This window comes from Tasmannia lanceolata, unplaced genomic scaffold (assembly GCF_043159265.1).
Source record: "Tasmannia lanceolata isolate RefF3 unplaced genomic scaffold, GAP_Taslan_0.1 ptg000008l, whole genome shotgun sequence".
Lineage (NCBI taxonomy): Eukaryota > Viridiplantae > Streptophyta > Magnoliopsida > Canellales > Winteraceae > Tasmannia > Tasmannia lanceolata.
Window position 1 is genome coordinate 10,329,664 of NW_027518685.1, and position 72,089 is coordinate 10,401,752.

At 38.6% G+C, this 72,089-nt stretch overlaps 3 protein-coding genes across 4 annotated transcripts; 2 read left to right on the forward strand and 1 right to left on the reverse strand.

Moving 5' to 3' along the window:
- Positions 1–2,200: 2,200 nt before the first annotated feature.
- Positions 2,201–5,081, forward strand: LOC143882694 (NAC domain-containing protein 92-like). The gene is made up of 3 exons (XM_077386147.1): positions 2,201–2,555; positions 3,734–3,999; positions 4,304–5,081. The coding sequence occupies exons 1-3, from the start codon at positions 2,402–2,404 to the stop codon at positions 4,805–4,807; spliced, it is 924 nt and encodes a 307-aa protein (XP_077242262.1). The 5' UTR covers positions 2,201–2,401; the 3' UTR covers positions 4,808–5,081.
- A 4,782-nt stretch (positions 5,082–9,863) lies between these two features.
- Positions 9,864–34,159, reverse strand: LOC143884309 (KH domain-containing protein At4g18375-like). 2 transcript variants are annotated; one of them, XM_077387813.1, is made up of 8 exons: positions 34,001–34,159; positions 32,432–33,074; positions 30,767–31,222; positions 30,320–30,562; positions 29,967–30,179; positions 20,725–20,780; positions 20,531–20,630; positions 9,864–10,154 (listed from the first exon to the last, which is right to left on the reverse strand). In XM_077387813.1, exons 2-8 carry the CDS (start codon positions 33,047–33,049, stop codon positions 9,993–9,995), a joined length of 1,848 nt encoding a protein of 615 aa, XP_077243928.1. In that variant the 5' UTR covers positions 33,050–33,074; positions 34,001–34,159; the 3' UTR covers positions 9,864–9,992. The 2 variants fall into 2 exon arrangements, with proteins under 2 accessions (XP_077243928.1, XP_077243927.1); XM_077387812.1 differs by having other exon boundaries at positions 20,531–20,636.
- Positions 34,160–62,983: 28,824 nt separating this feature from the next.
- Positions 62,984–64,319, forward strand: LOC143882695 (LOB domain-containing protein 41-like). Its single transcript, XM_077386148.1, has 2 exons — positions 62,984–63,339; positions 63,459–64,319. Exons 1-2 carry the CDS (start codon positions 63,150–63,152, stop codon positions 64,157–64,159), a joined length of 891 nt encoding a protein of 296 aa, XP_077242263.1. The 5' UTR covers positions 62,984–63,149; the 3' UTR covers positions 64,160–64,319.
- Positions 64,320–72,089: the final 7,770 nt, after the last annotated feature.

Consider the following 72,089-nt stretch of genomic DNA (forward strand, 5'->3'; position numbering starts at 1 on the left):
AGGGTTAGAAATATCGATCATTCATCATCATTACCTTGGATTATTTGACGTGACTAGGAGCTAAGGATATGGTTCGTGGGGAACAAAACTTGGCTCCGGTCGGCCCTGCTATAATAGCAAAGAGTATGGGGGTGTGGAAATATCAATTCCATGCTTACCTTTTTCTTTTAAGAAGTAAGATGGAATTGATATTTCCTAACCCTTGCTAGTAGACTATTAGCAAGGGGTCTTAGGAAAGTTCCTCAGACCCCGACGTGAGCCAACTTTCGTTCGTTCTTGGGTACGTGTTTTTCTAGAAGTTTATGGTTTGAAAATTGAATCGATTCAATGTTCTTGTTAGGATTGACATTTCGTAAGCCTAGAAACTTAAGAGAAGCGATGAAATTAAAGAGATAAGAGTCACTTTACAGTGACGTTTATGATGTGGGCATGAAAACGTGTGGACGAAAAATCTGGTCTCATTGGTAATCGGTTGGTGGCCACTTTAACTACCCCGTAATTTCATTCCAGATTTCATTTCACCCCAATCATCTAATCATTTGTATGGAATAGTATCATGCAAATCAGATATTATATCTGTAACTAAAGGAAGAATGAGCTCATTTATTATGGTTCATCGTAAAAATCACTATCATTGATTGATCCAGACCGTCCATGTCGTTGCTCTTACGATGTTGAACACCCTAGTTTGGCCCCACAATGGAGGTTGATTAGGTCCCTCCACGGATTACATTTGGCAGAAGCGATGGACCCACTGCAATAAAAGAAGGCTACTGATATTCCCACTACCATGTTTTGATATTGAGACAAACTCACCTTGTCCTTTTTTATTTAATCACCGGTCAAAAGCGGTTACAATTTCCAAAAAGCTCTCAGCTGCCGATTAAAAAGGAAAAGACAAGGTGAGTTTGTCTCATTATCAAAACAAGAAAGTGCAAATATCAGCAACCTACAAGAATCCGTCCCATGTTTATCATACTAGGCCCTGTTTCAATTGTAGGAATTTATCTGGAAAAGTTTGGAAAGGAAAATTATTTGTAAAACTTCCTACTTTTTTAACGCACCAAAATCAATAAGTTGAACCGAGATTTTTTATGCTCTGTGCTCGTGAAGTCTAGCATCATTAAAAAAAGAATTGTAGGGCTCACTTCATTTGTTGGGCCACAATGTACATAGGCTTCACCCTCAAAATCATTTCCATAGGATGATTCTAACCCTCCGATCTGTAGAGGGAGTGTACATTATAGAAACTGTTATAGAACTGAAGGTTAAGATCATCCTATGGAGATGATATACGGGGTGCAACCTATTAAAATTGTAGACTAACAAATAAACAGTTTCGATCATCCTATGAAGAGGGCACTACTATACATTTTGCAAAATACTGGACTTGGTACGCACATAGCATATAAAATCTCGCTTGAACCAACCCTATTAAACTTTTGTGTGGCATCCCTCTAAATTAAGAATAACCATATCATTTCCCTAAAAACAACTCCATTAGAAATATTTTTATTTCTATTCATACAGGTTAAGAAGGTCGCATCACTCTAACCAACCAAATAAAATTAGAGTACACTTGGTACAAAACACCTGTTGCTAGAGCTCAGTGTGGGTGATTGCTTAGGAAACATCGTCTGTAAGTAGGACCCACTTCTAATCACTGGCCGAATTTGATCGCACCGTATCTCGTGACATTAGCGCCAATGACTACAACAGACACGTGTCAGAGAACTATTGGTTGTGTCATGGTTTCCCTAGAAAAAACGTGAGGGTGACGAGGTGTTGGTGGGTAGAATCGTTGGAGGTGGTTGGAAGGGGGTAAGCCTGAGAGCTATTGTGACCAAGACTCAAACATTGTAGATCCAAGAAAAAACCCTTCGTCTCACCCAAAACTACCAAAATGCCACCACCCCTAAACTTCTTGTTCTTATAAGCCCCTCTACCGAGAAAGTAACCAAACAGTCCATGTACTCTTATTCTCCTTTTCCAAACTCAGACAGAAGTTCCACACATAATTTGCCCACTCCAGTCCTGTATTTGTTTCTTTCTCTCCCTTTTACCTTATAATCATCTCAATGGCAGCTTCGTAATTATTTGAAACCCCAAGACTACTTTGGTAATTCAATCTTCTTATTTTGTCCAACACTACACATTTTGGTAATTTCCACGTTGTTAGAAACTCTACATATCCATGCAAGTCTCTTTCAAAGTATCATTAAGAGATCAAAATTTCTCATTAGTGATGTATACAAATGCCAAACCAGTATTAATATCTACTTCCCTTCTTCCTATAGGCCTCTGTTAACCATTATCTGTGCTTTAATTTGGGAAACCTCCATTGTTCGAGAAAATCAAAGGAGTGTTTCCTTCCAAAAACCCAGAGGTTAAAAGCCTTCAAATGGAGGAGAATCTTCCACCAGGCTTTAGATTCCATCCAACTGATGAAGAACTCATCACTTATTATCTAACACGCAGGGTTTCGGATTTTAATTTTGTTGCTAGAGCCATCACCGATGTTGATCTCAATAAGTGCGAGCCTTGGGATCTCCCAGGTAGTTTTTTTCATATATTTCTTAAACAAGAAATTGTTCTGTCATTATCATTTTCATGTTTTCTTTGTGGGTTTTTTCCCCTATGTTTACTCTTCCCCATTAAGAAGTGAAGGAGAGAAAGAAAAGTTGATGATAGAATATCTTTTGTAAGCATGAGATTGGGTTTTCTTTTTTTCTTTTTTGGTTATGGTCGAGGTTGATTTTTATTTTAACTTGCCTTTCCTTAATTGATTTGGCTATCATGTTGAGGTTTTTCCGCTTGAAGATATTTCAGATTATTGTTTGGTTTTCCCCTGTAGTTCTTCATTTGGTAAAGGTTTTATTTGTTTTTAATTCTCCTTTTTGGCTTAAAAAAGATGATGATATTTCCAGCCCACCTTTTCCAGTATTTCCGCCCCCCCCTTTTATTTGTCTTTTCCTTGAAAAATAGTCACTTTCAGGAAAAGACAAACAATTAGTGCAAATGCTGGGACGAGGGTGAAAATATCATTACTCTTCTTCATAGTTGTTGGATCAGTTTATATCACGTCACGTGTATACATTTCTTTTGCTAAAGACAATATAGTGAGAATTAATTTTCCAAAGAATAATTGAAGGATAAGACAATAAGATTTGTACAGAGTGGGGAGCTTCATGGTTTCATCATGATCATGACTTACGTATTAAAGTATTTTCTATATGTCATCAAAACCAATTAGGGGAAGCACAGTTAATTTCAATATAGAAAATTTTTGCCACCTTTGAGAAAGCTAGCTATTTCTTCTCTCATGGACTTTATCTTCTACAACTTCTTGTTCAATGAGCAATTGTTGATTGAAGAATGCTAGACTGAAGGGCGCCCTTGCAGAAATGACGTGAAAGGTTGCACATCACCTTAGTGAATTAATAATGGCTGAAAAGTCCAAGGTGATGGTGATGTGCAGCCAATGGGACCGCCCTTTCACGTCATTTTTTTTTTTTGGCAAAGGCACAACTAAGTTTAGCATTCCTATTGTTGATTTTCAAACCAAACATTTGAAAACAAGAGTTTTTATATGGCGTCCCAAATAAAGGCTACGTTTGTCACAAAAATTGTCATTAATGGTGAACAAATGAAATATAAGTGCAGAAGTAGCAGTACGTAAAATTGTTTTTGCTCTTTAATGTGTAGAGGATGGTTATGATACTGACTTTTGTAGGGAAAGCTAGCATGGGGGAGAAAGTGTGGTATTTCTTCAGCTTGAAAGACAGAAAATACCCAACTGGTCTCAGAACCAACCGAGCAACAGACGCAGGCTACTGGAAAACCACTGGCAAAGACAAGGAGATCTTTCATTCAGGAACAGTGGTTGGAATGAAGAAAACTCTTGTCTTTTACAAAGGTAGAGCTCCCAAGGGTGAGAAAAGCAACTGGGTAATGCATGAATATCGACATCAAAACAAGTTTGCTTACAGACCCACAAAGGTAAATAGAAAAAACCTTAAAACACTTAGGCCCTCTTTGCACCACAAGAAATACACCTTTTGCAAATAAGGTTATTCTAAATTGATATTATTTGCAAATAGGCCATTAGTACCTCTTTGGAATCCATTTAAATGTATAATTTGAAGATATTTACAAAACCAATATAACCAATTAACCATTATTTACATATAAGATTACATGCAAATGACATTAATTATAAATTAGAGGTATCCAAGAAACCCTTTATACTCTTCTCCCAAGTTCCAACTGACTGATAAATGATTCTTGAATGATTTTGCAACAGGAGGAATGGGTTGTCTGTAGGGTCTTCCAAAAGAGCTCCACTGCGAAAAAAGCGCCATCTAGCCCATTGCTTGAATCTTGTGATACTACCATGGTAAACGAGCTAGGAGAAATCGATGTACCCAACTTAAGTAGTCTTGTAAGCTCTTCAAGCGGTTTCAATGTTAATCCCACTCCCACCATCAACAACAATATGGAAATGAACATGAACATGAACATGAATTGGGCTTTCCCAAATGAAACAACAAATAGTCCCTCACTCACTTGGCCTTCAAGCTTATTAAACTCAACTTTTACGAAAAATTCATCGATTTTGAGGGCATTGCAGTTCAATGGATATCAACAACAAGAAGCAACGAGTGCCGGTTTGAACACTTTCGTAGCACAAGGAGAGTGTTATCTCGGAACCAATTTGAACTCGAATTTCCCAGCTTCTTCCTCCAAAAGGACAGATTCAATTCAACTACAGCCATTCAATCTCGAATCCGTTTGGAGAAACTGTTGAAAGTGGGAAGACTAGACTAACATCTCATTCCAAGTTGTAAATTTCTTTCTCCTTATAAATATGGCGGTAGTTGAGATGGAGCAAATGCTTCCACATTTACAGGTAATCTTTAGTCATGCTAGAATTGTTTTGGAATACTGATCAGAGGAGAAAATTTGTTGGGCATTTCTTTCCTGTGGCTCTTTTTACACGCTTTGATTATTTACGGAAGCACTGTTTGTGGTTGAACCCACCCCCCTACCAGGATTTGAATGTTTCAAGGCTTCTCTGTTTTCTTCTTTATTTTCTAATCAAGTGGTGGTGTTTGTAGTCGTTGGATGAGTGCTCATGGCTCGGTAAACCATCAACAACTGAAATTTTTTACTCCTTTGATGTGTTTTTTACGTCTTCAACTTGGATTATGTTAAGCTTATTTGCACCATCATTACCCTTGTTTTATCTTCTTTATGGAGAAAAGAAAGAGTTATTGAACTCATTATCCAAATGCGGGCCTTAAATTTGTGCAATAATAGATGGAAGATGGATGGATCCGTTAAAGTATAAAAGATTAAATAATGCCATCTCCATCAGCTGAAGTTTTGGGAGTATTTGGTTATTTCACATGGTATTAGAGCAAATTACTTGGGGTTCAGAACTCCTTGATATTAAAAATCAACTTGTAGTGGCCAAACCAAAAGAAGGGCCACACATGAGGGGAAGTGTTAAAGTATAAAAGATTAAATAACGCCATCTCCTTCAGCTTAAGCTTTTGGAGTAATTGGTAGTTTCACAGGATCATAGTCCCAAATAAATTATAATGTATTTGTTATATATCTTTATGAAAATAACAAAATAGGAGCATGACCCATTATAATGCAAGAAGAACAATCAGATAGCTGATTTATAGTACAGACAGAAATTTAGCCCGTCTTTGGATGCCAGCAAAATTGGTCTTTATTTGCAAATAAGAAGGTTATAATCATTATTTGCAAATAATAAATTTTACTGCTTTTTAGAGGTATCCAAAAAAGGCCCTAAATATCCTCATATTGAAAACAAACACATGCACACATGCACACACACATGCGCGCTCGCTCACACACACATACACACACTAAATGAAAATGAGGTGTTGGAGGATATATGAAATGAATAAATTAGTTTCAAGATAATAGTAACAGTTATAACATATGTCTAAATTACGATATTTGGTGTCTTAATAAATCATGAATGAGAATAGATTAACAGTAAGGATGAACATGCTATTGTTTAAACAAATTTCAGTAGCTACGATATTTGGTGTTTTAATCAAGGTTGCCAGAGCGGGAATCGAAGCGGGAATCGAAGGCTCCCAGGGAAGAATCCTGCTCAAGGTTGCCAGAGCGGGAATCGATAGCGTGAATCGAAACGGGAATCGAAGGCTCCCAGTGAAGAATCCTGCTTCCTTGGTTTTAACAAATTTTGAATATGAAGAATTAGAAAATAACGCAGAATAGACTAACAAATAACATAAATATAAGTTGACTCATCTTATTAAGCACCTGTGGGAAAAAGGAAAACAAAAGATATATGATAATTTATTGATCAACTAAGTGAAAGTGGTTAGAGCTTCCCCATTTCTTATGATTCGCTAGTATAATTTTTGATAGCGGATTTACCAAAAATGGTTGGAAAGTGACGTGGGCTGTAGAGGGGTTGTGTGAAGATCGCTGTGGATATGGATAATACTGTGTGTGGAGGGGCTTGAGAAGAAGATAAAGGAAAAACAATAGTGGTAGACCCATGCAGAGAGAGAGAGAGAGAGAGAGAGAGAGAGAGAGAGAGAGAGGAAATTTTATGAACAAATGTAATAAAACAAGGAAGGACGGAAGAGGCTTTTGCTATTGAAAGAAGAAAAAACGTTACCGTTTTATTCCATTCATCTCCACTTAAAAAACTACGCAAAACATCCTATATATAATTGTGGCTCATACCTCCAGTAAACTACTCCCACAATCACACGGATTCTATTTTTTCAATTTACCAAAACTCCTTCCAACACTTGTGTTTTGTGATAAGAATAAAGAAACCAAAATTATAAAACTACCCTACCGACCACACTAACCGACTCAAACTCTACGAGATAAAACTTGGGTAGTCTTGGGTGTACCCTACACGGTTATTCAATATTTGAATTAGTATTCCAACGAGAGAGAAAGAGAGAGATCTTTGTCTTCAACCCTCTTTTTCATGAAGTATAATGTCTAAGCCACTTCGTTCTAATATATAAACCTATGGTTTGAGAGGATTAGATATCATTTGTACATAATGCTTCAGGCATCCCTCATATAAGTCTAAATAATATTAAATAAATGTTTACGCGTCTAAACACTGGGTCCATATCAACTACTTTGATTTTGATTTTGATTTTGATTCTATGATTTAGCAGTAAGTGGTTTCACCGTCATCATCAAGCTGTCACCAAAAGATTTCATATATATGGATCTGAAAAGGATATATAGAGAGCTTAAGGTGTGAAAGAGCTCGCTAATCTGATATTAATCGGATCCAATTTTGACATGGATTGATAAGAGAAACAGAAGGGGCTCTTTGAATTTTTGCAGCGTTTCTTTAACTCTTTTTTATGGAATTTTTTTTCAAAAATAAAAAAAAATGTCCCTATTTTCAACAAAAATTGCAAAACCTGCTAGTCTTTGAAATTGAAATAGACATATAATTTTGAATTTGCCGTCAGGTTTTTACCATAGTCAAGATTCTTCTGCCTGTCACTGTAATCTCTTTACCTCTACTCATCTCCTCAGAGTAACTAATGTCATTTTCAAAAGTCTATCACTTGGGCTAATAATAATATTGAGGAGAATTTGTACATGTAGGTGGTTTTGTCACCACACGAACTTGTCTAATGAAACTTCTTGAGAAATTAAAGTAACAGTATGCAATGTTCATGGAGTCCTGTCAACTGCTGATGACAGGCACAGAGCGCCCCTAGATCCTAAACAGTGTTGGTTTGGCTTCAATTTTGGAATGAGCAGTGATGAATTCTTATTATAGGATTAGAAAAGTTGATTAGATCAGATTATTAATTTCAAAAATTAAAAAGGCTCACAGAAATAAAAGCACCAGCCAAAGAAAATTAGAGAAATTCAGTTCCACGCATTTACCAAGCTCCTGTAGTATACGTTGAGAATTTTAGATTACAAAAGAAAAACTATTTGTCAGACAGGAAGGTCTGCATTGGTTGGATTAAAGAAGTGGGGATTTAATGCATTTAACTTAAAAAGTGCATATAAATTTTGAGTCCACCAATAGGTTTTGTAGTCACAATCTAAAACGAACAAGGCCTAAGGGTCTAATTGTTTTAGATTATGGCAACCGATTGTGGAGACCTCAACCGATTATCGGACTCAAATTTAGTGCAATTTTCAGTCCAATGATCGGTTTTAGATTGTGGGCCCCAAATCTATTATTAGACTCCAAATTACGTCTAGGCCCTGTTCGTGTTAGATTTATGTCAACCCATTGTAGTCCAAACCCTATTATTGGACTAAAAAGATTAAACAATAATAGGCTTTGGACTCACAATCAGTTGACAAAATCTAAAACGGACATGGGCTTAATGTTGAGCCCAACAATCGGTTTCAAGCTCACAATCTGTTGTCAAATAAACAGGGGCCTCCCTTAGTGGCTTGACAGTGACAAAATCGAAAAAAATAGAATAAGCCTGCAAAAAGGCAACACGAACAAACCTATATTTTATGACACGGTCTTTTTATTTAGTAATAAAGATGATAATCATAACGAATAGAAAGGAATTAAGAAGGGGAAATAGTGAGAGAGTATTGGTCTGCAACACCACCATAGTAACTTAGCTCAATCGGAGGTATATAGAAATGTGTACAGGTAGTTGGGGATAAGATAAAACTCATTTATTGATTTTACTCTATGACCGTCCCACAGTTGACAAGTTGAAGACTTCAGCAGCAGAACCAGACTTTGACGGTAACAGTTTGGGTTTGCAATGCAATTGCATTTTGAGTGCGATATGTGAGGAACGGCAATCTAAGCTTTACATTAAAGTCACCTAAAATGCCATTGGGTTGAACACACTGAACATACACAAGAGTCCTCGACCTGCTACTGAATTCCCCCTCCTGAGTTCTCAGCGTGTCTTGAAAATCTATACTCGGATATCCAGTGAATATGTAAAGATCAAAAGCAACACCCACTCTGTTTGAAAGTCCCCAGCCTCGGATAGATGCTTAAACCAAAGCAGAGAAAGGAGCAAATTATGATTCCAAGGGAGAAAATGGGCCTTTATAAACAGTTGGCTTTGGTAATTCTGGGAAGAAATGATACTTATCACTTTAAAATGAGCATTAAGATTGATGCAGCCCATTAATGCTAGCAGTAATTAGATACTCAGCTGTTGGGAATGACATGAAACACCAAGTCATGGGACTTCTTTAAAGAGCCTAGGTGATTGGGGCTTTCAGCAAGCGGGTCGGTTCCAGCTATGTTAAATGCTTAGGGCCCACTAAAATGCACCAAATGCGGACCATCTTTATGAGGTCTCATGAAATGGGTCTGTCTAATCCCCTCACCAAATTTCACACAAATGGCGTTGATCGTCTGGGACCATCTTTATGAGGTCCCAGACGATCAAAAGATTGGACAGTGATGGGAAGTGGATTTTACTTGATCCCACCACCACCACCTAATAAGATAAAGCAAATGGGTCCCACTTTCGACAACTGTCCAATCACGATCGGATGGTGATAAGATTCACCCGCAGACAACCTTCACTGTAAGGGTCTGTTTGTTTTGCATTTTGAGAACGGATTGTGGGTCCAAAACTGAAAATTGGGCTCAAAATTACGTTTAATTTTGGGTCCAATAATCAGTTTTGGACTCGCAATCAGTCATCAAAATCCAAAACAAATAGGGCTCGAGTGTTTCATACCACATTGTAACAGCTCAAAACAATAATATGCACAGATATAGCGAAGGTATGGCTACGGAGTTGTTGATGGATAGCATAGCATACACTAATGCACAATTCTAAAAAACAATTAAAAAGGATAGGAAGGTACAAATATTTGCAATTATCATGAGTGGGAGACTGTTGTGTCCTTTAAATTCTACGACCAATAAATAACACGATGACTAAACTATAGCACAAGACAGAAAACAAAGCATAGAAACTTCTCTAGAATTGGGGTGGAACCTGTTGTGTAGCTCCACCGGACGCTATGAAGGTTTGAAGGAGGTGCTGTGCTGTATTCATATGTTCGGTAGAGCCACGGATCTGAACAATGCATTCTGAAGCACCTGATAGAGGGTCATTTAACTTCACTGTAGCTCCCGAAACCTGAAATCCATGAAAAATCAGCAATCCATGTACCACCACTCTGCGCATAGATATCTCCAACTTTAAAAATTGGGCCCAACACTTCATCTGTAGTTCACTATCATTCCCGGTAAAAGTGTAGGGAAATACATTGCTAGTTGATTCCACAAAAGAAAATCTAGGGGAGGTTTTATATAGGCTTTAGTCCTTCTCGGCTCCCTAAAAATGATTGCATTTTGCGGGACAGCATGCATGGATAAGATTATAATGAGAAAAGCTTCATCATAATAGGTGTTATCTGAAAAACAAATTCTTAAAGATTACCCATAAAAGAAAGAAGAGAAGAGTCGTCGTCTAAACTCAGCTTCATTAAAATAAAAAAATAGCGTTTAAATTGGTAGTTATACAGCATTTGGTAAAATTACCAAAATATCCCTACTCTAAAAATTCGACAATCCCTCCCTCCCTCCCTCCCTCTCAAGCTGATGTGTTCTATGGAACATATTACGCTTGTTAATCAAATAATGATGATGATTAGCTATCAGACCATGAATACATTAGAAATTTGTTCTTTACTAGAGACATGGCTACGATAAATTTCACCATCATCTACCTTAATGGTAACCTATCTCAATGAGCTTTGTCAGAATGTAGAGACTGGATTTTGAGATAGTTTGATAGGATTCTAATTATCGTAGTAAAGAACATGTGTCCCTGATCTCAAACATGTCCTGTAAGAGATGCTCAGCCATGTAAGGTATGTTGTATAGAAGCCACGGTCCTGTACTCTGTATCTACACTCGACTGGCTATAGCTCTTTTTGCTGCTCCATGAGATTTGACAATCATCGAGTATAATACAATATCTTGACACTGACCTCCATGTATATGGATCTCCTATACAGTCTGCATCCGAAATTCTGAATATCCACATACTCTTGACTATCTTATCTTGTGTAGGGTAGCCAATGATCTAAGGTACTATGTCAGGCCTAGTAATAATCATGTATTGGAGTCGTCCTACCACTCCTGTAAGTATGATGAACATGAATCTTGACTATCTTATCTTGTGTACCTAGACCTGGCAAAAATTGACCCGGACCCGCGGGTCGACCCGGCCCGCCCGTAAATCCCGGGTCCGGGTCAAGATGTTGTGACCCGTTTCTATCGTGACCCGCGGGTCAACCCGGCCCGTCAAAACTGCGCGGGTCCGGGTGGACCCGCGGGTGCCCGTAAAAAACTAAACATAAAAATGTCGTTTTTTTTTTCCCTTATAAGTTATAACTTTGTTTTTCATTTCACTCTCACTTTCACAAAAAAAAAAAAAAAAAAAAAGGTGGTTTCTTTTGGGTTTCTTCTCTTCTTCTTCAACCTCCAGAAGCGTCGCGGCGTCGCCACCTCTCCACAGGTACGGCTCTCTCTCTCTCTCTCTCTCTCTCTCTCTCCCATTCTTGCTGATAACTCTGTTCTCCTCCTCTACTTTTCCCTGGAGCACACACGCCCACACGCAAACACAAACCCTAAGGTCAGAGAGAGAGAGAGAGAGAGAGAGAGAGAGAGAGAGAGAGAGAGAGAGAGAAATTTTCTGATGGATTTTGATGGTCGATTTTACTAAAAAGATATTGTGGAATTGCAGGGGAAAAGATGTTGAAGAAAGGGGATCTCAGCGTAGATCGATGCTGTGTTTTAGGGAAACAAAAGGGAACGCGTCCTTTGAATGTTCCCTTGCTGGATCCTGTGTTGCCTGTCACTATTCTGAGAATGTATCTCACATAAGTTTCTGTATTGATTGCAATTTCTCTACATTTTCATTAAGGCCCTATTTGGATTACAAGAAAAAAAAACATTTTTGCTGGAATTTTTTTACATGTGAGTGGTTGCTTCAATTTACACAAGAGAGTGGTTGCTTCAATTTACACAAGAGAGTGGTTGTTTCGGTTTATTTACATGTGATATCTCAATTGTCATTTAATTATTTTTTTATTGTTTTGATAACATTTGTTCTAGCCCCATTCCATGTCGTCTTTAGGGCTTCTTTTATTGTTACTGTTATTACTTTATATCTTGGCAAGTCTATCTTGGCGACTCTATCTTGCTTCTATTGATGTTCACTTTCTTTTTTTTTCTTTTTTTCTTTTTCGATAATGCAGCTTCTCCTTTGATCATTAATGTCTTTCACTGTGAATATGAGTACCCCCGTAGATGTAGATGATGATAATGAGAATTTTCTTAATGATAGTACTGCAAGTAGAGTTTGTAAGAAGCGTAAAGCAATAATTTGGGATGAATATGAATCATACTTTGACGAGAACAAGAAAGAAAGGGCAAGATGTAAGTTGTGTAGTAAAAGTTATGCCGTTGGTAGTAGTAGTCATGGGACAAAGAATTTAATAGAGCACTACTCCAAGTGTCCAAAACGTGAAAATATGGATGTAGGACAGATGCATTTAAGTAATGAAATGCAATTGAGGGGTAAAAAATTATGTCAAGAGACATATCGTGAGAAGGTGGCCATTTCAATAATGAAACATAACTACTCTTTCTCAATGGTAGAGCATGAAGGCACTAGGGATGTTCACACGTATCTAAATCATGATGTGAAACCATATTGTAGAAATACCGCCAAAGCCGATTGTTTGAAAATATATAAGAGAGAGAAAGAAAAACTCAAACTTGCTTTGGAGAGGGTTCCCGGTAGGATGTCTCACATCCGACGTATGGACATCTTGTACGACCGAGGGTTATATTTGCCTCACCGCTCACTATGTTGATGAGAAGTTGAATTTAAAAAGTAGGATTCTCAATTTTTGCCACTTACCTCCACCTCATAGTGGTGTTCTTTTGTCGGAGAAGATATTTCAATTCTTAAAGGAATGGGGGATCGAAAAGAAAATTTTTTCTCTAACTTTGGATAATGCATCTAGTTGCAACACTTTGGTTGAAATCTTAAAGAGCCAACTTCGAGTTCAAAGAGCTTTAGTATGTGAAGGTAGTTTTTTCCATATAAGATGTTCGGCTCATATTTTGAACCTCATTGTTCAAGATGGTTTGAATGTGGCTAATATTGCATTAAACAAGATCCGAGAAAGTGTTAAATTTGTTAAAGAATCCGAGGGTAGATTAGTGAAATTTGCGGAGTGTTGTGAAGTAGTGGGAGTGACGGGGTCAATGGGTTTGCGCATGGATGTACCGACAAGATGGAATGCCACTTTCTTAATGCTTGAGAGTGCCCTCAAACATCGTGAGGCTTTTGCACATTATGCTTTGATGGAACCGGGTTACAAGTATTGTCCAACAAGAGATGAATGGGAAAGGGGGGAGAAAATGCACAAATTCTTGAAGCCATTTTTTGATATTACAACTCTCTTATCGGGTTCCGAGTATCCAACAGCGAATTTATATTTCCAATGTGTGTGGAAAATTCATTTGCGCCTAAATGAAGAGATAGAGAGTGTTGATACTGTTATTAGTAGCATGGCACAAGAAATGAAACCAAAGTTTCTAAAGTATTGGGACTCTTATAGTGTTGTGCTTGCTATGGCCGTTGTGCTTGACCCTCGCTTCAAGATGAATCTTGTAGAATTTTGCTATAAGAAGATTGATGAAGACAATCACAAGGTGAAGGTGGATATTGTTCGAAGTGTATTGACTTATCTTTTTCAAGAATATGTTACCAAATGTCCCGTGGTAACTCCGAACCATTCTTTGGTGGAAAATAGGGGCGGTAGTAACAACGATGACGACATTAGTGTAAGTTTTCTTTTCCCCCTAAACACTTGTGGTAGTTTCTTTTTAAATTTTGTGTATTATTAATTTATTATTGACTTTCATATCTTAATAATGTAGGAATTTGATTATTATGAATATGATGGTGGAAATAGTAGCGCAAAAAAGTCCGAACTAGACCTCTATTTGGAAGAGCCAAAGTTCGATCGCAAACACTATGCAAACATGGATATTTTAGTGTATTGGAGAGACAACCATGCGAGGTATCCCGTTCTATCTATATTGGCGCGTGATCTCATGAGCATCCCCATAACAACCGTTGCTTCGGAGTCGGCTTTTAGTATTGGAGCCAAAGTTCTCACCAAATACCGAACTTCAATTCGACCGGAAAATGCCCAAGCGGTGATTTGCTCTAGAAATTGATTGTTTGGTTATGAAATAGAAAGTAAGTTGCAATATTTGATTTACAGTACACAAATAATATTTAATCATATTCTTCTTATGTATTTTAATAAATTAATTATTTGTATTTGGTAAATGCAGGCGATGATCCAAGTGATGAGCAACTAGTGGTGCCATTATCCAAGAACCTGTTGGCGTCGGTGTCGAGAGAATCCACTACCACTAATGCCTTGGAAGCTGCAGGTAAAATATTTAGTTATATAGTTATATTGATGATAACAATGATGTATTGTGTTCATATGGCCCTTCATCATGTATTGTAAATGCCTATTTTTGTTCACAGGAACTATACCATGAGTAGCATGCCTTGGATAGGTTTCAACAAGACCATTGGCGAAAGCTTTAGGAGTAGGATAATTTAAATGCGGCTTAAAGATGTGACTTAACTTTGTGAACTTTTCTGTTTCATTGTTTGTAAAATTCATTTTGTGGGTGTCTAAAACAGGGGCCAACATAGGCTAAACAGGGACTAAAACAGGGGCCAAAACAGCGGCCAAAACAGGGGCTAAACATGCGCCAAAACAGGGGCCAACAGGGTCTAAACAGAGGCTAAACAGCCCCTGTTTCAGGTGCTAAAACAGGGGCTAAACAGGGGCTGTTTGTCTTTTGATAATCATTTTATGGATGGATATTTGTCTTTTTTATTACAATGGATGGTTGGGTGCTAAACAGGGGCTGTTTGTCTTTTGATAATCATTTTATGGATGTATATTTGTCTTTTTTATTACAATGGATGGATATTTGTCTTTTTTATTACAATGGATAAAACATGGGTAAAAATCCTATGATTGATTTCCATAGGATGATCCTAGCCCTCCAATCTGTAGAGGTTTCCATAAATAATAATATGTGATTCCTACATAGATTAGAGGGCTAGGATCATCCTATGGAAATGATTTTTTGGGCTGAACCTATTTATGTCATTGCCCATCACATGGACGGTTTGGATCATCCTATTACAGTGTGTAAAAAATAGGAAAAATGTAGGCATAAAAACAGGGAAAAAAATAACAGAAAACGTGTAAAAAAAGGCAAAAAACCCGGGTGACCCGCGGGTCAACCCGGCCCGTACGGGCCGGGTGCGGGTCCAAGGTCCGCGACCCGTAAAATTTTCCAGGTCACTTTGACCCGGCCCGTTTGACCCGGACCCGTACGGGCCGGGTCAAATCCGGCCCGCCCCGCCCGTTTGCCAGGTCTATGTGTATCCTATAGAGTATAGAGTATGGTCCTACCATACTAATGTAAGTAAGAATCATGATTGTTATCATGTCCACAATATCTACCACGAACCTGTCTAGAGGACTGTTGTTGTAGTAGTAAAATACCTTACAGGCATGGTTTTAAATTTCGGCCGAAACGTTACCAAAATATTTCGGTTTCGGCCGCGACCGAAACGAAATTAACATTAAGTCGTTTCTTTACAAGATTTTAGTGAACCAAAATTCCGAAATTTAGCCGAAATGTCACCGAAATTTCGTTTTTAGCCTTTTTTAGAATAGATCCACCGAAATTTTAAAAAAGTCCACCGAAATGTTATAATTCCAACAGAAATTTATGAAATATTCACCGAAATTGCTGAAATTTTGGTCAAAATTTAAAATAAAAACGAATCATAATCATATTTTTACATGATTTCGGCCGAAATTTCGGCCCGAAACCGAAACCGAAACTTGGTGGACGTCATAACCTCAACCTCGAAAAATGTTGGATTGCAGTCAAGCTCCCTTCTACCTTTGCATTCAAGGGCCAATCTCTGTCCGGCCCGAGGAAACCTTTGCACGCCTCCGTTACCTTTTGGAAGGTCTACACTCCATAGAAACTGTCTACCTGAGACGTAGTCCTGGCCATGAGGGACATGGTGAAGATTAAGTAGTCATCACCAAACCCTTAATGGTTACCGGACTTCCAGTATCGACAATCAGATCTTGAATGGGGGCAAATTGATCAAAGAGATTCTTCATCTTCCTAAGATATTCCTAAATGGACATCTTGTCCTTTTTAATGTACTATGGTGCAACCCAGAGTTGCATAATTCATGCCTCAGATTGCTCCCAATAGAAACAATGTAGAGCCTGTCAAAGCTCTCTGGCAAAGGTTACATCGAGTACCTCATGGATAACCTCGGGCAAAAGTGTGGAATTAAACAATCTTTCCCGTTGAAAAATAGTTAAAGATGGTTTTGAAGAAATTTTAGGAATTCCTTATGTAAACCGATTTTACAAGGACTATGGCCGTGAGACTCCATATTTCGTCCAGAGAGGATAAAAAGAAAGGGAGAAAGAGAAGAGAAGAGAATGAAGCCGAGGAGGATCCGACCGTCGGAGGCTGTTCTGGACGCCGAAGAAACTAATTCGAGGTGAGAAATATGATTAGAATATTATTCTATAATGACCAGGATTCATTAGCCGAGTAGATCCGTTCACTTTCTTTATGAAAATTCTCTAAAGGATTCATTAGCCGACCCCAACTAGTTTGGGACAAAGGCTTAGTTGAGTTGAGTTGAGTTGAGTTGAGATCAGGGTTCTTAGTTGGAGGCTGTTGTGGACGTTGGAGAAACTAACTCCAAAAGAAAATTATGTTAACAATATTATTCCATATTAATCAAGGTTCTTGATAGAGGGTTTTCCTTTTTGTTTCCATCCTCCAGCGAGATTTTGGCAAGTGTGTTGAGCTCTTTGGAAACCTCTCGCCACGAGTTTTCCAATGAGACTGTTCGCAACAAATTTCAACAAATTTCACATGCATGAAATAGTGAATCACACACATAAAATAAATTGGGATCAAATTTCCCTCTTGTGAAAAGAGGTTTTATTAATTTTGGTTGGGATCGTACACTTCCGGCTTTATTGGCAGTTAATTACATTTCTTGAAGAAGAAAACACATCTGCTTATCCATCAAGAGGTTCCATATCTAAATACAACTTTTGTTAATTTTTTTGTTAACAGATCCTTTCTAGTGGAATTTCTTTGTCCTGGTAATATTCTTCAATTCCCCAAACTTTCTTCGTCTTTCCTTTGGGGAGCCGTCATCTTTATCATCCTTCTTCTGGAGAAGAAAGGTCTTCTCCCTTGAGGGAGTCTCTGGAAAGAGATCCTAAAGGGACCTTTAGAGAGTCTCTTTCTCTGGAAAGAGTCTCTAGAAAGAGACTCGAAAGGGATTTTCTTCTTTGAAGGCAATCGAAAGAACCGATATGGCTCTATTCGAAGGGCAAGTTTTGACTTGTACTATCTCCCTTAGGAGAAAGGTTTTCTTTTTTCTGGGGGAACCGCCGCCTTTATCATCTTTCTCCCGGAAGAGAAAGGTCTTCTCCCTTTATGAAGTCTCTAAGAAGAGATCCTAAAGGGACCTTTAGAGAGTCTCTGGAAAGAAATTCTAAAGGGATTTTCTTCTTTCTCCCGAAGGGGAAATGTCTTCTTTCTTCTGGTGGAACCGCCATCTTCATCTTTTGGGGGAAACCACCGTCTTTATCATTTTTCTCCCGAAAGAGAAAGGTCTTCTCTCTTTAGGGAGTCTCTCAAAAGAGATCCTAAAGATACCTTTAGAGAGAGATTCTCTAAAGGGATTTTCTTCGTTCTCCCAAAGGAGAAAGGTCTTCTTTCTTCTAGTGAAACCGCCGCCATCTTCATCTTTTGGAGGAAACCGCCATCTTTATCATCTTTCTCCCGAAAGAGAAAGGTCTTCTCCCATTAGGGAGTCTTTGGAAAGAGATCCTAAAGAGACCTTTAGAGAGAGATTCTCTAAAGTGATTTTCTTCTTTCTCTCGAAGGAGAAAAGTCTTCTTCTTGGTCTTTTTTTTCGAACTTTTTGGGAGAAGCCTGCAAAGAGAAAAAAATAAAAATACTATTAGCCAGTAACCTTTTCTCACATTTCTTTCTTCTCCTTTTCTTCACGTCGCTTTCTTTCGCAAAGATACGATCCCCTTTTCTAAATGATCTTGAGTCTATTTATAGAACTCTCTTGAAGTAATTAGCAACTGCCACCTCACCCCCTTTTTCTCAACTTCATGATCTCCACTTCCTCTTTTTGGAGCCGTTGTGGGCAACTCACTTCTTCTTTTGCGAGAGTCATTTTTATTTCCTACTTTAGGGATAAGGTGATACGTAACCACCTCTTTTTCTCTCTCTCTTCTTATTTTAATAAGGGATTTACTATTTTGCCCTTGTTTTAAAATTTTGAGTCCAACAGAGCCCAACCACACTCGATTCCGATAAAAACGAAGGATCTATAGGGTTTTGAAAGTTGTGAAAATAGGAGAAAATCACCCTCGGGAGAAAAGAACTTTCCTATTTACTTTCAATCAGGCTTATTACATTGCTAATAATGGGAATTACATTTCTTTTCCAAGAGCAATCCCACAAAGTTGCACAAACTCTGAGAAGAGGTTTCTTGTCCACACAAATGAAAATCCACATCTACATAATTATGGGTTTAACGCTCTCCAAAAAAGAAACATATAAACAGTAGAGAAACCTATTAGGTTTCAACTACTAAATACAACCAATGTAGCAAGAGAAGAATCTTAACATGTGGAAAGGAATTTAATGTCTTTACATCTTTTTTTTTATCGGTAAGCTAGGATCGAACCTGAGACCTCAAGGTTGAGAAACAATATGTCTTTATATCTTACTTTACTAACCATCAATGGGTTTCTCATTCCTCACCAACATCAGGCTTTTCTTCACCCACTGTGATGGTTTATGCATCAATCAACGACAATGTTATCCCTCGCCCCCATCCAACACGTCCTTTCGTTTTTTTTTAATTTCCCCCTCCTTTCAAGAACCATTGACTTCCCAAATCTTTAGGCCTTAAAGTTTATTACACAAGTTATTCTAACCATATTTCTATTTTATCGTATACCTACAGATTTTGCTGATTTTTTTTCTAATTGTTTTCATATTTTTTATTCGTACCCGGATTTGTTTTGGGAAAACTACTAGAGAGGTCAAGGAGGACGGAAATCAAACAACTCCAAGTGGGCTGTCTCGACTCCGGCTCAAGCCTACCGATCAACGTCGCTATTAGCTGATATCCTAACGTGTTGAAAACTAATCTCGTGGTCTTCAAGCAGTTGGATTTTAATTAGTAGTTAATATAAATTTTCAATAGGAATGATTTTAACACAATACCTCCGACATGGATGAAAGATTATTTTTAATCATTGTTTTTTTATTTTTTGAAAGGGCAAATAGATAATATTGATAAACGAGACTGAGGAAGTCCCGAGGGAAGTACAAGACAAAATAAAAGAAAACAAAAACAGAAAGAGTGTAGTAATCAAGAAGCCGGGAAGTCAAGGAGGAAGATGGTCAAACTGTTCCAAGCCCTTCCTGAAAACTCCTTCTCTGGCTAATTTATCTGCAATCCCGTTTGCCGATTTTTTCAGATGATATGTGTGAAGGTGAAAGAGTCCAAATATGTCTTGAATCTCATCAAAGAAAGCCGCAAATCTCCACGGAGGAGTGTGACCCATTAATCCAACTTATGACATTTTTTGAATCACCTTCAATTTCCACCCTATTTAAGACATTGATGAGAAGCTTTATACCATGATGTGCGGCTTGAACCTCCGCCTCGTTCGCGTCCGAAATCCCAATTGGACCCGAGAAGGCCCATATAACCTTCCCTTGATCATCTCTTAACACCCCACCAATACCAGATGGACCAAGATTCCTCATTTTTAATCATTGTTTGTTGCTTAATTTAAATTTTCAATATGAATGGTTTTCACATCATACCACTGACATAGACGAAATATTATTGTTAATCACTCTGAGTTATGCCTAGCTGGCGTGGAGTATGTTGATCAGCTCTTTCTCCACTACAGCTTTATGTGAGAACTTTGATACATTATTTTTGGTCACTTCATAGTTGGGTTCTCCCTGCTCATATCGTTGATCATTTTGAGTAGTGGGGTTTTGCCCCTTGGCCTTCTAGAGGTAACGCTTCTTTAGAGCATGTTCTCTACTGCAATTCTTTGGCTTGGAAAAACTAATAATTTAGTTTCATAGTTCTTACCAAAAATTATCAATAAATTAATGTTGTCGTAATCTATGATAACGGGAAACTAAAAACCACATTACATATGGGCCAACATACAATAAACTTAGTTAAGGTATAACTATGTCTGTAACTCAATAAAATTGTAATAATGAATAGTTATTTCACATCTTTTATTTATTTTAAGAGGACGTAAGGGGCCAACATACCTGACCGATATTGGAAATGTTGCTTCCACCGGTTCCAAGAACAGAAGCCACTGAACTGTTTGGAATTTGGACTTCGGTAAAGCTGTTCATGTTTGGATACCTAGACCTCAAAAGAAAATAGAAGGCCTTCTAATCATTATCGGAAAAATAAAGGAGACAATCGAGTGTATCTGGAATGGTGGTAGTCATCCTACCCAGTAGCAGTTGGCTGAATTGGATAACCCTGAGCTCCATAGTCATGTCCGCCACCCTTCAAAACCATCATTTACTTATATTAGATATAAAAAGGAAGGGAGATGATATTTTCACCCCGGCTGCATTATGTGCGCCCCCCCCCCCCCAATAACCTGATTTGACGTGAAAAGTGGGCAACTTTATGTCAACTCACGTTATAGGGGAGTGTGCAAGTAATGCGAGGGGGGGGGGGTGGGGTGAAAATATCATCACCCAAAAAGGAAGGTTTGAAAACAGATTACCAAATCCATTTTAACATAAAATAATCTTCAAATCAATCTCCATGACTGGTACATTAAATGCTGCAAATTAAATTCTACTTCTAACAAAGATGTCAATTTGTCAACATCCCAAATGCCATGATCATCACAATATTGACATCAATTCATCACGGGCAGCCTGGTAGAGGAGCGACTATACATAGCCATGAATGTTATCATTAAGGAAATATATTTAACAGTACAACTTATGAGTACCAACTTAAAAGAGTCCACCACAGAGATTTTTAAAAGTACACTGACACAACTCAAAATTTGCTAAAAATAGAAAAAGAATAATAATTCCGCAGATGAAGCTTCAATTACAGTGCAGCCAGTGCTTATATAGTTAAGCACGGAAATTAAAGTTGTATAGAATCCATCAATTTCATATCACAGAATTCGCCCTTTGATCAACATAAATGCCCACTAAGAAACCATAAACAAAAATATCAACATCCTAATCTTAAACAAACCAGCCTCATCCCCTGTATATTTATCTCATATGCAGGCGGCCCTGGAAGCCTTTCATGTAAGCACTAAGCAGTGACAATCTAACACACATGGCCAGGTGATACAAGTCAGTCAGTCAATAACATTTTTTTTTTCCTTTTTTTGAACGGTCAGTCAATAACATGTCCAAATTACATGGTCATTTTTTTTCTCAGGAAGGACATAATGAAATCTACTGAAAGAAAAATGATATTATTAGAGACAATGAGGCCTTAACATGATGATTACATACAAAGAAGCTTGTTACAAAAGAAAGAAAGAACCCAAGCCCATTATTAGAGTCCCACCGATATGAAGCATTTTGAGGATGCACATACCTCTATTGCTCAAAGTTCAATTTCATAAAATAAAAAAGTATACCACAAAATTTTATAACAATACATGTTGGAACTCTACCTATTAAGCATTTATCCGGTCTTTTGTCACGCTAATAATGAGATTCGTGGACAACACACAAGAGTTGGCAAGAAGAAAAAATGTTTTAGAAACTGAGATGCATACTTACTCTTTTGTTGTGCATATAAACGTATATGGGTGTGATAAAACTCGGTGATCACCACGTTGTCAGAGAAAAAGTTGAAAATGGAGAAATGAATCTTGTTCACATTTCTAGTCATGAACGAGTAGCAGATTTGTTCGGCAAGGGGCTCTCATAAGCCCATCACATCCATTTGAATGACATGACGATATGTTCCATGGAACCTTTTTCTAGGGAGTGCTATAACAGGTCATTGACCTTTCATTAAGTACATGTTTGGCAACCATGAATTTTTTTCCCATGGAATATTAGCTTACCCAATGGTGAGGGCTGGTAGGAGAGGGAGAGACCTGAGAAAGACTGAGTAAGGAGAATTTCCAACAGGGACAGCTGGCGCTGGGATGCAGGACTCTTTCTGATGCATCGACAACAGTGTCGCTGCCTCTGCATGACAGATTGCAAGGTACACATGCCGGTTATGAACCAAGAGGGCTGCAATTTTCTACCAAGACACATCAAATGTGATGGCAAGGGTACAGAGGTCTCTTTCAGGTGGTAATTAATGCGGTACCCAAATCGATTTCCAAAATAAGGAAAATAAAACTCCACTTAAAATACAATTTATTTTTTCCTGTTTTTAGCCACTTCTCATTCTCTACACACTGGTGCCCTCTCAAGACTCTCCTTCACCCACCTTCCCAACCCTCCCTCACCTCTTCATTCAACTAATACAAGGGAAAAAATATCATGGTTTCCAAACATGGCCTATGCCATTTCTCTATGTATGTATATGTCATTGTAATAGCTTTTTGTGAAGAGAATATCATACTACTCTTCTCCACTACTTTCTTCCCTCTACTCTCCCCTCTTCTCGCCATGATTTTAAATTTCTACTGAAGGTTTCCTTCTCCACCCAAATGATACCGAAAGCAAAACAAACTGAAACCAAAATCGTAAATGCATTACTGATATACTATGAGTATATTCTACATCATTAAATTTACATGAATTGCATGTGAAATGTAGTGTCTATATTATACATAAATATTTATAAATTACAAGTGGAATGTGGTTTGTTCTGAATTATCAGAAACGGGCAACAACGCATGTCCCTTGGTGTTTGATGTTATTAAACCATTATGGATGCATGACTTGCTTATGTGATGGTTGTAAGTGTGCATTTCTGCTTATTCTAGCACTTCCCGAAGATTCATCTTAAAATTCTATCGTTTGCATACGTTTCCATACATTTCTGTAATTGTACATGATTTACATAATTTCCACCGACATTTCCAACCGAAACCGAAACGTTTCCATTTCTTTGGTGATCGAGACCGAAACTGAAACCGAAATTTAAAACCTTGCTCCTCACAACATATCATTCCACAATATTCTACAGTTTATTTGAAGCAGGAGTCAAACTTAGGGGGTCTTAGAGTCTCTTTAAAGGTGTTTACAGGATTTTCTGCATCAAGTACTTCTGCTGGAGATTTTAGTCAGCAATAAAATTCGTGTGGTGGCTAGATCTTAGATGAGCTTCTGTTTTTCTGAACTCTGGTTGCTTCTATTCTTATATGCTTGTTTTTAGTATTTTACATCACATAATTATCGCTGATTGGCAGAGCAGATGTTTGTGAATTTATGTTTACTTAGCTTTTAGTCATGCTTCCTGTGATTTTTGTGCATCATGGTGAAACATTTTTACTTTTTTATTTGTTTTAGAAAGATAATGTAGAATATATAATGGAAAATGATTACAAATGCACAACGATGAGCAAGGATCACCACAAATTCAAAGAGCCTCTCGAGACACCCGATTTGGCCAACCGGCCATTCAAATCATTGGCATTCCTGAGAATATGAACAAAAGAGATATCCATGCCCCTAGGATAATGGTAATTTTAAGAGCTATATGAAAATAATGACAGTGAATGATGATAGATGAGAAATTTGTCTCAACTTTTACACTGTTCTACATACCAAATTTTCAATATTAAAGTATGTGTTTTAATTAATTTAATATATAGTAAATTGTGATTTTCACGTATTAATTTTTTTTAAAAGGTAATGAGATTTTCACGTATTAATGGCACAATAATCCTTTTACCATTTAATTTTTTAACCATTTTTTACGAAAAAATCAAGAAAATTGATTCATTAGATATTTGATGCCGAGATTGAAGTTTTTACACTTACCCGTGAAAGAAATTTATTACACACCATAGTTGAAAATCCCATTTCGATCTTCATCTGAAAAGGATGAAACACCGTACCAGTGTGAATTCTGATACACTTGAGGCAAATGAAAGATACGGGAAAGAAATTCGTTTTGATTTGGTCCATTTCGTTTATAAACTGAACGAAGAAAGACACAACACCATGTTTCGTCTTGGATATTTTTTTTCTGAAAAATTATAGAAAAACATTGTTTCATGTATTTTTACCCCCACCCCCCTCCCCCAAGACAAACGGATGAAGGCTCTAAAAAGTAAAAACCCATCAAACCCCACATCATTCTTCAGTTTATAGTGAGCTTTGAGGTTTCAGAGAGTTCTTTTCACAAAGCTTTTCTTAAATGGTTCTTTTCCCCGAGCTTGTTTTTGTGATTTTTCCTTGGTCGTTCAACGAAATCAAAATCCAGCGCTCCTGATGGTTTTCTTTCATCAAACGAAGCTAAAGGTAATGAATTAGTTTGTGATTGTACACCCTCTCTCCTTCCCTTTAAAATAATATGGGGTACTTCGCCCTCAAACCCCCAGCCACCATTTAACGCAGAGCTGGACCAGCACAACTGCTGCAAAGTGTACATTTGAAAACCAATAAAAAAAGTGTACATTGGAAAGTTGATGATTGGTCACCAACAAAGTACAAGGCAACTGCACAACATACTAAAATTTAGGTTTTCTTTGCATTCTTGCGAGTTTGAGAGATGAGATGTAATCCATGAGAAATTTAAACAATTAACTTTTTATTTTTATTTGTAATACTTGGAGTTGATGCTTAACATTTTGTATGATTAAATTTTCTTAATTTCATTAATGCATTCCAATAAATTTGATGATCCAGGTAATAAAATGCGTCTTTTTGTTAAATTTGGTTGAAATAATGGGTTCTTATATTTTTCTACCAAGTTTTCACGCTTCAACGTTTTACTATTTAAAAGAGAACCTCCAGTTGTAGTGTCTTTTCTTAAACAAAACATCAAAATAGATGAAACAACGGTACGTTCGGTCCTTAGTTATGAATTCCGTTTCGTTCAGTAGAACAGAATGCTTCAGTGTTTCAATCGTTTCGTTTGGCGTGTAGGCCGCATTTTGTTTCGGTGCATTACGACAACTGGAATTTTTTTTTAATAGTTAAAAGTATGGAAATTGGTTGTCGGGGAGTGGGCTATAATCCCTATTTATTCAACACGCGTTTTGAGTACTTCTCTGTTTTAGCACTCTTTTCTAGGAGCGGAAGTTTTTAGGGTTTGAGATTGGTATTAAATGGAATCTCTAGTTCAGTATCTTGAAGAGGCGCAAGAGTCACAAAGAAGATTTCATCGGTTCTTCCTGGTATTATTCGTCCTCACCCTCAACAAAGTAGGAATGGAAAACCACGGTAATACACGTGAATCTTCTTCTTGCTCTGGAGGACGAAGCGGACGGCTATTCATGGAAATCTTGGTATTAGAAAATATTCTTAAGAGGATGAGATCGATGAACGAGGATGAGATCGATGATCTATGATGAAGAGAAGGCTTCCATCAACGACCCAGCCCACAAAGAATTGTCGGTAGATCTTCTTCGTAAACAATGGAAACTATTCAAGTTAGAGTCTCAAGACAGGCCATTCACATTGTATAGCCTCTGTGGGTTTGCCATGGTCAAAGACACCCATTCAGCGCTGTACAAACACTCTTTCTTCAAACTACTGTTGAATGAAGAAAGTTCTGCGAGGAGGTAAAACTTGGAAGCTAATAAGGCGGTGGGTATTCGGCTGGTGGAAGAAATGATTGCGAGCAGAAAAAATCTTGGATTTTTGGATCAGGTTCCGGAGGACCTCCTCCTTGATATGCAGGACTTCCAAATCCAGCATATTATGGAGGAGTTCGAAAAGTGTTCGGCATAGGCGAGTCATCTACAAGTACAAATTGAATGACTATCTAGATGGTGATGACAAGTCTGTTTTGATGAATGCCATGTTTTGCCACCCGAATTGCAAAGATGGGAGCGGGATCTCAAGAAATAAAGGATCTTGCAGAGGCTTCTAAAGGTTTTAGAAGGGGTTCGTTGCTAGGAGAAGACAATCTTTCTAAGGGTTTTGGAAGGGAATTGAGTTTTTGGTCTGGGTGTAGTGTAAGGTCTGCCCATAGCTTGGTGCAGGAAGAAAGGGTCTTGATTTCTGTTGCTTTTGTTCGACTTTTTGGCTCAGGGTATGTCCTGCCCAGCTTTGTCTGTTACTATGTAATGGCAGGAGAGACTCCTGGTCCCCAATGTAATTTTAGAGTATTAATGAAATTTTGTCATCTTTCAAAAAAAAAAAAGTACGGAAAAAAAACAAAAGAATAAAAAAAATGTAAAAAAAAAATAAAAAAATTAAATGAACCAAATATGCAAAAGATCCAACATTTACTTAAAGGAAAATCACTATCAGCTAAAATGCATGAATTGACCAGTGCCCGACAAGATGGAAAATTTCTAGAGACCAAATTATGAGGATTTTTTTACTGGACTTTTGAGATTTAATAATGTTTGGACATGATAGAATTTGTGAATTTTTAAAATTAGAAAAATACCCCATCGTTTGGAAGTTAAGATTTTGAGCCAGCCTGAAATGACAGAAGAAGGTCAAATTTTATACTAGAGCTGGAAAGTTGACTTCTTATCTTTTTAAAATTGGTTCTTGAAACTATTTTTTATAAATCCAAATTTATTTATTTTATGAGGCGGGGGGGGGGGGGTGGTATGTATTCTTTTATTTACATGTCAATCTTAAGTTTTACTTAAATGAATTTACATGTAAATAATAAGAAGAGGAAAGAAGAACAGAAGAAAAAACCCTAAAAAGTGGTATTTCGGCTGAAAAATGGCATTTCGCCAAAAGCACCGAAACGGACCGAAATCCAGAACGAAACGGAAAATATCCCATTTCTATTCTGGATTTTGGAACGAAACGGAATGTTTCGTCCGTTTCAAACGAACGAGATGAATTCCGTAACTAGGGTCCAGTCCCACTAGCCAAAATGAACCGGTCCCACTGGCCAAAATCAAACATCAAACGAAACAGTATTCATAACTACGCTACACATACATATAGGAAATAAACAAACAAAAAAGATTAATGATGGATGATTGACGTGACCCGCACATAGGACGCAATGCTAGGGTGTTGCAAACTTGGAGCTCCCCGTCACAATGTGCACCATATTGTGACTAAGATCTTGAACTATGGAAAGTGATACTCCTTTATTTAGACAAGACCACATGGTTACAGAAATAATTGTAAATGTTGGATTAAAACAACATTACACATATCAAAATCACCTAATATCACCTGATTGGGACCATCTATTGAGAAGGAAAAGGAAAAGGGCCCACTTGGAGTGCCTTAAGGTTGTATTTTTAGTCGTAGGGATATAAATATAACTATTTCGCAGGGGCATATTTTTCATGTTGGGATATTATATTTAGTTTAATTGGGATGGCTTTTAGCAAATCGTGCAAGTCACTAGTGTCTTAATCCTATATGAACAGAATAGGAGGCCGTGTTAATTGTTAGGTGGTGTTAGTTGTTAGCTTCAATGAGGAGCCCAAGTCCCAAAGGGTTACTTCATCTTTTCAATAGTTTTATTGAATGATTTGCTTGGCTAGTAAAGAAAAAAAAAATTAAAGAACTAAAATTTTTGAGAAGTTTTGCAACCTCTTATCTTCCCGTGTGGATTCATGGTGTTTTCCATTCAAGGTGGATTCCTTTGGTAAATGGTGTTATCTTTTCTTAGTGGATTTTTTTATAACCCTTATTCCCCTAGTTCTTTCTGCATTACTTGCATCACTGTTTTTTCCCTACTCTTCCTCAATTGCTATATATTTGTTCCCTTTTGAAATTTAGTTTATCAATTCTGTCTTTTATTCCCTTCTACATTATCCCTTTCCCCTTATTTTTTTTTTAATTATTCTCGTCTATCTACCGCCTACTATCCAAATGATTACTTTTTAAATACAGTCTTGTTAATCTTGATTGTCTTTCTTGTTATTCTTGATTGTCTTTCTTGTTATTCTTTTAATTGTCTTTTGATTGGGCACCTTTATTCTTATTTTGTTATCTCCAATCTTTATTATCACAGTTTTTATTTTTCAAGTCTACTTTCTAAATCTGTTTTCGTTGTTCTCTTCAAACCCAATCTGAATTGTCACGGGCTTGATCTTTCCAAGCGTACCCATGCGGCACTTAGGCACTCGTCGCCCCTTTGAGTGACTAAGTCAGCCTTCCCAGCTAGCAACACTCTCAAGACAAGTGAGCTAGAGAAGATAAAGAAGCAGAAGCACACAAGATGAACACAAGATAACACTAAAACGACACTTTGTAGAAGAAGGCTCTTGTATTGCTCTCAAAGCTTCTACAAAACTCTACACTTTTGGAAGGCTCTCCACTTCTCCATGCTTGTCTTGAGCTTTCCATAGGCCTATAACATAGATGTGGTAAACCTAATTGTCACCCCATGACATAATTCTTTGATCTTGTCAGTTCTTCCATCCAGTTATCCAATTTAATCCAACCGTTTGCTTTCCATTATTGTTTCTTGATTATTGAATCTGAATCGTTGTTTCAAGATTTAAATACATTTGTGTGCTATCAAACCTGTTTTTCTTTGAAATAAATCCCAATCGATTAGAAAGAACACTTATTCTGAGAACTGATCTAATCGCAGGGTTCTAATACACCTGGTTTGAATCCTTATTTCAGTTTCTTGAAATCCTAACTACTTATCCTGCTTCTTGATATGTTACATCTATTCCTCGTCTGATTTCAATCCTGATCTGAATTCTGTCTTATTCCTAATAATTCTGTTTCTTTTCTTTATTTCGTTAATCTGAAATCTGCGCAACACATTGTTTTCCTGATCTCAACCTATTCATGTAAATCAAACCCAGTTTTATTTCTTTAGGCTCTGTTCACTTGCGTTCCTGGGAAAGCAAATCCCTGGAAAACAGCCTCTTTTTTCCTTGACAGGACCTTGACAAGACAGAATTCTGGTGTTCACTTGGTTTCCTGAGAAAGTAACAAGCCTAGGTGGAAAATGTCAAATAATGACATGGAAATTGCCAAAAATGATGTGAAAATGTCTCTTTTCTCACAAGTGTGGGAAACCAAATCCCACTATTTTGGTCGGATTTGCTTTCCCAGGAAAACTAGTGAAAAAATGTGGGCAAGCAGTTTCTCGGGAAACCTTTTCCTGCACAGTTCCTGCGCACGTGAACGTGAACAGGCGCGGGAAACCTTTTCCTACACAGTTTCCCTGGATTTCTTTTCCTAATGCCACTTCAGATTCCCGGGAAACCTTTTCTTTTCCTTTCCCGGGAAAACAAGTGAACAGAGCCTTAGTGTTTTTGTTTCCAGTTAGAATCAATTCTTTATTTTCTGATCTGAGATATCTAATTAAGGACCCTCTCCTAAGGTTCCTTGATAGCCGCCATTCAAAAAAAAAGGTTCCTTGATAGCACTCTTCGAGCTCCCTACATCATCACTCCTAAAGGAAATAACATGCACACATACATATATACTGATCTCCAAAAGATATTCAGAAGAAAGAAATCCAGGCAGAAAAACAGTCTAGTAATCCAATTAATGTAAAGAATCTTTTAGTCTGTTTCAAATTTCTGACTAAATCAACCAACTATTTCAACCAAGTAATAACTGTAAACTATAGCTTATGCTAGACATGTACATAACACTGAATCAAACAAGATACCTTCATATGATCAGAACCTCCAGAGCTATGAGATCCAACCATGCCAGATGACGGTAGCCCTCTTCCAGGGAAACTTTCCGACGGCATAAGTCCTTGGAATGGGCCTACAGATCTGGGATTTGCTGAAGTATTCGCACCTCTAAGACTTCTTGCCCTAAGTCTTGATGCAATCTCCAACAAGGCATCTCTACTGACACCCATATTTCCTGATATCTATAGGATCAAACCTAAGAATCAATACACAGCTACAAATATAAGAATCAAACAGCTGAGTATACATTACAGACAGCAAAAATAAGGTGAGTTTTGTTACACAAACAATGTGGCGTAAGGAATGATGCTAACCACATCACCTGCACGAGCTCTTCATTTGCAGATGCTAAATTAGGCTTATCATCCTTGTAAACACGTATGTCTGCTTGGGTTCTCCTCCTCATTTCAGTAATTATATTGCCACTTTGCCCAAGGAGGCAGCCAACCTTGCTTGACTCAACAAGTAGCCTTGTGGTGACAATACCTTTCTCTGAGACTTCGCTCGTTTTGCTTTGAAGTTGAAGGACAGCCTCAACAGTTGGGGACCTTGGATCCCTCAATGCCTGAAAATTCAGTAAAATAACCATGTACTAGTGTTTATGAGCAAGACTCCCAAGACTGGTATCAGATCAATCGATAGGGGATCGACAGATTTGTGGTCAATAAAAATATGTTTGTCAGAAAAGACTGGTGGTTTAGAAATTAAATGCAAAAAAGTATGACACGTGTATGACAATTGACAAGTAGGATGAAAAGGGTAAACTTACTTCTGTAGAAGAGACAACAATCACACGTTCATCTGCGTCCGGTATGATGTCTTGAACATTAATGCTTGCACCCGTCTCATTCTGCAACTGTTTTACATTACAGCCTCCCTTCCCAATCACTCCACCAATTCTTTCAGTGGAGCATAAAATTTTCATAGAGAACTCCCCAGCTGCATCCCCATAATTTCCAGCAGGGAGACCATTGAAGCCACCACCTACAAAAATAGATGGTTCACTCCCATATCCTCCAGACCATTGCATTGATGGTGCAACATGGGCACTTGCATCCTGGTGATACCACATTGGGTTTCCTTGAGCATGCATAGGTGCTATTGAAGCACCAGATGGATATAAACCAGGATTATTTAGAGGAGGGCCATCCTTGCGTGGATTCTGATGCAATAAAGTGGAAACTTCATACAGAGCCTTCTTCGCAACAGCTGGCGTTCCAGATATCTGAAAAGTGTTTTCCAAATTAGAGTTCCTTAGACACAACAAAGAAAATGCAAGACTGCATAACCAATTTCCTGAAGCTTAGACGAGTATATTGTGAGAATCAAACATCATTCACAAATGATGGATAACCAAAAATACTGAACAGAAGGATCTCATGATATATGAACAACAACAGGATATCAATACATTCAAAATGAAGACGAAAGAGAGTCAACCCCCTGAAGTTACCAAGTACAGCTTATGCCTATAGAGACATTCAAACTTTGACCGCCATTTTGATTCCTCGCATTGAAATGGGCAAGAGGAATGACCCAATGCCCCTCCCTCCCTCCCTCCGATTATGGGAATAAAAATTGCAGCAAGAACAAAATGCAGCAGCAGATGGAGAGCGTGATCTGCAGTGACAGTGAATATCCTCTCACAGCGAAGTTTCCAATGATCTTCACTGTCGTTTTTCCAGCATTTTCTTGTGACAATCCAGCCACCGCCTCCGTTTTTTCATAGGACTATTAGATTCTGCTGACATTTCTCGTGAAGAAAGACGTTTCTGTCTGCTAAAAAAAGATTCTTGTGATTGTATCCATTAATATTGTATGTTGAAGTTCTCTGCCTCTTGACTTCTTTGTACATTGTTTTGGTTTCTTTACCTTTTGGTTTATTTGTACATTTGCAGCTTAAGATTCAACGAATGAAAGGAAAAAAAAATAGCTTGTGGTTTTGATGGTAGTTGCTGCATTTCATGTCCAGTTTGATTTTGGCTTCCATAACTTGATCCCATTATTTTTTTTCTCTTTTACGTTGAATGCCTATCATTTGTATAGCTAATAAATCCAAGTTGCTCTGATGTTTGAAGAAGAAGAAGAATGATCATGTTATATCACAGCATAAGATGACTTTTTTATATGGTGCATGCGTGTAGCGCTCACGAAACCTAAAAAGGACAGTGAGGCCCACTTGAATGGATGATCCTAACCCGTTGATTTGTAGCCCCCATTTTTCAGTGATCGACCTATCAACGACAGGGCCCAAAAAATGAATGATCTAGATGATCCATTCATGTAGGCCTGCTGTCCATTACGGGGTGCACGGGTGCTGCACCATATAAAACTCCCATAAGACAATAAAATAAGTGGAATAATTAGAATAAAATTAACCCCCCAAAATACTAAACCATATGAAAGGCACGCAGAGGGGATGAACAAGATTCACCTGCACTATTTCATCAGTGCTCATAGCACCAGAGGGAAGGAGCGGAGCGGCCATGACCCGAATGTTTGCGCCAGTCTCACTTCGCACTTTCTGAATGACGCTCCCACCTTTGCCCAAAAGACATCCTACTTGAATGCTTGGAACAAGAAGGCGAGCAGTGACAACATTTCCATTCTCATTATATTCATCTTCTTCCATAGCAATTCTTTCATGAATCTTAAAGAGAGCATCCTGGGCAGAACAGTGGGGCTCCATGACCTCATTGTCTTTCTCAGTCAAATCATCCTCCCCGAGATCCTCCTGATTGATATTGTACGGCCTAGGTTTTCTTGTAGGGGAACTAAAAATAATGACTACTCTCTCATTTGCACCAGGAATTACATCAGCAACCTTGATCTTTGCCATGGTTTCATCTCTGAGGGCATTGATTACGCTGCCACCTTTTCCAATGACGGCACCAATCTTATTCACATTGCAAAGAATACGGTAGACAGTATCAATAGCTTTGGGAGTCGCATTACTATGTTCATTGGTAAAATTGTGCCTTTTGCCTTTTCCATTATTCCATCGACTGTTAAATTGAGAGTGAGAACGTTTCCTCGATTTACTACGGACCATTTTGTTGGAGAAGCAATATCAAAATCTGAGGACAAATAAAAAGACATAGGAATAAAAAACAGACAATAAGAGAATACCAAAATTAACTAGCAATGTTGTGAATAAGCCATCCAATTTGCCACACTCCATCGTATCCAGCTTTGTTTGCAGGTCAATATTTAATGATTATACAAATCTAGATACCTGCACGCGCAAATGAGATACAAAAGAGGAAAGGAATGCTAACAGGAAAATGTGCACCCAATATAGCATTATATCCACATGGACATTTGTGTCTTAGTGTCTCACCTAATGTTATTTAGCACAATAACTTCTATGCACAGTAATTACATCATTTGAATTGTTATACATGTGGACCAACTATAAAATTTTCAATCAGCCAAACCATGGTATCAGGCAACTGCGAGAAGAGATGAAGGAAAACATGAATATGAAATCACTGGAGTAATGGAACAGCCCATGGGAAACGCGTGAAAAATGGGACCAAAGTGGTAGAAGTGAGTACTAGATTTACCAAGAGATTTTTTAATTTTTTTTTTTTGGGGGGGGAGAGAATGTGGTGAGCGGAAAATTGTACTTTTTGTATAAGAAATTGGGTTTGGGCTGAGATGTAATTCTTAATTTATTTTCATCAGTATGTAATGGAACTTTACGAAGAAAGGAAAACAAAGTATGGGAAAGACAAAATGAATGTAGAGAGATCACATAATGGGAATTGAATTCCAAATCCATAATATGGGCCTCAGCCCATCAACCTTGATAGATTAGTCCACATGCTAGAATCAATCTTTGAATTTTTACAAAGACTATGATGGAGAAAAAAAAAACGCTAGAATTGTGTTGATATGATAGAGAGGAAATAAAGGGGAAAGAGTGAGTGAAGTGATGATACTGAGAAAAATTGAGTTTTGTTTCTTGAGTCATGAGAAGGGAAAGAAAGACGAAGCGTACCTTGTCTCGGAGGAGATTATTTACACAGGCACTCAGCAGAGTGTAGATAGAGAAGTTCAGACGTTTTAGGGCTTATCTGGCTTTCGGCCGTCCTCATATAAACCTTTCTCTCTGTTTCTAACTTTCCCCGTCTGTGGGTGTGCCGCTATCAAATGCGATTCATTTATATTCTCCCGTGTGGATTAAATGACGAGTGTTAATGGCTGTGTTGTGTTTTTTGCGCCCAATATACCTCACTGCCTCACTGGCGTGTAAAACAATGGCCCCACACCATCAAAACATGACATGAAAATGGTGGGACCCACTTTATCAAAAAGTACGGCAGAATGATGGATTCCACACAATACATGGATTTGGGTGAAGATGTGGGGCACACTGACTGTTGAAAATGGTGGGCCGCACCATGCCATTTTTTTTAAAATGACCTCAGGTAGTTTAATTGCTTTAAGGTTGAATGAACTCTCGCGGACTGTTAAGAACTTAAATTAACACTCGGTTCTTGGGACTTATAGCGCATGGACATTGAGTCTTGTCGACTTGAGTGAACTTCAACCATAACTTAGTCAAAAGAGGCGTTAAAGTTGTGTGTTAGCCGTTAGCAAATGGGTGACTTTAAAGTCATGAACTACGTGGGGTTTGTGGGTCCTACTAATGGATCCAAATACTATTACTAGTAGAAGTATGTGGGCCAATCTGGTAGGTCTAGATAAAGAATATTTTGTTTACCCACCAAAGAGGGCGTGAATTGGGTTTAAAACTTTTGTTCTCTTTAAAAAGATTAATTAAAAATTAAACCATGAACAAATGCCATTAAGCTAAAGAAGATAAAAATCAAGGCACAAATAAATTAAGAGAGAGAGAGAGGAAATAATGCACTAAGATTTCTATATTAGTTCGGCACAAACTGTCCTACATCTACTTGTGGACTCCGATCCTGAGAGAGAGGTGAGGGACAAGCCCCCAACACCCTCTGGATCATCAACGTATGAAGGAGAGCTCTACCAAGGAACTCTCAAAACGGATGACACTCTCATAGCATAGCACGAGTGGCAATACAAACTAGATACCTCTTGATCCAAGGATAAATCCTCAAACCAAGATGTACCTAAAATAACTTAGAGTCGCCATCCATGGATAGGCCATGGAACCCCAAAATTAAATCCTTTGTGCAATGGATAACCAGAAATATATATGGGCTCGTGCCTGGTTACGAATGGAGAAGGTCCGAAGAGCACCCTCAATTCGTCCGAGTACAAGCACTTGGTCTCTTATGCCATTTTCATTAACTCCAAAGAATTTTGGATAAAATCATGTGAAATGGGAACAAAATATCCCCGGGAAGACGTCTACCTAATCATGCATGACCAGGGGATGAAATAATAAGCACATACGAAACAAAATAAAAAAATGTGTCGCCTAATCACAACTAGGTTATGAGTGACATACCTAACTGGTGTCTAAGTTCTGGTAGACAAACACATGTATGCTACAGCTACAGGTATAGGGTCTGCACAAGAAAGTAAGAAAGCACAACAAAATATACAATATAACAACACAACAAATCATAAGACTCTAAATGATTTAGCCCGAGTCCTTGGATGGTCTGATGTTCATCCAAAAAAGCCTACGTATCCCCACCTCCACGAGAATCAAGGCAACGTAATTCTTCGCACCTACTCTAAGCTATGATACCTAAGACATCTAGACCTCTATCCTAGACTCGACCTAAAAGACCGGACTAGTTATTAAAGCTTCTTGTGCGATTATTTAAATTCCAGTGAATTGTAGATTTTAAGACACCATATATGCCCTAACTAAATGCAAGTTAGCCTTAAGCTAATACAGGTGATTCCTACAACCTACGTGTAACTAGGTTGTATGCCCTGAGGAAAACAAATGGTGGACTAACGCATCCTATTCTAGTTATCAGTCGACGATGTAAATCGCTAACTGACCGGACGGAGGCGCTCCTATAGCTCTAGGACAAACTCTAACTCTAAAACAATCACAAACAAGCACACAACAAATCAAAGGCTAAACCCTAACTCTAAAAAAAAAACTCTCTATATAGGACAAAGTCCTAACTCTAGAGGAAGATCTTTTTGAAATCAAGGCTGCAAAGTTGTTTATTCAGAAAGGTTAAAAATGCTATTCTTAAAAGTTTGGCTGGACTTGGGATAAATATCCCAAGCTGCACTACGTACCTCGTGGAAGAGGATCAAGCCAACGTAGTTCGAAATCAAACTTTCTAACTACGCTCACGAAAACTTAACTTCTCTAAATGATTTAAGGGTTTTAATATTTTTCAAATGTTTTTGATATTTTTAAAGTTTTCAAATGTTTTTGAGTTTCAAATTTCTAATGTTTTTGGATTTTAAAATATTCCAATGCTTTTGGATCTTTAGATGTTTTCACTCTTAAAGGAAACACGCAAGTACAACCACAAACTAGGGCAAGGCCCTAAAGCCAAAGGGGGAACCCCGAACAAGCAACTAGCCTCTCAAAGAGACAAACCACAACACGTAAAGAAGTGTCCCATGAAAAGAGAAAATGAATCTAAGATCTCAAACGAGCAAAGCTCTAATAAGACTGAGTTATTCTCTAATAAAAAAAACTCTTAACTAATAACACTAGGGAGGGAGTACAAATGAGTCAGAGACTCTCTAATAACACTACCAAGTCAAAGACTCGCTCTAAAAGAGGAGGCCACTCTAACATGAGGCTAGGTAAGCCTCCTAAAGGGGAAACTCTCTATATGAGACAAAGCTTGTCTCTGAGACACAAATGACGTAAACAAAGGTTCTGATGAGACTGGGCAAGTCTCCTATATATAAAGGAGGGCTCAAAGTATCCCCATCATCGCCCTACAAAGAAGAAGGAAACCTAAGGTTTAAGAGTCTTCAAAAGACTAAGACTACTATACAAAGGAAGAGACCGTTACTTAATCTGAGCAAGTCCCCCGAAGATGGGCTTGGGTTAACGCCTTCATCGCCTAGACAATAAAAGGAAATTACGAAGAAGGTCCCTAAATGGAAGGAAAGAGAAAAGAAAAAGGAGGGGCTCCGAGTAGCCTCATTATAGCCCAAAATGGCAGTTGTTTTGGAAAGCGTTTTTTTTATATGTGCCATAAGAAGAAAGAAGTTGGTAAGGTCACTACGCCTACTCCGATAGTTACTCAAAAATCATCATGTCTCTTATTAGGAGAATATTCATAAGGAGCCATGATAGTTGCTTGTGAAAGACCCTGCAAAGAAGAAGTTGATTAAAATGGAAGAGACATGATGATTTTGCCTTAGAACCAAGGTAAGTTGGTTGCCCGCTAAAGATGATGAATACAAAACACCATAACAGGGTCATGATCAAAATACGAGGGCAAACATCAATCTCTTAATGGTATCTTAAAAGGAATGTTATCACCACAACCATGTTCTCTAGCTGCACAAACCCATTTTGTCCTAACTGTCAATTAAGGCCACTAGAGTTGCGCCAAAAGGGTAAAAAAAATGCCAAATATGAAAGACATGGTGAGTTTGGCGCAAGTTGCAAGATATGGCAAAGAGAATTGGGCCGAATAGGGAGTGGTGCTAACACAATCACTAAGCCCTTTTGTCTTTCAGTGCTCAAAGGGATGTCAAATGGTCATAGCGGTTCTCATAAGCTATACAAGGAAATGATTGCCACACCAATAGATCTTGATATTTCCATAAATTTTTCAGATGTTATTAAGGTTCATAAATGCTTCTCATAAGCCAATCATAGGGGAAGAGACAAGCTGAGTTGTGCAAAAATTGAAACATGGTTGAGACTAATATCATTTCCCACTAAACAATTGATAAGAACCGGACAAGAACTAAGCATAGCACACATTAAAATGCAGTTGTGTTGTTAAAACACCCAAAAAGGATGAAGAAGAAGCCCTCTTTTAGGGCAATATTGACAATACTATGGTTTGATAATTACACCAAGTCACCTGTCAAGGTAATTTTATGTAATTACAACCATGATAAAGCTGTTGTTGGGGTCCATTTCCTTAAGACTCTAATGTTGGCATTACCATGCTTCAAATATTCTTGGGCCTTGTTTTTTCATTAATTGAACATCTATGAAACAGACAAATATTTGAATTGTTCCAACAATAACAAATCAGTTTTCTGGTGTATTGATTGAAGCATGGTTATTCCAACATTAGTCCCAAGGAGGATACTAGAAAAGAAGGGTTTCTTCTTCGATTTTGAACTAAGGGGTGAGGGCTGGGATTAAGGATAGGATCTTCTCGTTTTAGGCTTTGTAAGTAGAGCATTAGTAAATCGAAGGAAATCCCGAACGGCCCAGCGGCAAAAGATAGATAAGAACAATCACCACATTCACACGCACGAATAAAAAAAACAAGGGATGATTGTTACCTAAGCAGCCGTTCGAGATTGAGCTGGAATTAACTTAGCAAGAACTCCCCTGCGACACCATTTTGAGTGGCTGATTCATATTGGAGCGATGAAAAGGACAGCAGCCAAGATTTATAGTCAGAAGCAACTCCACCCAAAATCAAGGACATGATCTCCTTTTCTTCTTCTCCAAGTTAGTATAACTCTAGACTAGAGAGCAAATCCCAAATAAACCCCATTCTCCTTCAGATTTCTCCAGAGGGGGTAAAGTGAATTTAGATCTAATGAGATAGGGTCTATTTGGGTGTTTTCAAGGGGAAATGGGGTCTAATGGAGGTATAATGGGTTTGGATGGGGTGATGGCTGCAATGGTATTGGGATTTGTAAAGGACTGTGATAGGAATGGGTTTAGGGGCTGTTGGGCATGGGTTTGGATTGATATACAAGGGTTTAAGGCAGTGGAGGAGAGGTCAAATAATGGGCTGTGATGGGCGGATTTAATGGAGGTCGAGCAAGGAGGGAAGAGAAGAAGAAGAACAGGCCTAAGTTCACAATGATGGCGGAGATTACCGGAAAATAGAAGTGATGGTGGTGGTGGTTGTCGAGCAGAGCCCACAGGGGTGGAATTTCACAAAGGGTTTTGGTAAGGGATTCGAAGTGGGTTTGGAAGATGGTGGAATGGAAATCGGTTTGAGGGTGGGGACAGTGGCTGAGATGAGAATGGGTTTTGGAGGTGAGGGTGGAGGTGGAACTAAGGTAGAAGATGGTGGTGAGAAGGTGGTCGGTCGGATTTTGGGGGGTGAGGGTGGTGGAGAGATGGCTGCAAAGCCCTTTTCCCCCTCTCCTTCTCAGCTCTCTCAACAAAATAGGGATCCCCTTTCTCAAAACCCTAGCCGATCCCCTTTATTTAGAGAAATGATAAATTCTCACCCCCAGTATTTCATGGACAGCCCCCCTTTTAGTGTATTTGACTATTCTTTTATACTACAAAGGGGGGGCTCGGGTAAGAAATGGGGCATAAATTATTTTCTCTTTACATGCTCTTAATCCTCTCATTTGATCCAGTGGCCAATAAAGATTGCTTGCGAAGGAAGCAATATAAAATTGCCAAGAATGCCCTCCTTCAAATGGGAAATGACGTATTTCACCTTTCCTCCCTCTGAACTTGCACCACGACACTGCCTTAGCAAACGAGCGCGGATCTTGACGAAATTTTACAGGGACCTTGGTGGGACCCTAAGCCAGCCTAGGCTGTAATTTGGGGTTCTAACACACTAATTTGAAGAAGTTATGCATAAAACATGGAGGTACAGGGCACGATCAAAATTAAGTGTCTACACTACTCCATGAAAACCCCTTTTTGACTTCACTAACCTGCTCTTCTTTCAAATGAAGACCAACCCTTTTGTCCTTAACAATTTTTCGAGGTAATTCTAGGCAAATCAAAATTCTTGTCTCTTCCCTTTGACTTCCTATTCCGCTACTCTCCGAGCCGGTCCAAGCAACCAAACGTAAGCATATAAGGTTGATTTGGTGCCTTGTACACTCGTTTCAGCTTAAACTCCAATCTCATCACTTCAAAAGGTTTCACAAAGTGCCCTCCACTGTAATCCAAAAGATGGTGAAAAATGGCCTTCTCAAATGCAAAATACAACAATGAAGCTGTCTCGTAAGTCATAAGAACCCAAAAAAAGGGAAATTTTTTTACGAATGATATCCTATCTATAAACCCTCAAATGTTCTCCAAATAGATGCACAACACTCAAATCTATGTTCAAATATTTTATAAGATTGTTTTTTGGGGTGTTTAAGGGGGTAAGACCCTTTACATAAAGAAGGGAAGTCAACCAACGAGCGTCTCATGAATGAAAATTGCAGGTAAATTGCAAGGGTATTTTGGTAATTTCTTGGATGTCCTCTTCTCATTTAGAAATGTGAAGGTAAAGCGAGCTAGGGCGCAGCAAGTGGAGACCAGGAGAGATGGTTCGGAAGAAGAGCGTGGAGTTCGAGGAGGGTCCGCCCGATGACTTCGATCCGGAGAATCCGTATAAGGATCCGGTAGCGATGCTGGAGTACAGAGAGCACCTTGTGAGGGAGAAATGTTAGGATTCGTATGTAAATTTTCTGCACTTCATGTACCTCAAGTTGGAAAAGTTCCACCCTTATCATGGGCAGAGATAATTGTGTCACCAAGAATGGTGGACAAGCTGAAGTTGAAGAGAGAAGCATCCAAGGCCATATCAAATTTCTTGGTTCAAGAAAGTAGTTCTGGTTAGTTCATGTTGCGTAATTAATTTATCAAAGGGAAAATATTGTGAGGACTAAATATGGTGTGATGTGGTTTTAGCGGACTCATGTGACAATGAATGTCCCTCTGTAGACCTTGGTTATACGATCGAGACATCATCCATTATTCAAAAAATCATTCTTGAAAGATGGGAACAGGATCACATTGAATCCCATGTAAAAAAAGGTATAGTCCAAGAGAAGCTAACTAGTTTCCTAACTATTCAATGATTCATGGGTGATAGACAAGAGGCCCAATAGGAATTTGTCTTAGTTGATAAGAACGTGGGAAACTATGTTATTGGTCTGGGGCCATACCACAGGCATTCAACTTCCGTTATCCAAGTATGCGAATATAATACTCGAAGAGCTTCATGATATTTTCTCCTCAGGTGGGACACTCAACATTGCCTTGATTTGTTGTCCGTTGTATCTTTTCAAAATCAAGTTGCCTGTAAGATGAGGTTAATTAGTTGAACCTAACAAGTTGATCGGCCTTCAGCAAAAGGGTTGACTAATGAGAGTATGAGCCCATGTTGGATTTTAGGTCTACTTGCTCCAGAAGGATGCAACTTGGTGCATGTGTGTGGACAACTACAATATATATAAGATCACTAGGAATTACCAATACATTATTCCTTGGCTTGAATCTCACTGTTAGGCTGTTAGCTGATCTCCTAACATGCTGAAAGTGAACCGGGATTCCCGCCACTCGGGATGCTCATCCATCTGCCTAATAACATTAACAACATGTCCTTCCACAATTAATCTGCCCAAGTCTACTCTGTGATTCCGATGCCCTGTAATATCACCTTCAATTTTAATTCATTAGAATCCATGATCACAACAGGGACCGAGAAAGGTGAGACCCATCTCGTCCTTGAGATCTTCTACTCCGATTGGCTCCGGGTTAACCAAACTCAACCCATCGAACTTCAATGACCCTGGACAAGGAGCGAACCTCCTAAGGGAAGAGACCTCTTCCTTTTCCATGCTAGTGCAAGTCGCTCCCCAGCATTGTCTAAGATTAGAGCTAGAGGTATACTTGAAGTAAGGAAGTATCTTTACCCAGGAGATGATAAAGATTAGATCTATTTTTTTACTGCAGTTTTCATTATTTTGGATTAGTTATCAATTGAAGGTTAGTTGCTGAAATTTTTTGCACTAATTTAACTTCTTAGTTGGTTTCGAATTTGATGTATCATGTTGATATCTATAACCAAGTTCTATCCATTGATTCATGGATTTTTATTTCTGTTATAAGTTGCATCATGGTTGGTATCGGAGCATCAATCGTTGGTTTGTGTTACGCTATTTGGTATCATAGCATCAATTGTAGATTTTCTCTGAACTATTTGTTATAAGAGCTTCAATTGTAGATTTGTTCTACATTATTTGGTATTAAAGGCAAAGATGGTATAATAGCTTCAATCATAGATTTGTTCTACATTATTTGGTATTAGAGGCAAAGCTTGTATAATATCATCAATCATAGATTTGTTCTACATTATTCGGTATTAGAGGCATGATCATGAAGATACGTAAGAAAAAAAGAATCTCGAGGGAGTTACTGTATTAATTCAACAAGGGGAGTTGATTCGACAACCAGAGGAGAAGCATGATCGGGAGATGAAAGTGATGGAGGAGCAGTTTGCTCAGCTCAATAACATTCACGTACGTTCAAGTTCTACACAACCAAGCCGCACCACATACACTAGATCCTAAACAGATTGATTGTTTGCAAGGCGTAGAAGATGAAGTATCCTATGAGGATTTGAGTGAAGAAAATATTCGGTATGTGAATCTCTTCTAATACCATAAACTAATCCTATGAGATTTGTGAATCCTATGAGGTATGTGCCCGAGGAAACCCATGAAAAGAAATTGTGCTAAGAAAATTAATGTATGATCAACCGACGTTGGAGTGGATTGATCAGCAGATATATGGTTGATTGATAGAAATGGTTGATCGATTGGACAAGATGAGTGTTGTAATTTCATTTATTGCTCATCTAATCTTCGATGAGTTTATTTATATCATTCCCGGGGTTACTAATGGAGTATTCTCTTTCCATTTATCTGGTTTGGAGCCCAAAGCGATGAAATTCTTAAGGTTCGTATATCATCACCACGGTGTTTTTGTTGACAAACAAATATCTTTGGAAGAGGTTGACTTCTTTTCATGAGGTGGTGACTGATGTAATACAACTTCGCGAAGTTTTCTGCAGGTGGTGACCTATTTCCTGGTCGTTAATTTTTTTTTGAGACTAAAACTCCAAGTTTGCGAAGATTTCTGCAGCAATTTCTGTAGGATTTTTCATGGATTTGATCTACGGTTGTAAATAGATTTATTTTTCCTGCATTAGGAAGGTCAATGAGACCACGATTGCAACCAGGTCTTGTAATTCTTCCCTACAATTAGCAAACTCAATTGTTTTTCAATTTTGCAACAATTTAGTTGCAATTTTTTCTAGTAAAAAGCTCTCCTTTCAAAAGTGGACATAAGCTGTTGCTTGTTACATTCATCACAATGCCCAGAAATTGATGTTATCGTAGAAGACAATTTGCCAGATCTATTACTCGACACATTTAGTGGACCCTCGGATCCCATAACATGCTGTTGTTCCTTGACCAATAATAGCAACTTCCTTACTACTCCAAACTATTTAAAAACCCTCTTGGAGATGTGACCAGTGACCACTGGCTTTGTTTCATAGAGCGTCACATATTTTTATTGATGATAGATTTGGAATGACCTTTGTTCACTTTGGGGGGGTGGTGATATTCCATTTGCAGAAATTTCACTGGGTACAGGTGCTTCCCCCATTCCTCTAGCTTCTCATTGTATTGGAAGCCCACCTCTTGTGCCCCTTGTGTATCCTTGCTGCGTGCTTCAATGGCTGGGTTTCTTTCACCTCCCACGTGGTAGTCCCCTTCCTCTTGTAAAGGCAAATCATAGCTTGCAAACTCTTTTAACACCATAATAATCCTTGCCTCCCATGCATTGCTTCCGTGAGAGCTAAGAGTAGATCTGCTCATGTACTTCCAGCTTTCAAATGTTACCTACCAACTTAACTCTTTAGAATTATTTATGAAATTTCCATGGTTAGTAGTGATATTGTTGACCTTCACTAAGATACATCAGACACCTTCAGTCATCTGACCTAATCTATACACTCTATTCTGGTTCTTACACTTCTATATGCCTATATCTATATTCCCTATTCTCTTCTACAGTGGCATCTTTGCAAAATTTGATACCTACGCTTGTGGTTCAAAGTTCAAAGTTCATTCATTGGAAAGGTCTTTATGCCACGAGCTTGAATTCGAGATCTGATGGGTGATGACCCATTCAGGATTTTCATCCTTGCAGCTTCAAAACGCATTTAAGTGGAAACATCTATGAGACTTGATGATCAATCATGGATGTTCCTATTGGGTTAAAAGGGGTTGATGCCTTTTCATTTGGACCAACTTTGACATAATTTAGGAGGTCCAAGGACTAATGATATACTACTCATGAGTTTTGGACACTACTGAATTATTTTTCTGGTGACAGTTCCAGGTAAGAATAACACAAGAAGAGAATTTAATAATTATTGAATATATCGTGCGAAAGTCTAGATACACATAAAGAGCAAATCACATAGCCAAAAATGTGTTGCTCTTACCTTGTACAGAAGTAGATGCATGAAAGTGTGCTTCCTCTTGGTTCATAGTACACTTCCTATTTAGGTCATAATTTTTTCCAAGTATTTTTCTTTTGATAATGTCGAAGGAGTGTATTTAAAACTTAAAATCTCTTTTAAGTTTCAAATCAAACTTATGTAAATCTTTTTTCCCCAAAAAATCAACATTAAACTTAAATGAATAGAACATGAAAGACTATAACTTGTAATTCAAATAAACTAACTTAAATGAATAAAACATGTAAGACTATAACTTGTAATTCTAATCAACTAACTTGTAACCTCAGCCTAGATTAACTCTTCCCACCAAATCTACTATATCCCTACATCTTTTTTTGAAAGGCAAAATTTATTAATTCAAAAAAGAAAAATTTTGATGGCCAAATAAAAGACCAAAAATTCAATAGAACAGAATCGAATTCAGATTTCCTTAGTGTTACACTAGTGAGCAAACACAAGACAACACTGGAAAACCAGGAGTTTGGGCGATGAGACAAAGAAGTGCGAGGAGATAGGAACTTGAAAGTCCATGGACTCTCACTCGTCGATCAATGTCAATTTAGACTTTGCAGATTAAAGCCCATCACGTCTAAGGGCTCTTGAGCTTCATTTGAGAAACGAGGTTTGAGGGATTTGATATAAAGAGAGGAAATGGGTACATGGATAAATTTGATATAAGAAGAATTATATACAATCCGTTTTGTTTTCTTACAGGGAAGGGGAGCTTCCTTCATAGAAAATCATGGAAAGGAAGTGAGCCGTCTAATAGGCTACAATTATCTTTTTGCTTTTGAGAGCAACCACAGGCTCACTTTCCAGAAGATTGTCTTATTCATTTAATTCATCTGAGGTGGCTGCTTTCCAGAAGATGGTCTCCCTAGCAAATCCCTAAATAGGCTATTGAGATAGGCATTACCGTGTTTTGGTAATTGCACTAACTCAGTGTGTCTTTGCTTTTCTAACTGGCTTTTGAGAGACTTTTGGGCAGTGTAATAGCCTTTGTCAGCTGTTTAAAACTTTAAATAATAGAAAAGACAAGCTGTTTTTAAATAATAAAAAAGAACATTTTTTTGGGAAATGATATCAGCGCAACCTGCTTTAATAGTTGCACGTTCCCAGTGACAAGTCGTTACTATTAGCAATGACTTCCCTCTTTCATTACTTCATCCTTTCCATATCCCTCTACCTTGTTCTCTCATGGAACCTACGGTCGTACATCATAGGCTAACCGTAGAAGCATTTCGTGTGGGCGGGCCGCTGCTCTTTCTGTTAGCAATTCCAGGCCCCTACTTCTTCCTCAATAAGGCTAGAGCCATAGAGCTTTTTGGGAACTGTAATAATCGTTTGACCGCTCTTTAAATATTAAAAGACAAGATGATTTAGTGGAAATATCAAAACATGGAAGTGCTGATATCATTTCCCTTTATTTTTATTTTATTTTGTTTCATGAATGCCCTTGTCTGGTGTTCTTAAAGCGAAATAATGTTTACACACACTTACGTGAGCATTTCCATCTCCCTTTTGACGTCTTTTTCTGAAATGGCCGCATCTGTATCCACTTTCGTTAGTCTTTTCTTGAAAAATGAGTTTGTCTTTTCTTATAGTTGGCTGCATTTCCATCCCCCTTTTGCTTGTCTTCTCTTAAAAATGTCTTACTTTCAGGAAAAGAGAAGTTAAAGCGGGTGGAAAAGTTAGGAAAGGTTCTAAAAAAAAAAAAATTATTCTGTTCTTAAAAACAGCATAGATAAAACCTTATTTAACAATGCAACGAAATACTGAATTGCAAATTCTCAATCGATCAACAGAAAAAACAAGAGTGAAATGTGAATGCATGGATCCATCAAAAGAATAGACCCTCATTAAGTTGGTTGGAGCAGGGGACTAACTTGACATTATGACATTATGACATTATGTGGGGCAGCTCCTTTAATTTTCTTGGGTCCCATTTATCCCACTAATCAGAACTCTCTATACAATAAAACCATTAATCAAGAAGTTGGCACTCTCTGATTAGTATGAGTTTTTTTGTATACCCCCGCCCTTGGGTGGGCGTTTTTCAGACCTTTCACCTTCAATGGAAAAATAACAGCTGGTTTTCAAAAAATTGGAAGACAAATACTAAGTAGCATATACAGTGCTGCAGTTATTGAATAAGTTTTCTACATATACAAATCCTTTTCACATAAGATCGTCTTTACAAACAAAATATTTTCGTTCTTAAGAGAAGTAACCCCAGTGTACAATATCTTAACAAAGTAAATACACGACCAAATGTTATATTTATTACTGAAAACAGAACATATTCCTCCAAGCATGCACTTCAGCTACGACCCATTTGAGCTCCATCACCTCTTTGCGCTGCTCTTGAATCCCTACCAAAAGAATAAAGAAAAAGGGAATGAGAAAACTGTCACAGTTTTGTTATGGTTTTCTCCAAACAAAAAAAGTGTAGAAAATTAAAGCAAACCCAGAACTAGTATCATCTCGATGCACTACTGGCAAAAGTTTGAACTGTAACTTGAGTTAGGAATGCCCAACAACTGATACTGCAAAAACCCCATGCAGAATATAAAAGGAGGATAGATCTACTGGAGCATGGGCCCAGCATAATAATGTGAACATATCTTCTATTGTGGACACAGGGGCCCCCTTGACTGTTGTAGTCAGAAACCATCGACCTAGAAGATTCAGAAGTGTAACCCTAACTGTAATGTAGAAATAATACATCCAAACTACTAAAACATTAGCAAAAGGCCCCTTGACAGTAACATTTTCAAATCCTTAAAAATACGTATGTATAAGAGAAAGGGAAGATCACCAAAAAACATAACCATTTAGACCCTTTGACAGAGAACATGTTAGATCATTAGGGAGCTCCCTTCAGTCCAATTGGTGGGCGAAATAAGTGGAAGGAGTTGCTCCCACGCCATGCAACTTACGAAGCTTATATTCATATATGCTGAAAACAATAAGCTTAGCTAGATTCATGGAGTGGCAGCTCTAACCACTCCTCAGCCCTCCTTATTGAACTGAATGGAGCTCCACAGTTTCCCTAGTTCCCACACAAACACAAACAATAGGTGTAAAAAAAAAGAAAAGAACAGAGAGGAAGAACAAGAAAAGAAGGGAGATGATCTTGCGTGCTGCATGGGGTCCTTCCCCCACCTTTCTTAAATACTGTTTTGGATCACGAGAGAGAGAGAGAGAGAGAGAGAGAGAGAGAGTTATGTTTTGTATTTATTCAAATGTACTGAGTTATGTTTTGTATTTATTCAAATGTTGGGTTGTACTGTCCATTACCTATTTACCGATGAGATAGACTGACAGACCAAAGCCTCGTTTGAGTAATGGGCATTTTTGTGGACTAACAGCAAACTTTTGTGCACCTCTTTTGCCCTTTGTGCTGATGTGGCCTACATGAGGGCAGACTACCAACTTCAGTAGTCCGTGGACTACCATTATATTCTACTTCCTTATGTTTGTTTTGAGGTTGGGTGGATCACTTCCTCTTCATCATTCCAAAGACTAAAGAACCCCTACAAACGACCAAGGTTTCTCTGTTCAAAAGGGAGAAATGTTCAAAGTTTGGTTCAGCACATAAGAAGACAAACCGCAGTATACATTTCTATGTATAAAGGAACAGGTCCTCCATTAAATGAAAGAAAAGACACCCCATTTCTATTTCTAGTTTTCTCATTCTTTTGGGCTTTTGGGTCATTTGCATAAGATCTTTAGAGCAGATGGACCGTATATTATCCGTGTGAGAAATCACATGGGGCTTAGGAATCCGAAAGATCAGAGCTTTCTCTGCTCAAAAGTACTGACATGAAAAGAAGTGAGAACACTTCTTTTCTAAACTTTCACTAAAATTCACCCTTCTCATTCTGTTCGTCCTTGCCTGCAATATCAGATTCTTTTCTCAATCTCAAACAAATTAGATAAGACAAACTTGAGTGGTTCAAATGCGTAAGTGGTTAAAAAAAAAAGACAATTTAAGTGGGTCAAATGCGTAAATATAGGGGTGCCCATAACAACTCAATATTTCTTGCGACTAAACATGCCCTTCTCAACTTTTGGCCCTTTTCGGCTATTAATATTTGAACTACCATGTTTTGATAATGGGCAGAACTGACCTTGTCTTTTCCGTTTTAATTGGATGCTGAGAGCTTTTTGGGAATTGTAAGAGCCTTTGACAGCTGTTAAGTGTAAAAGACTAGTGTGAGTTTGTCTTATTATCAAAATAGGGTAGTGAGAATATGAATAGCCATAATCTAATGAGCAAGTCTTATTTGCATTAAACTTTTTTTTTTTGAGTAAATATTTGCATAAAACTTTTAATATCTAAAGGATGGTTAAAAATAGTATTATACCTATTTATTTAGGATGGAAAAACGCAAGTAGAAGTAGAAGTACAAGTAGGGCAATGATTTCGAAGACGAGGAGCTAGAAGAAAATGACCAAAAATGGCAGAATTCCATAGTGGGATATCTCATGGGTAAGCATCCCTATTTTGTAGCCCTAAAGGAATATCTCAACAGAGCTTGGAAGTTAAAAGTGTTGGAGCAAACGGTTGAAAACAATGGATCTACTAATGAAAAACAGTGCAAAAATATAAAATTATACTGACTTGAATGGAGGATGGATTAATAATGATCTTGATTGCGATACTGCCGTACGTCCTTGAACGCCCACCTTAAAGTGTTATTCGGCCCAACTCCAGTGCATGGATCACACGACCGAACCACCTCCAGGAACAACAGGAGAATGGATTAATAATGACTTGAATGGAGGATGGATTAATAACGATCTTGATTGCGATACTGCCGTACGTCCTTGAACGCCCACCTTAAAGTGTTATTCGGCCCAACTCCAGTGCATGGATCACACGACCGAACCACCTCTAGGAACAACAGGAGAATGGATTGTTGTAATGCACCACTCAACAATCCTATAAGGCAAGCTCTCTATTGAATACTTTCTATTTTTCTTGAGAGGCTCTAGAGTAGTTTCCTTTCTTGGTTTTTCTAGATGCTAGAATGAGGGCTCTATTTATAGAGTTCAAGTAGCAACCCAAAGGACACCCATTAAAGGTGACCATTAATGGATTCATGTATTTATATGTGAGTCTTCTAAGAGTCATATATGAATCCTTAATCATAACGGTCATGCATGAATCTCTAGATGACTCTCCATAAATTCCAAGTCCTTAAGAGACATGCATGAATCTCCACATTCATTGAAACTTCTAACATTTAATGTTTCAATAAATATAGAGCCATACATGAATCCTAATTCAAAGTATCGTGCATGAATCTCTATATACAATGTTCATCATTATTAGATACATGTTCAAGATTTAATAGAAGATTTGAAACTCATTTATTGGAACAAAATCCAACAATGTGACTTCCAAATGTTTAACCTACATAATGGTTTCTTCTTATTTCAATTCAACTCCTCAGAAGACTGTGAAAAGGTCCTAGATGGCGGAAACTACATCTTTGGTGGTCGCCCCTTCGTTCTCAGAAGATTGACCCCAGAAATCGAGCTTGAAAAGCTCTCCCTGACAACCATCCCTGTTTGGGTTCGCTTCCCTGGTCTCCACCTCAGGTTTTGGTTGGCTCATTGCTTGAGCAAGATAGCAAGCAAGATTGGCATCCCTCTTTACATGGATGCATATACAACTGGTGCTACCAGACTCTGTTATGCCAGAGTATGCATCGAAGTCGAAGCTGGGGTTGATCTTCCAGGTCGGGTTGAAATCAAAACTTCGTTACGCACGACCTACCAAAAAGTGGAGAATGAATGGAGGCCCCCTTCCTGCAAAGAATGTAAGACATTCAACCATTCTGATGCTTCTTGTCCAAAAAACCACAAAGCTCCTACAAAACTGCACAAACAAGAATGGAGGCCTGTTCAAAAACCTGGCCCAGTTCCAATTGCAAACCTCCAAGCCACCCCAGCAAATACAGCTCATCCAACATTGCCTCCGATGGGAAATCATTCCAGACCTCAAAAGATCACTTCTCCTATTACCCAAAATCCATTTTTTGTTCTCCAGGAAGAGGAGGAAGAGTCCGAGAAAGAAGAAAATCCAGAGACAAACCGAAGCAATGAAGATTCTGGTACCCAAGGAGATTGTCAATGCACTGAAAAATCAAATGTAGACCAAGGAAAGGTGGCTGAAGATGATGGTGATCCCCCAAAGTTTCAAAAATTAAGGAAGAGCATGAGAGCAAGGAAATTTAGCTAGAAGATGAAAGAAGCCTTTGATCATTAGGGGCTTACGTATGATGTCTGGCTAATGATAATTAGTTTGGTTTTTTACGTTTTGATTTCTAGGATATCATGTCCTTGGTTGTTTTGCCCCCATCCTTATTCATTGTTCTAAGGATCGGGGAGTGGTCTTGTTGCTTTTATTGTATCATCTTTCTTTTAATTAAAATTCTGGTAGGGGTCCGCCTAACCCCAGCTTACCGATCAAAAAAAAAAGTACAAGTAGGGCCTACTTTTCAATGAACCAAATCTTCTATTTGTTAGGGCTCTATATGGATGGGGCATGCATAAAAGTCCACTCCCATCAGATGATTTTAACTTGGGTTGGGTTCGGGCCGATTCCAATTCATTTTTTAGCAAAAGGACCCAAGACGCACCACTAAATTTTTAACATTATGATTTGTAGTAGTGAATACTGAATACTGAAAGTCGTTTATGTATTTTCACACCATTCATTAAAGCCACATGTTAGAATCATTAGATAGGAGTGAATTTTGATGTATAGCCCATCGATAGGAAGGCCTAACATATAATGGTTTCGATCATTGAACAAGTCTGCCCTACATGTACTTCTAACTGCTCATATTTTCCCCTCAATCATGTTATGAAACCCTCTAATACTTCTACCGGGCTCAAACAAGTGGGTCCCACTAATACTTCTACGAGCTCATATTTTTTAAAAGGAAAAATATATGCATTTATTTAAGAGAAATGATAGAATGAAGGGCGCCCTTGCAAAAATCAGCTTCAAAGGAGCCCATATTGGTTAATTTCTACGAAGTGTGGCCCGAAAAAAGTGGATGGCGCCTAAAATAGTGGAAACTGTGTTGACTTTGTAGAAATCAACCAATAAGGGTGCTCTTGAAGCTGATTTTTGCAATGGCACCATTCATTCTATCATTCCTCTTCATTTAATTTCCTATTTCCAAATAAGATCAAGATAATCATAGTTGTAAACTTGTAATGAGAATCGGTTTTGGAAGGGTATTTTCGTAATTTGACAAGGCTGGTTGGATATTTGTTGTATAGAAACATGAACTCATGTGTTTGTCGGCATCAATTTCCTCAGGCTCTGTTCACTTGCGTTCCCTGGAAAGAAAGTCCCTGGAAAACAGCCTCTGTATTCCTTGACAAGACAGAATTCTGGTGTTCACTTGCTTTCCAGTGAAAATAGAATTACACATGTGGAATTTCTGCAATAAGTCAAAACATGATATGGAAAATCCCATCCCCCCCCTTTAGGGATTTCATTTCCGACAAAAAACACACGGATTTCATTTCCCTGGGAAACTAGTGCAAAAAGAAGAGCAAGCAGTTTCCCTGGAAACCTTTTCCTGCGCGTGAACAGTCCAGAAACTGTCCAGGGAAACCTTTTCCTGCACAGATTCCCTGGATTTCTTTTCCTAATGCCACGTCAGATTCCCAGGAAACATTTTCTTTTCCTTTCCCGGGAAAACAAGTGAATAGAGCCTCAGATTCTCTGATGAATGTGGCTTTCCGGATCGGGACTTCGGACAAGCTTTCATGAATAAGAAGGTCCTCGTGTTTGAAGAAATCACCACAGGACTGGTTTCGATCTGTACATAAGTGAAACTTGCTCGATGGTAGATCTGCAAAGATATTTTCATAAATCACGAAGATAGCAAGCTCAAAGGAAAACAAGCTTCAAGAATACACACAGCCTTTTGCGATGTTCCCTAGCAAATCCCTATAAGGAATCGATGGTCCGCAAAAGGCATTTCGCTGAGCGTCTACTGTATGAGAGAGCAGCCACCTGAAATGAATTAAATGAATAAGACCAAATCTGAGCCTATGTGTCTACTCTCTCATGCAGTAGATGCTCCGCGAAATGCCTTGTGCGATGGTCCCTAGTAGACTTGGCAAACGGGTGGGCCAGGCCGGGTTTGACCCGACCCGTCCGAGTCAAACGGGCCGGGTCATTTTGATCTGGAAAATTTTACGGGTCATGAATGTTGGACCCGCACCAGGCCTGTACGGGCCGGGGCTGGGTCAACCCGCGGATCACCCGTTTTTTTCACGGTTTTTTAAGATTTTTTTTGTTTATATAGGAATTTGCTGCTACCCACCTTCGCCAAGCCTACTTCTCGCCTATCCTTTTCAATTGCATGTGATCATGGGATGTTAGCTCATTTATGTTGACTTTTTGAGATTTGTTTTATTCTTGACGTGGTGCAAATTGCAAAGATTGGCAAAAGTACGATTTGTGCAAAGGTGACTAGCAATAAATAATAATCATGCGGGTACTAAGTTTTATAGAAAAATTATGGGGAAATAGCAACAAAGTAGAAAAATTACGAGAAAAATTCTGAAAGAATGAATAAAAATATGATAATTACTGAAAAAACTACAAAGAAAATGCAAAAAAATATGACAATTATGCAAAGAAGGCCCAAAATAAAACCTTTCTCACTTCTCTACGGCACCCGCGGGTCACCCAAACCCGGTCCAGTTTTCATGGGCCGGGTGGACCCACGGGTCATTTTCAAACGGGTCACAAAGGTGTGACCCGGACCCTGAAAATAAGGGCATGCTGGGTCCACCCGCGGGTCTGGGTCACTTCTTGCCAGGTCTAGTCCCTAGTAAATCCTTCACCCTACAGGTCTACCATGTAATGCTCCCACTTAGCAATCTCCACCGTGCATGTGCATTTCTTGGAAAACACGTTGGAGACTACTTCAATAATGTAAGAACTTTCGACATGGTAATTCCTGAAATATATAGTTGAAAAGAGAAAAATATCCTTGTTTCCTTTTTATTTGTCTGCCTCTTGTTTATTTCCAGTCATCTTATAAAAAGCAAATAAAAAGTAAACAAGGGTATTTTGTAAAAAATCGAATGAAAATTAAAAAAAATAGGTTAAAGCGATAAAAAAATTGAATTAAATCAACAATAATAAAGAAAATGATAAAAGAAATCAGGTTGGACTGGTAAAAATTAGGTTAAATCATAAAAAATCTGGTTAATTCGTTCAAAATAGCTTTTTTATCATCAAAATATAGCCGACAAAATTTCGGTTTAAATCGGTAAATTTGGGGTTTTATATAATTTGTACCCGTTTTACTGATTTATTGCAAAACTTTATGATTTAAAACTTTTTTGGCGATTTAACTTATTTTTTTGTCAATTCAAATTTATAAATTTGAATTTGTTTTTTGCCTATCAAACAAGATTTTTTTCTAATCAACACAACTTTTTCGATTGAAATCGATTTCAATTGTTCTTCGGACAGAGGGTGATTACAGTTGTCAAACGGCGCGGCACAATGACAAGAAAGTTATTGAAAGAGAAGAAAAAGAAATGGCGCAAACAAAAATGATAATGAAAAGAAGTATAAGGTAAAAAGCAAAAAAAATAAAAGAGAGCTGAAATCGTCTTTTAAATTGTATGGTGTCCTTAATGGGAGAATATTTTTGAAACTGTATTTCTTCAATCATTTTTATTACTTCATTTAATTAAATAGGAAAAGCCCATAATCAAAACACTTGTGTTAGTGTTCTGTTTCCCAAAACAGTTGAGAAATAGTTTCTAAAACTGTATGGAGTGGATATGTTATGGAAAGTGCACGGTTATTCTTTTGAAGTGTGGTTTTCAAAAAGAAAGTAATGGATGGCTTACGTCTTACTGTTTGGTTGCTCAATGATGGCTGGGTGAGTGGTGGAATAAGAACTCAAAAGGGAGCAGACAAGCATGGGCGATTTGTAGAATAGTGGTTAGTGGTGTTTGGTTGCGCGGCAATCCTCTGGAAGAGTAGTGGAAAATGTAGAGGTGTTATTACCAATATAGAGTGTGGTAGAGAGAGATAGGAAATAAGACAAGACATTTCCTATTCTTCTTCCACCCAAATTTCTCCATTTTGTTAGTGTAATTTGGTTGGAAGATGAGTAGAGGGAACATTATGTTAGAGAAATAATTTTGTATCTGTTGGAAAGAAAAAGCAGTAACCAGTTTGCTTCAAGGCGCGAAATCGCTTTCCTTGACAGATTTCGCCCCCACTAGAAGTGTGCAAAGGGGATCCGCGAACTGCCTCCAAGATACAATGAAGCCAGTAGGAATGTCCTACTAATTTGACGACGCTATGCACAAGCGGAGTCAAATCCGAAATGCCCTTAGAATCTTACAAGCCTGAGAGAATCAGTCTAATTTCTGTTACTGCAGTATAACAGTAATTAGATAAACAATAAGAAAATAGTTTAGTAAAACGAATTTTGGTGGAAGCAAGAAAGAGAGTATAATGCACTAGAAGTCTTAAGAATTTATCCAGAAATGGGTAAATTCGATTGTACTTTGAAATGGTTGGGTTCTGCAACTTTTATAGAGCCTCTGGTGTCTTTTCAATGTGAAAAGCACCCCTGTATAGAGTCTTTCCAGATCGGTTTGAATTCTGGCCGTTAGATCGCGCCCATACGCGATTCAACGAACCAGATCAATCCTAGAGAGTCTGTTGGGATATTTAAATTTCCGTCCTCCCATCTAACCGTTAGATGATCCATCTATGGTACAGATCGCACCCCTTAGATCCTTGACCGTTGGGAAGGGACACAACCCAATGGATCGCACCCACTGACCGTTGGAGCACTGGGCCGACCGTTGTGCTCGAATCAAAGCCCAACCCAATCGAACTATTCGACACTGGGCTTGGGCTTGATGGGCCTTTGAACTATTCGGCCCACCCACTAGACCGATCCACAATCGTCTAGATCCAACGATCCAGATCAGATCTGGAAAAATTAAAGGCTCCAATCGCTACGATGCGGCGTGCGAAGTGCAAAGTGCGCCTAAAAAAGCGCCAATAAAGCGCCCTATAGCCCATTGCCCATTGCCCATTGCCCACGCCGCGCGTGCGCGAACGGTGCGTTGCACCGTCCCGCGGGTCCAACCATGGGTTCAACCCAATGTGCAATCAAACAAGTAATAGAAAAGTGTAGTACTTTATAAGCCATTCTCTTTCTTTTCTCTCATCCGATTTGGGACTATCTTTTCAACTACATTACACTATTCTCTTTCTCTTTCAAAAAGCAACTATTTTCAAAGAAAAGTTTTTCTTTTTCCAAAACACACTTAAAGAAAATATTTTCCAAAAATTGTTTTGACCAAAAACACTTGATTTTGAAAAATCTTTAACACATTAGAGCCACGTAGGACAAATGGCAATCATAATCTCCCTATCATGTCTAGCAGTCAAATAGAGTTTCAACTCAAATTTAGCAACCAAACAACGTCCAACATTTTCAATTCCACAAATCTCCTAACCTTCTTCCACATTTTTGCCACACATTTTGATCCATATCCGCATTTTGAAACAGTGCTTTTAGGTAGGGGTCTACTGGGTATGAGTTCCATTGGTTGTGGCAATTAGTATATGATGTAGAGTGCTTATTGGCAGTTGGTATCGCATGTTTGATATCGTTTTTGGGATCGAGTATTAAATTAAGATTAATACTTGGTCCCATACCACAGCTTTTGGTAGTGGCACCCATTAAATGAGAACAATTTCATATCTCCAACAGTCACTTTTGGGAGAGAAACGTTTAGCTCTCTTAATGAGAGTTTATTCCCTCTCTAATAGTCATAGTTTCTCTAATCTTCTAGAGATTTGCACGAGAAAACATAAATAATACAACCTTCCTTCCTCCATTTAGCACGACTCGCCTTCCTTCCTCCATCATCAACAATCTGACTTTCAGAAAGTGTTTTTCATCAAAACGATAAGGGCAATCTGGTTTTCAAAGTTTGATTTCATTTTTGGAATTTTTTTACAGTGTATAAGTTTTGGGTCCGAGTTGCACCAATTTGGGGCCAAGTAACCAACTTAGGTTCAAGTAACCAATTTTGGGTCTTAGTAACTAAGTTGGATCCGACTTTATTAATTTTGAGTTCAACTAAGCCACAGATCAGTCCCTCTTTTTGTTATCAATTCCAACAAACTTAAGAACTGTAGTAATATGATCATCATTCGTTATCTCTAGCTCTGGGCTACCAAACGGTCCCTAGGTATCAACCATCATGCTACTGAAGTAAAGAAGACAAAAGAGATCCAAAGGTTAGACAATACTTTTTACTTTAAATTTTAATGGCCCTTTGTCGGCACATTAAAAGTGAACAAATGGAGTGCAAGTAGAAGCTCCTCCTTTGACAACTGTGCTTGGAGGTCCTTCTTTTGCTTCCTGGTCTTTGTTTCTCCTTGTTTCCTCTTTAGGTGATGTGAACTTGAAGTTGGGGAACAGGAGAGTGATTTTTGCAATTAAGTTTTTTTTAAATTTTGTTCAGAGAGTATGTGGCTAGCATAATGTCATGATCGAAAACCTTTATTTTAATACTTGAGGGGAGAACTCTTAAGTATTTGAGAGGGTGAGACGACATAATTTTATTGGTGGGAGATTAGATACTTTTATTGAACTCCTATTAATCTTAGTGTCTCTTAGGTGGGCCATTTTAAGGTGGACCCTATCATCTATCTCATCAATTTGGATAGGGCCATATCATTTTCTATTGGGACATGATGGGATGATCGAATAATACCGACAGACCCTAATTAAGAACAATAAGCAGGATAGGGCGTCTATGATAGGACACACTATAAACCTTTATTTTAGTCCATGGCCGAATGATATTAGCATTAGCTTTTGGGAAATGATATATACGTCCTTTATTCTTCCCCGGGCTACCCCTTTTAGTGTAAAAGGAGTAATGATAGATATACGCTAGAGAAATTATATGATGCCCGACCGTCAAGTCCCGTGAAGGTGGTACTTCAAAAGTACCACCCTTGGTATTTTATCCAACAACAGCCTCTTAAAAAGTGGGCAACTGTTGGATCAAATATCAAGGGTGGTACCGTTTTGACAGTACTTCACGGTCAGACATCATATAAAAACTTAGATATACTAAGTCTTTATACACTTTTGTTGTACCTAGGGCTGCAACAGGGTCGGGTTGGGTTGGGTTTTTCAAAACCCTAGCCCAACCCTGGATCCCATTATCTCGGCCCTGACCCGTCAGGGCCGAAAAACCTCAACCCATTACCCGCTCTACAGGGCTCAGCGCGGCCCTTGCCCGCCCTGATTGGGCAGGGCCGGGCTGGCCCTGATTGACCCTAGTGAAAATACCTATTAAGAGTGCAAAAATAAAGCAACCACATATCATATAGAACAAAATGATCAATAAACATACAAGTGGAACAAAATAAGACAATATGAATTCAACAACATGACGGGCAAAAGAGACAATTAACAATAATAATCTAAAGAAACATCAATCCAAGATAATAGAAAACATTAGCAAAAGAAACATGCACAGATGGTTCAATTATATAATAAAAAACTTAGGGTCAGGCCGAGTCAAGGTGACCCGAGGCATTAACCCAGGACCCGACCCTGAGTCAGGGCCTAAAAAATTTACCCTGACCCGCCCTCAGGGTTGGAAAATCGAGCTCAACCCCTGTTCGAGCTCAGGACAGGTCAGGGCTGACAGGGCCAAACTTGCACCCCTAGTTGTACCTATCCATTGATTCTACAGAATCTCTACAAAGGACGCTCTATCTTCTTCAACCAAGAACAGGCGTACTTAGAAGTGGCAAACGACTCTTCCAATACTAATATACTATGTTATGGGTGAAAGGAAATAGCACTGGTCCGTGGAGACTCGCAACCAATGAGATAAAAGATCTATGCCTACTTGGTGACTCTTCATTTTTTCTCATTCCTAGAAGTGCCAACGATAATTGGGTGATCGCCTTGCCAAATAGTGAGCTTCTAGAGCTCACTTGTACACGGAGCATTCCCCCCCCCCCCCGTGAAGTGCATTTGTAATCTTCTCTGATTTGATTAATGGCATCTTTAAGAAAAACAAAAAAAAACTCTATCCGTGATCTATCTTAACAAAGTCTTGTTCATCATACGACATACTCGTCTGCCACTGGGGCCCGTGATGGTTACAAAACGCTACTTCTTCTTCCTTAACAACTAAGTCCTATCCTTTTAAAATTTTAAAACAGGCTTTGAAATTGAATTTTGATGGAGTCCAATCTCACTTTTTGAGTTGCTTGTTCCACGTTCTTTCTCCCTTGTTCCTCGTAAAGAGTGGGAGAAAGAGGCTTATTAATAAATGACAACCCTATATCCTAGTGGGACCCGACGTGCTTCCTTAGAAGATGCCTTTCCGGCAAGTAGATGCTACCTACCCTTGCTAGTCTATCCGCGTTAGCGTTTGTCGATCTTCAAACATGATAGAAGGAGATGAAGATCCTTCCACTCGATCAATAATCTCCTCAATCCATTGAGCCAACCGCCCAAGAGGAGGAAAGACTCCATCGCAATGAGTGAATCCCCTTCCACTATAACCTAATCCATTATGTTGGGATCAAACAACCTTATACCTTGATGGACGGCTCAACCGCCTCATTAGAGTCTGTAATCCCAGTGGGCCCGGCCAGCAAACGCCCATCGCATATTGCCACCATGGTTGTAAAGAAGGCCGCCTACTCCTACTAGGCCCTACTAGGCCAAGGTTACCCAACCTAGAGCCGTCAAAGTTCATCTTAAAATATTCCTCCCTGACCACGTCCCATGACTAAGCCACGATTTGCCTATGCTCCCCACTGAAACAAATTTCCTTCCGGCATAAGTCATCTGCTAAGATGAATCTGAAGTTGGGAACAGGGGCAATGGCACTTGAAAGGAAAGGGGGATAATTTTTTGGAAAAAAAAATATATACCTTTATTTTTTAATATTTTTATATACTTACCCCCTTTTTAAAAAAATATGCCCGCCTTTCCAATCATCCCTAAGATAGAAAATAAGTTTAAAATTTTAATTTTACCATTTTTATCTCCCTTCCTTGTGCAAAATTTACTATAATTTTTGCCCCCTTGTGCAAAATTTCTGGCATCGCCCCTGGTTGGGAAGATCCCTAACCCATGCAATGGTCAGTACTATTACCTTGAACAGATATTGCGGAGACTTTACTAGACCCTTAAATACCCCGCCATTTCTTTGTTTCCGTAAAAAAATGAGTTAGCTAAATGGTGAAAAACTCATTTTCTAGGAACCAAGTCCTTCATTTGGGCCTCTGAGAACTGATTTTGACTCCAAAACTGAGTTAAAATCAACTTTTAAAATCCAAAAGGAAGAAATCGAACCCAAGTTTTCAAGGGAACTTCGATCCTACGTCCAAACATCCCCGTTTAGTTTTTCATTGTAAGAACTGATATCGGCTTACAATGCCTGCTGTAGTACAACAAGGCACATAATTGGTTCAACCTTTGGGTGATCTGAACCATTCATTTGACAGGCTTTGCACTAGATCTCGTACAACAAGGCACTGAGACTACACACAATCGGTTCATTTACGTTGTGGCCCATCAAATGGACGGTTTGGATCATACTACAGTGTAAGAGTCACACAAACAATGGACCACACGGGCTTCTGCCATATAAAAATAAAAACCCTCGACCCATGAGTCCATGACCCAAACCTTTGCAGCTGATTCCGCCATGAACGCAAACAGCATGAGCATATCGTAATCCATCTCTCCACCCGACACGTGTCTCGTACCCCATACCACAGAATATTTTCTGTCGAATGGCATTTCAGGCACCGACTTACTGATATATATTAATTAGTTGTTACGCCATGAGATAAGTATGATATAAGGGTCACTTTCTGATGTGAAAACATTCTTTAAATTACTAAATTACCCACTAAAGAACTCGATTATGAGACTAATTTTATGAACTTCGAGGCGTAAATGGTCATTGGAACTTATCGGAACCTAAAGTCAATGATTTAAATTAAATAAATCATAAATGTGAGAGTTAAAGTCACAGTCGTCCAAATTCCCATTTAGCCGCCCAAATTAGTGGAAAGATAGGGAAATGTGCCCCTCGTACATCGAATCAGAACCAGTTTTGGTTTTCGGCGGAATTTAAAAAAAGGAGTTGGGGGTGGACAGAGAAGAAAGTGGGGGGGGTTGAGTTTTTGTTTATTGAAAGGAAGTCCAAATCGATAAGCATTAGAAAGCAAAACCGGTGGGCTGTCTCATAATGCGCCCACAGTGATGGGGAAAACCGGAAACCGGATTTGAGGGAGGTGGTTTTGTACGATTTCCAGAAAACAAGGAGTGGGGGCATCTTCCACGATATGTGGCGATCCGCCCGCAGTCTCACATCTGAACGTGGTTGACACGTGGTGGACTCTCAGCATGAACCGTTTTGGACGGGCTTGCATGTCTTTCTGGCTGTTTTCTACTTTTACTCACTTTACGATTATACCCCTCAGCCTTTTGTCTTGTAATATGACTATCTCACCCTCGTAGCTTTCTGCTTATTGAAAGTATGAAAAAGACGAGAATACCCTTAGTTCTTATTCATGTTAAAAATTCAATAAATTAAAAGAAAATTTTACTTTATTTAGCTTTTCTTGACGGGATAGAATTGTTGTATCATCAATTAAGCGTGGTATTGTACAATTTTTCCACCAATAAAGTCTTTTTGAGAGTTGTTAGGATGAATAAGGATGTTCTTTACTTGCCCATCACTCATTCTCTCCTACCCATTTCTCTAGAAATAAGGTCATTTTCATGTTTAAAATGTTTTTTTTTTTTTTTTTCAAGAAAAATCACAAAATTATTCTTTTCTTGCTGTGAATGACGAGAGTAACCCTAGCAGTTGTCGGCAAAGTTATTTAACTTTTCTGCTTTTTATTATATATTTTATTTTTATAAAAAAGGATAAAAATATAATAGAATTTTTTCAAGGAAATTAAAATAATATAAGGATGCCACAAGGGTTACGCAGACAAGGATGGCTGGCTGTGTTGCCATTCATGTTTATGAGCATAGTTTTAAATTTAGGTTTCGGATTGCGTTTTGGCCCTCAATGAAACCAAAATTTCGGCCGGAATAGGGTACACTATCAAAGAATAATATTTTGTTTAATAGCAAATTTTGGACGAAATATTAAAATTTTGAAATTTCGGCCGGAATCCGGTACCATTTCGTGTATTGGGGTGATTTTGGTTTCGGTGTAGGTGGAAATATAAATTTTGGATTTCGGTCAAAATTTAAAACCATGTTTATGAGTAGGTCTATCGTATAATGTTGGTCAAGGTGTCACTTCTTTTATTATCATTCGTCTTAAATAATTGTACCTTGTTCAATATTTAATGAGATTACCAATTGCATTGGATGCCCGAGGTGTCCCTAGCCGTACGATTTAGACAATTGTATTTTGACGAATGACGTGACGTGGCCAATTTTTAGTTGGCTTGTGTTAGTGCGTTAGGTGGCAGGGAACTACAAATACAACTCGTCCCATTTGTCATACGAGTATATCAAATTTAGGAACATAATGCCTTTCCAAATAACTTGTACTTATAGAGTTAAATTGAGATTTAATAATATGACCTTTGTCTTTTGTTTTAATTGCTTGTTTTCTTAAATACAAGTGGCACATGTGCATGATGGCCTGATAGATACGATTTTTACCACCCTTGATATTTGATCCAACAGGATGGTACTTTTTAAGTACCACCTTCACAGGACTTCACGGTCGGGCATCATATAATTTCTCCGGTTTTCAGTTTCACATCAAATAGATTATATATCTCGTCGACCAAAACCAAAAGAGAGTTTTGGAGGTGGTATCTTCCAATTGTAAATGCTTGTTCAATCAAGTAGAGCAAATTTCACTTTATCACAGGACTCATTCAACTTAATCCCTAATGTTTAAAAAGTTACAAGTAGACCTCTTGTGGTTTCAATTTGTGTAAGGTAGACCCCCTCAGTTGACGAATCGTCCACAGATTGAAGGGTTAGGATGATCCTGGAGCTGATTTTTTGGGCAAACCCTATCTATGCCCGGGCCTATCAAATGAACGCTTTGGATCATCCAAACAATGTGGGCTCACTGTGTTTTTGGTCGTGTTTGGATTCGGGTATGGGGTTTGGGCCCACTATCAAAAACACAGTGGGCCCACATTGTTTGGATGATCCAAAGCGTTCATTTGATGGGTCCTGACATAGATAGGGTGTATCCAAAAAATCAGCTCCATAGGATCATCCTAAGCCTTCAATCTGTGGACGAACCGTCAACTGAGGGGGTTCTACCTTACACAAATTAAAACTTTTTAAACATTAGGGGTTAAGTTGAATGTGAGAAACCACAGGGGATCTAAAGGGTAAATTCATAATTTTATCAGATTAAGTGGGTGAATCAGCACGTACCGGATAAAGAGCTGAGGGCATTTTTGTCATTTTGGGTTGGTCCATACCCACTATCCCTAAAACTAAAACCATCTTTTCCCACTCTACCGCTCTCTTGGAAAACCACTGGCCACATGGAAATCAACGGCTCCCACCTAATCTCCTCTTAAATATCCACACCTTCTACTCTCCCTTTCCTCCTTCCATTTCCTTTTTCTTACCCAATACCCACTTCTGCAAGTACAATTTGTTCACCAAAAAAAAAAACCCAGTTGTTCCTTTGTTGTAGACAGACATGAGGATGAGTTGTAATGGTTGTAGGGTCCTCCGCAAAGGATGTAGCGAAAACTGCAGTATTCGACCCTGTTTACAATGGATCAAAAACCCCGAATCCCAAGCCAACGCCACTGTTTTCCTCGCCAAGTTCTATGGCCGGGCCGGACTCATGAACCTCATTAATGCTGGCCCTGACCATCTCCGACCCGGTAATCAAATACCCACATTAATCTCTGCTTTCTTTCATTTTAATTGTTTGATATTTCATCTGGGTATTCTTCCTTTTTATCAATTTCACTAACCCTTGTTATGGTTTTTTTTTTTTCAGCTATTTTTAGGTCGCTTCTTTATGAGGCTTGTGGGCGGATCGTGAATCCGATCTACGGTTCGGTGGGCCTGTTATGGTCCGGAAGTTGGCAGCTTTGCCAAGCCGCCGTTGAAGCCGTTCTCAAAGGAGCGCCGATCATGCAAGTCCCTTCAGAAACGGCTTCCAACACTGGCCCACCTCTAAAGGCCTATGACGTCCGACACGTGTCGAAAGAGGAGACCTCTGCCAGCCTGGAACTCCACAAGGTTAAGACCCGGAGCCGTTTCAAGCGTTCGGCTAAACCTAAGCCAAATCTCGACTCGGCTGCTGCTGAGTTCGTCTCCGAGCCGACTAATCCCGATTCGAATCCGGTCTTTAACCTTAGATGGCGCCGATGCTACCCGGACGGCTTCAACCTAGCCGCGAGCCATGAGTCGTCGGAGAGCCAGCAGTCTGAGCCGAACGCCGAGGGAGGAGATAGCAGGGAGACCGAGAGCATGTTCTCAGTTGAGACGATCGAGGCTTCGATGGTGAGACGAGCCGAGACGGAACCCCAACCGGATAGCCGCGCTGACGATAGCGAGCCAGAACTAGAGCTAAGGCTCGGCTTGGAGCCGGTGTCGCATGCAAGCCGCGTGAAGGTGGCCCACCACATGAAAACTCAGGGCGGATTTGGTGGTGACAGGTTCAAGGTGGAGCTGGGAGTCGATTCCTCGGCGTGATTTTGAGAGGAAAAGCAGTTTTGTGGGTCTGGGATTTGGTTTTTTCTTGTTATTACAATAAGCTCTTAGTTTTTTTTTTTCTCTTTGTATAAACATGGCTGGTTACATAGATAGAGAGATAAATTAATATCAAAAGATACATGTTTCCTTTTCTTATTAATTAGAAGAAGAACATAGCCTTAAATTCTTCTTAGAAAAATCCATTGCTGATGATTAGAAAATTCTTAGATGCTGTGTTGATTGAAGAAGACGCGTGTTTAACCTAACCGTGTGGCGGGGGGGTGTGCGTCTTCCTCACTCTGCGGATTTTAAGTATCAAACATCTAATATGGTGACATGCATGTGATCATACCATTCATCCATGGGCCTCGTCATGGACAGCCATAGATCAAAAATCACATTGATCCGATTCGATGATTAGGATTTATTGAGTTTTGGAGCACGAAAAGAACGTAAAAAAAAAGTTACATGATTTGGATGAACTGTAACTATCTCCTTTTCTTCATTTTCCTTTAAAAGGCTTATACTTAATGATTTGGATGAACTGTAACTATCTCCTTTTCTTCATTTTCTTCATTTAGCTCAATTTGGAGCGCATACTTCCTTGCATGAATCGCTATACTTAATGATTTATTTCATGTTTAATTAGCTTTAGTATTTAATCATGGTTAAACAAAACATCCTAGCTTGTTGATAATTACCCTGTGAGCCACTAGATACCAAAGCTGTAGCCTCTCACCTCTGTCTCATACCTGGGAAAATAATTATTCTTATCATGTAATCCTGATCAAACAGAACATCCATGTTGATAATTATCGTGTGTGCCACTCGATCCCAAACTTGTAGCCTTTCACTCCTTTCTCATGCCCGGAAAAAAATGCTTTTCTTTAATTCTGTGTCTTAGTTTACATATATACAAAATACAGCCTCAACCCATTAACTCTTAGGTAAACCCGCATACAATCAAGCGTACAATGTCCTTTCAAGAAAGATAATGTTCATTCCCTCTGCTACACATTCAACTGTGGCCCGATGGCGAAGTGTAATTCCTGATTATACACTCGTCATTGTAAAATTTATTAAATTCATTATTCTTAAAAAGAATAATTCTTCGTTGGCAACACTGCTTACATCCACTACCAAGTTCTCTTGTTCCATTGTGAGAAAAATTCCAAAAATTAGAATAGATCGTAAACTCTCTCTTACCATGAAAACCCTCTCAGCTCTCTCCTTACGGATCTGCTTTAAAAGCCTTGTGCATCTAGATTTTCTCTAAAACTGCAAACCCATTCATATATAGTGATAATACATTTAAGAGAATTCCCAAAACCGTCCGATTAGAAAACTAATCCAATAGCTGTTTAGCCAAGACATAAACCCATTGGGATTATACTATATTGTCCGGCATTTCTTGTAGACTTGCAATGATAGGGAATGAATGGCAGTTCCACTACTAGATTATAATCTAGTAGTTTGTTTCTGTATACCAAAATTGGAGTGTTTGATAGAGAGAAGAAAAGGACCACAACAGCCACATGGTCTTTTTAGCATTTTTAATAAAGATATCAACTCCCTTTTGTAGGACTCAGATGAGAATCTGATACTTGTGTTTGAAATGATACAAATCCAAGATAATGCTCATTTCGCCATATAAAAACTAATAGGGTGGTTTTGGTCAAAGCCTTCTCTAATAACAAAGTCTAAAGGACTCCTAGAAAATATATGCCGCATGTGGAAATGCAAGACCCACTCAAACTTTCCACGTGAAATTAATAAGACCAAATAAAAATGTTTTGATAAGGAAGTTTTATATTTTTGAGGGAGAAAGACACTCATAGACGCAAGGTATAAACGTCGGATTTGCTTCTTCTTCCCACAAAATCCTGGATTTAGACATGAAGAAAAAAAGTTTGGATTTTGGCCGGGTGGAATGTCAAGTCAAGGGGAGGCAGATATCTTCTTTTTTTATGCATCAGATTTGGATTCATTCCACTCAAATTACAACGAGTAATAAATGCTTTCAACGTGAATTGAGTTTCGTTTGGTTTATTCTTCTCTCTCTGCGCGCGTCCTATACCTTTGTTTATGTTTTTCAACTTTCCCTACCAAACACCACCATATAATTTATGAGCCAGTTATCTTTCCTGTTTTAGTGAACCTTAATTGTCTCCAATATTTTTAGGGCAATGATAAATCGACCCCCAAATATCTTAAATCGACCCTACGTGTCTTTCTCTCTCCTCTGAGTTGGAGAGAGAAAGAGGAGAGAGATAGACACAGAAGGGATAGATTGAAGATATATGGGGGTCGATTTATCACTCCCCTATTTTTATTCTAGCCATGTTTGGATTACAAGAATGTTTCGGAAAAGTTTGGAGAGGAAAAATATTTCTAAAAGGGCTTTTGAAGCCAATTTTCACTTTTTAAGTCGAATTTTCTTCAGCATCTCTACTTCGCATTTTCTGTAGATACCATAACTTAAGTGATGATGAAGAGATCTACGTTATGAGGGCATTGATATGCAATCCAGACCGTTAAAATTGTAGAGCATCATGGAGCAATCCGAATGGTCTTGGTCTCATGCCAAATAAGTATCCCATGCATAAGATAACTCAACTCAGCTCAACTCAACAAAGCCTTTGTCCCAAACTAGTTGCGGTCGGCTAAATGAATCCTTTAGAAAAATTTCATGAAGAATGTGAGAGGAATCTGGTTGGTTCTAATCCTGGCTCTAGTTGGGTTTTTCTAAGTGGATAATTTTCTTCCATTCTATCCTATCCTATGCATAAGATAATGAACGTAAAATCTCAATGATTTCAAAGCTCTAAAAGAGGCTTGCTAGATCAAAGGCCTAGGATCATCCAAGCAGGCTGTTTTGAAGGGCATTTGGCCGCACTTGTCTACATATCAAAGAGATACAGTGATGACAATTTGCACTTATTTCAAAAATTTCCTTCCCTTTTTCTCATTTGCCTTCCTCCCTTTTCGCTCCATTCAGTTGCTTTCCTTAGGTGAGAAACACTCAGAAAAGACATGGCAAAAATGAAAAGAAAACCCACGGCATGTGGCATATCACGTGGCATGTGGCTTACTGTGGACCCATGTATTGGGGAAGGAATTAGAGTATCAAACAGGCCACCCACTGATTGGTGAAAATAATCATTGTGGCTAATGATGTTTCTACCCATTTCTTCTGTTTATGGTTACAACTCAGGCAGATTTTTGGGAATTTTGATTCAGCTTTTAACATAAAATCGGATCAAGTTGATTCCAATTCATTTTTTAACAGAACCTCAACCAAACTCGACCCCGATGAGTTTTGGTTAATGACTTACCATAAATTCAGGTCGGGTTTGGGTTGATTCCAATTCGTTTTTCAGCAGAAGATCAACACAACCCAACTCAAATTGCACCTTTTTGTCTTTTCCTCAAAATCGGATGTATTTGTACCTACTGTTTGTCTTTTCTAAGGAATGACTTCAATTTCAGAAAAGAAAGAGAAGGTGTGGATATATCATTTCCCAATCACTACAAATTATAGTCCTTGTTGTGTATCACCGCAGCCTACGACCTATTAGAATAACTTATATAGGCCTGGTATTGCCCACCCATAAAGGTAGGCATTTCGAACTAGATGAGACTTGGTCACTATCTTTTATCTCATTTCAGGATTTTTAGGTAGAGGGCGAACTTAACTGGGTGGCAACAGCAGTTCCCGAACTTACAAAAATATTCATTTATGAATTTTAAAACATGGTTTGGGGCTTTCCGGCTTTGATTAGTTTATGGATTAATTAAGTCAAAAGGCAAATAGAACATTTCAATCATAACTCTACCAACTGCCAGAAAATGGTGAAGCCCATAGAAAACTTCGGAAAGAAAGGAGGAATGGATGGATGTCGATCATATCTTGGGTTGACCTGCAACTCTCAGGTTTTCTATTGGCCACAAGCTATGTCACAAATATATCAGACATTTTCAAAATGTGGCCATAAATAAAACGACATAATTTATGATATTTTCATTATAATCATTTGTCGCAATAATATCACGAGACGAATTCTTTTCTTAGATTATATATTTTTAAATAATTATCAACCAAAACAATAAAATAAAAAATTAATATATCCCAAGATTTTCCCTTACTGAGAAATTCCCGAGAACGAGGCTTCAATTCTGTAACATAAATCCATATCCCCATTATTATCATCTTGCTCGTTTGTCACTTCGCAAAATTGGGAGAAGGCAAAAGCTGAAAGAGCAATGGAGAAAGCTACTATTTGATCTTCACTAATTTCAATGATGAACCAAGGATCAAAACTGATATGTATCACCTACAACTTTGTTTCAACAAAGTTCAAAGAAAAACAAAGCAATAATATACTGGCTTGAGCCAAAGCCGATAAGTATCACCTACAACTTCTTTATAGTATTTGAAACTTGCTGAAAAGGGGAGTATTTATGATTGTTAGGGTTAGGGTTTGTAGATTAGAGTTTGAAGGGGGAAGGATGAGGGGGGTATTCTAGTTGTTAGGGTTAGGACTTGGAGTATACTTTCGGATGGGATCTGAATGATTTGATTCTAGTGGGGAGGAGGATTCTTTGGGTTAGTGGAAGTAGGTTTTGGAGAGGATGGTGGATGGATTTGATATATTTTTAATGGGGAGACGTCGGTGCTTGGTGGTGGTTCGAGGTGGAGGCCGCCGGAGATTAGATGATGATGTTGGGTGGTTGGCTATCGTGCACGGTTAGGGGCGCACAATAGCTCTGAGCCTTTGAGCGGGATTATTGAAAATCGAATTGGCCAGCTGGATTGTGGTGGAGAAATCGGTGTGACGTGGCAGGTCACGATCTTGACTTGGTGGGCCCCACAAATATAGCACTTTTTGCTGAATTCGATTTAATTGAGGCTATTGGGTAATGTAAGGGGTAGTGGGCTTTTCCTTTGGGCCAAGGAGAATGCTCTTGGACAATTCATACTATGTAAATCTGGTGGGACTATTAGTCCCCATTGTAATTTTGCTGGTCTGAATATATTTGTCAATTTAAAAAAAAAAATGTTTCAAATACTATAAGGGGCCGTTTGGATATGCGGATATTAGAATCCTTGATTTCTTTAAAATTGTAGATGGGAGACGAGAGAAGAAAGAGACCAGCCGTCGTTTTTTGATTTCTCGCCCTTCTTTCCGACAGCAAGAGAGCAGCAGATCGTCCCATTTTTTCAGGTTTTAGAAATCTCAGGATGTGGGAGAGATTCTAAAACCTGGATTTCTACTTAAAATCCAAGAAACGCTATCATGACAGCATACACCAGCTTGATCATAAACCCTCTTTTACACTGTTTTTAAGCTAAAACCTGGATTCTAAAATCCGCGTATCCAAATGGCCCGTAAGTCTCCAACACAGATTCCTGTTTACTTCTGCTTTTAATGACTTTTGGCATAGTTAACAAATTCTATGTTTTGATATGTTTTAAAATGTTTTATAATGTTTCTACTGGACTGGTGAGCTTGTCAAGCCTTTCCTGTTTGCTTGTTTGCCATGTTTTATATCTAGTACTTGAACAGAAAATGTAGAAATAAGTGAAGAACTGAAGAAATGAACAATAGATGTAATATACTTGTTGGACAAATTAGATGTTGTCCAGTAGGGTCTGATATATGGCTTGATTGAATCCAGAAATTAGAAATGTAAATAAATCAGTACTTAGCTTTTGTAGAAAACGTTTCTGTAAAACAGATCGAGAAGAAGAAGGCTGAGTCGTGCCACTGGTCACTCTCCTTAAGAATCGTATCCGCCCCCTACCGGTGCAAACCGGGATCCGCGAACCGATGCTCCAAGATAAAACAACCAAAGTTGGCTCCAGTCCACGTGCACTCGCTGACTGGTCCACCCAGAATCACCGTAGAACTGTGCTCAGATCAGAATGGAGGAAAGGAAGAAGACAAGCAGAAACTTTGATGTTTTTTTCTGTAAAAAACTATATCCTCCAATGGTGCTGTTCTCTTCTTTTTATAGATGAGAATATGACTGTTGGAGGATAATTAATCACCATTAAAAGACCAAAACGTTTCTCTTTTAATCACCATTAAAAGACAAAAAACGTTTCTCTCTTAATCACCATTAAAAGACAAAAAACGTTTCTCTTTTAATCACCATTAAAAGACAAAAATGTTTCTCTCTTAATTGCCATTTAAAAGACAAATACGTTTCTCTTTTAATCACCATTAAAAGACAAAAACGTTTCTCTCTTAATTACCATTAAAAGACATAAACGTTTCTCTCTTAATTACCATTAAAAGACAAAAATGGTTTTGGTTTTGAAAACACACCACAAGCACACTCACCAAGGTCTTGGGTTCAAGTCCCCACATATGTAAAAGTCTTTTGCTTTAAAACAAGAGAGGGAAACATAATTTGAATCTTCCCTCCAAATTTTTTAAACAAAAAGAAAAAACATCTTTGACTTTTCAAATCTTTTTATTATTTTGTTTAAAAATTCTATCAATCCCCCACAAGATTCAAAATACAGTTGAAAATTGAAAACGGAAGTATCTGAGCACATTAGAAAATAGAGTGGATTCATACCGGTGTCTTTTGGACTTCAACCGATATTTAGGATAAACAGATTACGTTACCGAGTACGGGTAGAGTTAGACTCCTTCAACCTTTCCTCGTGGGTGTAACTGACTAACCTGTTATCCACACTCTACATTCGATTCCTTGGTGATTCATTCACAGTTTTGGAACATTTTGGCCTTGTTCCCCTCTTGGTTCTCATGAATGTTCTAGAGAATTACTCGTTAAATTCTCATAGGAAGCGGCCTTACCTCCACATTCACTTAGGTCAGTCATCAAGTATGCAGTGCAAGTAACATACCACCCAATACATGTTATGATCTGATTAAGAGTCTATAACTCATCATCTCTCATTTGCAGTGAACACTATCTTTCATCATTTTGCATCTAGAAGTAGGAGGTGATAGTGTTAACAAACCATCCGGTGACTTGTTAGTACCCATTGAACCAAATTCCAGGGATCTCCTTTCACATTGGTTGGGTGTCCATCACTAATGATTCATGCTACGAGCTTTAACCCCATTCCTTGCGATGTCTCATAAACCACCTTGTTTATCTGTGGTTTTGTCAGAGGATCTGCCAGATTCCTCTCCGACCTTACAAAGTCGAGTGCTATTGTTCCCTCACTCAAGTATTGCTTTACCAAATTATGCCTCAGGTGTATATGCCTTCTTTTGCCATTACAGGTCTTACTTTTGGCCTTGGCTAAAGCAGCTTGACTATCACAGTGTAAAGACACTGAGGGAACCGGCCTTGGCCATAAAGGCACATCTGCCATAAAATTCCTGAGTCATTCGGCTTCAGCTCCTGCTAGGGCTAAGGCTATAAATTATGCTTCCATAGTGGAACTTGTACTACAAGTTTGTTTAACCGATTTCCAAGAAATCGCACCACCACCAAGGGTGAATACATATCCACTGGTAGACACTGAATCTCTTGAATCAGAGATCCAATCCGCATCACTATAGCCTTCTAAGACAGCAGGAAACCCCCTAAAATGCAGTCCAAAATTTATTGTACCTTTTAAGTACCTTAAGAACAAATAAACCATTTGCATTGTAGCCCTTCCCTACAAATACATTATTTTTGCTAATGATTGCCTTGTCTGCTTCAAAAGTGAGCTTTAGTCCATTCTTGTTCAAGAGCGCACCAGACACCAAGTTACGCCGTATATCAGGCACATGTAGCACCTCCTGAAGTGCAAGTACTTTCCCTGAAGTTAACTTCAGCAAGATCTTGCCCTTACCAACGACTTTTGAGGTCTGTGAGTTCCCCATGAAAACTTGATCCCCTTCCTTAACTAAGGTGTAGTTGTAGAAGGAGTTTCGGTTTCCACAAATGTGCTTGGTAG

Coding starts and splice junctions, on each gene's coding strand:
- LOC143882695 (XM_077386148.1), top strand. CDS start 63,150: ATGAGGATGAGTTGTAATGGTTGTAGGGTCCTCCGCAAAGGATGTAGC. Junction 63,340..63,458: donor CCCTGACCATCTCCGACCCG/GTAATCAAATAC, acceptor TTTTTTTTTCAG/CTATTTTTAGGTCGCTTCTT.
- LOC143884309 (XM_077387812.1), bottom strand. CDS start 33,049: ATGGTCCGTAGTAAATCGAGGAAACGTTCTCACTCTCAATTTAACAGT. Junction 30,563..30,766: donor TTGTTGTCTCTTCTACAGAA/GTAAGTTTACCC, acceptor CTGAATTTTCAG/GCATTGAGGGATCCAAGGTC. Junction 10,155..20,530: donor ACATTTCCAATATCGGTCAG/GTATGTTGGCCC, acceptor CATGGATTTCAG/GTTTCGGGAGCTACAGTGAA.
- LOC143882694 (XM_077386147.1), top strand. CDS start 2,402: ATGGAGGAGAATCTTCCACCAGGCTTTAGATTCCATCCAACTGATGAA. Junction 2,556..3,733: donor CGAGCCTTGGGATCTCCCAG/GTAGTTTTTTTC, acceptor TGACTTTTGTAG/GGAAAGCTAGCATGGGGGAG. Junction 4,000..4,303: donor TTGCTTACAGACCCACAAAG/GTAAATAGAAAA, acceptor ATTTTGCAACAG/GAGGAATGGGTTGTCTGTAG.